At 43.9% G+C, this 72,089-nt stretch overlaps 1 protein-coding gene and 1 long non-coding RNA gene across 3 annotated transcripts; one reads left to right on the forward strand and one right to left on the reverse strand.

Annotated features, from left to right (window-relative positions):
• Nucleotides 1-12,366: 12,366 nt before the first annotated feature.
• On the forward strand, nt 12,367-49,256 carry Stmnd1 (stathmin domain containing 1). Of its 2 annotated transcripts, none has more exons than XM_006972837.4 (5): nt 12,367-12,542; nt 33,430-33,610; nt 38,355-38,509; nt 47,482-47,613; nt 48,512-49,256. In XM_006972837.4, exons 1-5 carry the CDS (start codon nt 12,456-12,458, stop codon nt 48,794-48,796), a joined length of 840 nt encoding a protein of 279 aa, XP_006972899.1. In that variant the 5' UTR covers nt 12,367-12,455; the 3' UTR covers nt 48,797-49,256. The 2 variants fall into 2 exon arrangements, with proteins under 2 accessions (XP_006972899.1, XP_042134349.1); XM_042278415.2 differs by lacking the exon at nt 12,367-12,542 and adding an exon at nt 19,673-19,797 and having other exon boundaries at nt 48,512-48,825.
• On the reverse strand, nt 28,063-45,757 carry LOC121829607 (uncharacterized). Its single transcript, XR_006072598.2, has 6 exons — nt 45,680-45,757; nt 41,917-42,008; nt 41,044-41,300; nt 34,057-34,201; nt 33,409-33,577; nt 28,063-30,082 (listed from the first exon to the last, which is right to left on the reverse strand). It is a non-coding gene; the product is annotated as an uncharacterized LOC121829607 (long non-coding RNA).
• Nucleotides 49,257-72,089: the final 22,833 nt, after the last annotated feature.

Consider the following 72,089-nt stretch of genomic DNA (forward strand, 5'->3'; position numbering starts at 1 on the left):
ATTATAAGTAATAATAAGTCTCTGTGTCATTATTCAGGAGCTGGTGGTCCAAAGAAAGTCTGACTAAAACCCCTGATTTCCCTCCGGGTCGTTTGGCCCCCAGGTCCTTGCTGCAGCTGTTTTATAAGAGAACGGAGAACAGGCAGCTTGCTGTTGCTGCTGTAACTGTGGAGCCAGATGAAAGAGAAAGTGGGAAGGGCGTGGGAAGAGCTGGAGGATCCTGGAGCTGTGTGAAGCCATCCCTATTCAGGGTAGGGCTCCCCAGAGGGAAGAAGGGCAGGGCTGGAGTCCCAGGAGATGAGAGGATGCAACGCTGGGTCCCTGGTTTGATCTTAAAGCTTTTAGCTGACCCATCAGGCCAGAGGATGGCTGGGATGTGTTGGTATAAAATAAGATGAGGTGTGGTTTGGGAGGAGCTGGGGAGCAGGGGTTAGATATGATCTAAATGCAGTGTGTTCATCTGTGGAATTACCAATGACCATATTTTAAAGTGAAATGGAATCAGAGGTTTAAAAGAAACAACCAGCTCTAACTGAAAACCCAGTTTATTTTACTTGCAAGGAAATGAACTTGATCAAGAATGGGCGTTCAGCCAGAATTTACAGTTTTACTGGTTTTCCAATTTAAAAACAAAACCACTTAAGTAGCCAAGAAAAGTCGAAGGCATCCCAAAGTAAAGTTTAAGTCATCTCAGTGCCCCACTTTGCATAATTACAGTAAGGGAAGGCACTTGGCAGGCATCCCTTCCCCTTAAACATGGTAAATTAACAATGCTGGGAAGCAGCTAATGTGGCTCTATTTTCCTTGTGTGCATGTGTGTGTAGTGTGCGGTGTGTTTAATTGTGGATGTGTAGTATTGTGCATTTGTGTGAGGGAGATTGCCTGTGTACATGTCAATGTTAGATGCCTCTCTCAGTGGCTTGCTACCTTCATTTGTTTGTAGACAGGGTGACTCACTGAGCCTGGAGCTCACTATATTTGGCCGCCCAGTGAGCTCCAGGGAACTGCCTGCCTGCTCACCCCTAAGTACTTGGGTTATAGATGCATGCCACCATACCCAGCTTTTATGTTATAGCAGGAATCTTAACAGGTCTTATTAATAAAATCAAACCTGAGGCCAGTTATTGGGGTGAATGCTGGAAGATCAGAGAAGCAGAACAAGCCACAGCTATCTCACCTTGCCAATTCCTCAGCTGGTCCTGTTTCCTCAGACTGGAAGCCTCTGAGTCCTCATCCAGAATGAATCTCAGCTGAACTGCTGCTGCTCGAAAGCCTGAAAGCTTAACCAGCTAAAATGCTTCTAGTTTCTGGTCTTCACGCCTTATATATCATTCTGCTATCTGCCTCACTCCCTGGGATTAAAGGCTCACTTTCTGGGATTAAAGGCGTGTGTCACCATGCCTGGCTGTTTCCAATGTGGCCTTGAACTCACAGAGATCCAGAGGGATTTCTGCCTCTGGAATGCTAGGATTAAAGGTGTGTGCTACCACTGCCTACCTCTATGTTTAATATTGTGACTGTTCTATTCTCTGACCCCAGGAAAGTTTATTAGGGTGCACAATATTTTGGGGAACACAATACCACTACATTTACGTGGGTTCTGAGTATCCAAACTCATGCTTGCATAATGGGTTTACCAGCCTGCTAGCTCCTGTCTTAAAGAAAAATAACTGAAATAGGAAAATGAAACAACTTCCCGAGGTCAAAGGTGAAGGCAGACCTCTCATTCTGAAGGCTGAGTTCTTTTCTCTCTGCAATGTACCAGGCATCCATTTGTATCAGAATACATGCTGGAAAGACCAGTTCTGGTGCTGGGTGTATTTGAAGGGTTGATGATGCCCTGGGTTCAATTGTCAGCACAAAGGAACTACAAACACAGATTTAACCTATCCATTCATGTTGCTGAGAATCTGCACTTGGGACAAGCAGCAGAGATGATTCCAGAACAGATATGATAGGTCTAGCTTTGAGAAACAGAGCTCCAAGAGCTGCTGACTCCCCAGCCCCTTGGGGTCAGCCCCTCATCTGAAGAAGGAAGGGCTGGTACCCAAGGTTAGATAACTCCCAGACTAGTCTACAGTCCAGAGCAGGCTGGGACCAGAATCTCAGCAGCTGGCCCAGCATTCTTTCAGCCACATTCCAGCAGCACTGGGAGAGAAAAAAAAAAAAGAATCAAGTGTCTTAAAGGACTTTCTCTTTTCATTTTTATTTCCCAGTTCTTTAAGCAGCCAAACTCCCCTGGAGCGTCAAACAATATGTTGAAGGCCAGCATGAAAAAAATCACACCACTAATTCAAAAGTCTCAGCGCTCTGTGCCCACGTACTGCCAAAAATTGGAAGAAAAAAAAAAAAAACACTTAACTATTACTTTTCTTTCATTGTGAGGGTATCAGTGTGTGAAACTGCCACACAGAACCTGAAGGAGTCGTTTCCGGTTTCTGAAAGGCGAGTTTGCCTTCCTAGATGCCATTTAACAAAGGCTGTGCCTCCTCACGCACGCACGCACGCCCTCCCATCAAGCTCTCTGCATACCGTAATGTCTAAGCAGGGGTCACACCAGAGTCACAAGGGTGGCTATCAATGGAAGTCTCATAATTACATGAGACGTTTTCAGCAACATTTCCTTCGAAGCTGCGGTTCTCTGATTGGTGTCTGAAGATCGTGCTTTCTCCCTGCGTTTACCCAGTTTGTGTTGAATGAGCAAACATCGCATTGTTGGCCTAATGCCAAGGCTCAACAAACAACTGCTCCCCTGTTTGGGGGCTGGTTTGTTTCTGGTTGCCCTGTGCTGGTCACACCAAGTCCCCTAAAGGGACAATGCAAACAGGCCTGCATTCTGCTATTTAAATCCTTCCTTGCTGTTAACCGGCCAGGGCTGGCCTGGGCTTTGTGTTGCCATTTTGTGTGAGGTGTTCTGATGCAATTTTTCCTCCGTCGTCACAAAACGCTTTGTGGACCGACTGGGGAGTGGTATTTGATGGGGTGGGCTCCCGAGACCAATAGCTCAGCTCTGAGGAACGCAATGAATGGATGCTGCCAGGCTTATTTTCCAGAACCACAGTGGTTGGGTTGAAGTGATTTTAAGAGGGATGTGAAGACCTGGAACATGCAACTTAAAAATGAGATCTTTGAAGTTAAAATGACACCTGAACTGCTACCCCCGTCTGCCTCACAGTCTGGAACTTTCTCTTCTTGTGTCCAGAAACTGCAATGCTTCCCCACCCTAGCTCTGATGAAAACCAGCAAATCAACCCAGCAAGGCTCTGTTCAGTACTACACAGCCTCCCTGTGGAGAAGGAAACCTCAGTAAAGTGTGTGTATGGGGGGGGGGGGGGTCTGTTCAGCTGAAGGGAATGGCATTCAGCGTCTACTCGCTAGATCTGCTGTTTAGTGAATCACACCCACCTCCCTACTCCTACCCCTACCCCCAACACACACACACACACACACACACACACACACACACACACACCAGGGAGAGTTTGCCCCCCTTCTGAAAACACCACAAACTCTTTCAGGCCCTCAGATCCCAAGTAAAAAGTAGATATTAAACAGCTTACGGACATTACCATTTAAAGTGAAGGTCAGGGGCTGGCTTAGTTCATAAAGCATTTGTCTTGAAGGAATGGGACCTGAGTGTGAGTGTGAGTGTGAGTCTCAGCACCCACCTAAGAAGCTGTGAGGGGCAGTGTGTTCAGGAGACAAAGGCAGGGGGATGCTCAGGCCTGCGGGCCCACCAACCTAACCTAATCAGTAAGCTCTAAGCCAAACAGAGGCGCTGTCTCACAAAGGAAGTAGATGATGTGCCTTCACATGTCCACCCACACAGATGTGCCTGAGCAAACACATACACACACACACACACACACACATACATACACATACACACACATATATATGTGGAACCAAAATAAGACCAAAATGCTCTCACCCCAAAACTAAAGGCCTAAGACTGCTCCTTTTAGCTACAGGCCAGAAGTTACTGAGACCAGTCAGTTCAGATTCCAGAAACCAGGAAGTGTAAAAGTACAGAGCCACAAGATAGTCACAAGGTAATGCCTGCCAGACTATGGAATGTCCTCTCCCTGGTTCCCAGGGTAACTGATCACAGAAATGCCTCCACCTGAGGGCAGCCAATGAGAAATGGTGGCGGGCAACCACTCCCTTAGAAGTAATTTCTAGAAGTCCCTAGAAGCGAGCCAATCAGAATTGTACCTGTACTAGCACCCCTAAATGATGTAACCTTGTGACTTTTCCCTTTAAAAACTGAGCTTGCAGACAGGTGGGTGCTTCCTCCAGCCTCCACTGCGTTGGATGTATTGGACGAAGTCCCTGCCTAGGCTTGTAATGCTTTTGGATATCCAGAATTAAACCTTGCTTTTGCATTCCGGCATGCTCGTCTTTGGTGGTCTCTCTGGGGGTCACGATCTAGGCACAACATTTGGGGGCTCGTCCGGGATCCCCAGAGACCCCCCGCCGGGACACCTAAGAGCTCCGGAGGTCCATCTGCACCGATCGGTAAGAGCGCTCCATTTTCTTGTCTTTGTTTTTCTGTTACTTTCATTCTCTTATCCGAAGCCGGCGGTTGAATCTGACAGGCTCACCTTGGCGGACGCGCCTGTAAGGTGACCTGGAGGAGTTGGAAGACGTTCCAACCCCTCATCAGGACGCGGGGGTCCTCACAGATCCCCCCGTCATAGGACGCCCGAGAGGGGTCCGTCTGTTAGGATGCCCGTGAGGGGTCCGTCTGTTTGGATCCGTCTGGGGATCGGGAGATGCCCGTGAGGGGTCCGTCTGTTTGGATCCATCTGGGGATCGGGAATTGTCCCTGTCCCATCTGTAGGTCTTTGGCATTATCGAGGCTCCCTCTCCGGACTCTCGTCTGCCTGGACCATCTGTAGGGCCCTTGTTCTTCCTTTTTGTCTGCCTATCTTGTTCGTCAGTGTGATTTGTTATGCCTTCATAAATGTGTGAGAACTGTGGCCACATGTGTGAGTGTTTTATGCCTGAGCTTGTGTGTGCATTGGGACTTGTGGGCCGGATTGCCAGCCGAAGGGATGGAGACCCCTTCGGTGGTTGAACTGGCACAGACTAACCTAACATTGCTTCCTTGCTCTCTCTGACCAGAGCACAGGCAGCAGGCAGCACAAAGCTTGCGGCTGCACAGCTGCTACTTCGGGGACCCAGGGCGCCGCTGAGAGGGCTAGGCCGCCTGTGAGCATCATGGGGCCTAGATGCAGCGGGTTCCGGCCCCAGCTCGCTCAAAAAGCTGTGGAGTAGAGGCTTGGCTGCATGGGAACTAGGCATGGCTTTGTGACCGGTCTGTGGGCCTAGCCAGGGCGTGGAGTCACTTTCAGTCTGTCATTCTCGTGTTCTTGAAAATCTGAGGTTAACAGCAATCTTTTGTCTCCATGGTGCATGCCTTCCCTGTTCTCTTCCATGCTGTTGGGTGGGGCTCCCAAGATCTGCCCTGAGGCTAAAACCTGATCAAGGTCTGGCTCCAAGAATGGAATGTCACTAACAGTTTGTCTGTGGTACAGTGCTGATGCAAATTGAGTTTTCTTGTTATGGTGTATGCATGTATTTCTGTTCTTGTTTAAAATATTGTAACTTTACAATATATTCTAGAGTACTGAGGGAAATCACAAGAAAGACTTTGGTAAGAGTTTCTGTTTTGAAGGAAAAGAAAAGGTGGAATTTGTCTAGAGTAAATGTCTGAGGGATCAAAGTTATGGACTGAAGGTACATGGAAGGTTGTAGAAAGTCAGAGAGGATGTGATGTAAACTGTTATGGTTTCTTATACCTGCAAATACTGAATTTAAAAGTTGATTCTGGTTGGTTTTCATCTTAAGAATGGCTAATGATTCTGCAAACTGCTTATGTGTGTATGTATACAGGCATGTGACTTGAAAATGTAAGCAAGCTTTAACTGTATGTATGTATGTGTGTAACTTGGATCCAACTGTGTGTATGTGTGCAAGTAATTATTGTTTAGAAAAACGAGCTTTAAACAGCAACCACGTGGCTCCCTCCATCTTGGCTGGTGACCTCATGGGCAGCCATGTGGCTGGTAGCCATCTTTTACTAAGGTTATAAAGATCTACTCAGGTTAACACCTAATACTTATGTCTTTATCAAGTGTTCAACAGCAAGTTTCTAGAGAATTTAAATAGATGACAACATATGTTTAATAAATAAGGTATTTGATTAATATTAAAGCTGTACATCAATGCTTTTATTCACAGGAATATACCTTGCTCTGGCAGCCAAACTTTGCAACATAAAGGAATCATAGGAAACAGCTGAGGTTTGCAAATGTATGGCAGGACTAGAGTTCCAAAAAGAGTCTAGTTGCAGTGGTGGAAGACATTTGAAAGATATCAGTCTTTTAAGAACAGTTTTTATAGTTAAAAACCAATGGATTAAAAAATGTTTCTTCTTACCCAAGGTACGTTCAGGCTTAAAAATGTTGTATAATGATATTTTGTTTTGGTTTCTTTACTGAACCTGTATTTGATGCTAGAAGAGCTTCAACTTAAAAGCATTGTTTTTAGGCTACTTTTGTAGACTGTTAGAGAACATAAATAGTCAGTCATAAGTAATCAAGTTTTTTTATTGTACTCAGGGTAAGTAAGTACTGATGTAAGTTTACTCATTTACTCAGTCTCTTGCATATATTTTTAGGGTTGAGCTTGAAACAAGTAATTAGAAACAAAGTTTGTCTATTCAGATATGCCTGGACAGCCCTCATACTTCAGAGACCTGCAGAATATGACAACGCTGACCACAGGGCAAGATGCCCCAATGCAACGCCTGCCGCCAGGACCCAGCCCAGACTGTGGACAAGCAGTAGGACACTGGAATTGATTGCACCCTTTTGCATGATCAAGGTCAGTCTTCCATGTCCCGATTCCACAGGAAAAATACTCTGCCTTATGGACCTGATGGCGGAAGAAGATTGATGCTGTTCTGACTGGTGCCTCCAACATATGGAGACCTGGGTAGGGATTGATCCCTGTAATTTATAGGATTGGAAGCTTCTTGGTCTGCACTCAGATATAGTTTATCCTTCTCAGATCTCTGACAGTACTGATGGCCAGGCTAGCTCTAACTTTGTCAGCATGGCAGCATCAACCAGATCCTCATGCAAGGCTATAGCTTTCTTGTTAGCTCACTTTTAGGAAAATGTTCTAAGATATAAAAGTTTAAGTAAGTCATAAAGGTTCAGATATGAGTCCAAAATGAGATAAGTTTCAGATTACTCTCCTGTTCTATGGTTCAGAGCTTAACATTTAGGAGTCCTGATGAGCTGGTAGAGCAATGACTACTTACTGTTCAGTCACAAGCTCAATATTTTGGATTTGTTTTAGATGTCATCTAAATATGTATAAATGTAAACCTAAAAGTGCCTCTCACCAGGCCAAAAATCTCTGTCCAATTTATACCTGGCTTTCTGGACAGAAGGAAAATGCACAAGCTTTTAACCCAAATCTGTAGTTCTTGTTGGGACTCAAAGGCATGAGTCCACTTCTGCTGTTTTATAAGATATCCATTATCTGCTTTGTCTACAATATGGATTTCAGTACTAATGTATCTAAAACTTTTATGTCATTTTGTAAGTAGGCCTCAAAGGATCAAAAGAGTCATAAAAACCTAGACCCACTTCACAGAGGTCAAAAGGACCCCAGATAAGTATTCCTAAAGATGGTATTTTTCCTCTTTCCTGGTCTTGGAACTACTACTTTTCCCATTACTAAGGGTATGGACCTAAGGGTTCCAAATAAGTTCATAAATTTTAACTTCTGTTCCTAGTTTAAATTTGTCTCAACAGATTTCCGTTTGGCTGGCAGTCACCTCCAGGTTTCAGTTGCTGACTCCACTGCTCCAGATGACTGTGAGCTCCAAACTTGCTAAAAGCTGACGTGGACCAGCCCAGCTAACATGGTTCTTCCCTGTCTGTCCCTATGGGGTCAGGCAGCTACATGCTTCTGACAAATGCCCCCTTGCCCAGTCTTTGACTAGCTTTTCAGCCTTTTGGGGCCCCCTGATATCGGCGCCCCAATGCCAGCTCGAAGCAGTTCCAGAAGAGAACATCACCCATATTCCCTGTTCAGAAAAGGCTGAAATGCTGGGTCAAAAGAAAACTCCCTGGCATAGAGACAAGATGGCTAACTATACATGGCCATTATTAGAGAGGGATACTTAGGAGCTAACTGTCCAAAACCCATGATTGGGTTCCATTAGGCACATGAGAAGGGGGAAATGTGGAACCAAAATAAGACCAAAATGCTCTCACCCCAAAACTAAAGGCCTAAGACTGCTCCTTTTAGCTACAGGCCATAAGTTACTGGAACAGGCCAGAAGTTACTGAGACCAGTCAGTTCAGATTCCAGAAACCAGGAAGTGTAAAAGTACAGAGCCACAAGATAGTCACAAGGTAATGCCTGCCAGACTATGGAATGTCCTCTCCCTGGTTCCCAGGGTAACTGATCACAGAAATGCCTCCACCTGAGGGCAGCCAATGAGAAATGGTGGCAGGCAACCACTCCCTTAGAAGTAATTTCTAGAAGTCCCTAGAAGCGAGCCAATCAGAATTGTACCTGTACTAGCACCCCTAAATGATGTAACCTTGTGACTTTTCCCTTTAAAAACTGAGCTTGCAGACAGGTGGGTGCTTCCTCCAGCCTCCACTGCGTTGGATGTATTGGACGAAGTCCCTGCCTAGGCTTGTAATGCTTTTGGATATCCAGAATTAAACCTTGCTTTTGCATTCCGGCATGCTCGTCTTTGGTGGTCTCTCTGGGGGTCACGATCTGGGCACAACACATACACACACACACACATACACACACACACACACACACACACACACACACACACACACACACACACACACGCAACCCGCTCTTTCACTTTAAAAGTAAAATAAAATCAGGATCAAGCCAGGCATTGTGGTGCATGCCTATCATCACAGCACTGAGGAGGCAGAGGCAGAAGAATCCTGAGTTACACAACAAGACCCTGCTTCAGAAAACCAAAATATAAACAAGCAAATAAAATCAAGAGCTTTGAATAGTTTCTGTAAAATCTAGGTAATAACTCTCTTTTAAGCTTTGCAGGCCATATGTTCTCTGCCACAGCTACTTAGTTCTGCTCATTCTAACATGAACTCACCATAGAGGGATGTAAACAAGCCAGATGGGCCATATTCTGGTGAAATTTATTAGATACACTGGTGTAGGGGTTAATGGCAGTGCTCACGGCTGGCCGCCGCGGGCAGCGGGCATGCAGATGGAAGAGAGCGCTGGATGTTGCGGTGGCGGAAGAATCACGAGCCATGGTTACCTTTTAGAGCTTTATTAGGAGGGGGAGGGGGAGAATACGGAAAAAAGAGAGACCCGTGGAAGGGCACGCCTGCTTTTTAGGGTGGTGACCGTGATAAGGACATATCCTTACAACTGGATTTTGAATTACACATTTTTATTTTGTCACTAAATGATGTTTATCTCTTGGTCTCTTTGAACCATTTAAAAACATAGACTCTATCCTTACCTCATGAGTCACATAAAGGCAGGCTGTGAGCCAAAACTGACTTGGGGTCTTGACTTTCTAACCCTTGCTGAACCAGTAAGAGATTAATGGAATAGAGATAACAGTCATCGACTTCATTTATTGACCTCATCCATAGCAAGGACTCACACTGTTAGCTATTACTGTACCGATGAGGCAGTCTGGAGTGTTTGGGATGAAAGTCAGTGTAGGACCATGCTATGCACTGAAAAAATGCTGAAAAACACAGTGGGCTGCAGTCAGCCTCAGAACTGATTTCTCTGCTTGATTTCCCACTTCTTGCAAATGCCTGGAGTTGGAACTTGAATGGGAAGGCTCTCAACATGAAGTGGGATTTGCCTCACCCCGTGTGTCCCACTTTGCCTAATCTAGTGGTATCCCAAGGGCTAGACTGTCTTGCTGCAGGTTACCTGTCCTTCCCGGTAAGTGGAGTGTGACGGTGCTCACCTATAATCCCAGCACTCCTCGGAGCCTGAGCTGAAGGATTGATTGCCCTGAGATGGAGGAAAGCATTGGCCACAGAGTGAGTAAGGGAAAGGCCAGCCTGAGCTAGAGTGAGAAACAAAACAAAACAAGCAAACAGCAAAGGAAAACAAAGAGAAAAGGAAGGAGGGAGAGAGAGAGAGAGAGTCGGGAAGGGAAGGAAGAAGGAGTGAGACTGAGTGCTGTTTTCTTCATGTTGACAGACAAAAACCCCTTCTCTCCGCCAGGAAGAAGGGGCAAGAAAGTGGTGTGCCATCACCGATCCTACTTGTCATTTTGGTATGGAGATCTTTCCAGACAGAAAATACCTTACTAAAATGAGGCAGGCCAGTGTTTCTCTTCTTCTAATAGACTTCGTGTTAATTCTTCCCATCATTTTCCTCTTCAGTCCTTCCTCTCTCCCGTCTCTCCCGTTGTTTGCTTTCCACCTTTTGTGGTAATAAGAGATGTTCTACCCCGTTGCCACACATAGTGTATCTCTATTTTTTACTGTTGTTTTTAACGTAATTCATTATAAGGTTATGAGATTTAATCTTGACACTGCCTGTGTTTCGCACCTGGGACCCAACAGTGCTAGCGATGGACTCTCAGGAGCCAGCAGGAGTTGGCCCCAGGACACTCCTAGGAAAATGGTATTTTCACAATTTTGTACCACAGTCCTAGGATGCGGCAGAAAAGGCCTGCACAACACATTTTGGTGCCACGCCATTCATTCCCTGAAAACCTCTGTCTACAGACCGCCTCAAGAAACATGCAGGTGTCTGCAACACTTACCCATTTATCAATACTCATTGAACTTTCCCAAGAACATTTCCCAGGTGCCTTTTGCATTGGGTTATCCTAGGTGAGATTTGTGCAAAGTAGCTTAGTTAATCCGTGAGCCTGTGCTTCCAGAGATGGTCTTCAGACACCCTTTAGCTTTATTTCAATTCCTCGTTCACAAATCTTCAGTGTCTGTCGTTTCATAATTTTAAGACTTAGACTTGGGTTTCAATCTTCCTCGAAGTTAGTAAGACTTGACAAGCAGCATCATTTGTGCAGCAAGAAGACAGAGTGAAGTGAATCTAAGTGCTGTAAAAATAAAGCCCAGAGTGGTAGTTCCAGCCTACAACCCCAGTACTTGAGAGCCTGAGGCAGGAGGGTATCTGTGAGCCAGAGGCAGGCCTGGGTTCTGTACTGAGAACCAGGCTACATAAGAAGACCCATTTCAAAAAGGCCAAAAATAAAAATAAATAAAAATTGAAAAACAGTTACACACCCTTTAATCCCAACACGAGTGAGGCAGAGGCATGCTGAGCAGGAGTTCAAGGCCATCCTGAGCTATGTAGTAAGCTGAGGCCAGCCTGGTCTGCAATAAACAAACGAATGTGTGTTGTAAAGCAGCTGTAAGCTAGCTGCTCATCAACAGCTGAGCTCTGGATTCCCTGGGAAGATCCTGGGAGTTTTGCATTTCCAAGAAGCCTGGGTTGCATTTTCCAGTTGTTTTTGAGATGTGGAGGGACTGAGCAGGCCCCCTGGGTCCGGGTCACAGTTCCCTCATTAACTAGCTCCCTGGAGGTCTTGGGAAAGTCACTCCTTGAAAACCAAGAGTTGAGAGACGTCTCAAGTATCTATCTATTCGACTACACCCCCTCAGTGCTTACAAAGGAAAGCAAAGTTGAAAAGAGGATGAAAGGGTTTGGAGGTTCAGGAAGGAAAGTATGCTTCTCCTGTGAGCAGCCCCAGTCCCTGCTCTGCCTTTCTTGACGAGTGACATCATATTTATTTCATTCTCTACACAATGTGTATGTGTGTGTGTGTGTGTGTGTGTGTGTGTGTGTGTGTGTGTGTGTGTGTACCACCCCCCAGCACAACCACTCCTAAAGTGGAGCTTGCAAGGTAAAAATGATTTCAAGACCCACTGGCAGCGGCAGAGCTATTTGTGGTCCTGTGTGGTTTTCATCATGGGGTGGGTCTGTTTCTTGTGTGACCATCCTTTCTGAGCTTGTCCCCTGTGACACTGCCTCTGCCGGCTGTCTGCATTGCCTTCCACTGGCTGCCAGGCTGTGATGCCTGGACCGGGTAAGGGGAGTGTGGGAGTGTCCGGGGTCTTGGCAAAGATAGAGAAATGAGCATCCAGGAGGATGCTTAGACTCTTCCCTCCCTTCGCGCCTGGGAGAGACCAATTTGCATCCTGATAGGGATTTGGAGAGCTTCTCGCATCTTCTAGTTTTCCCTTGCAAAAGTCTCATCGCTGCTCAGGTCCCAGGTCTGCGTGATGTGGTTTATTATGGCAACAGTTCCCAGCAACCTCCTGCCCAGCCCGGAGGTGAGGGAGGAGGGAAGCGCTGGATCAAGGCAGGGAAACAGGGATTCAAGGAGCAGACAGGAGCTCCCGGGCAGAGCCTAGAGAGGAGGAGCAATGGGCTGCGGACCTTCCCAACAAGCAGAGGACCAGAGCCAGAGCCGTGTGCCCTCCCCCAGGAAGGGCTGGGAAGAGGGATCCAAGGTAAAAGACCATCACAGACCTTGTGGGAGCACATGCCTGGAACCCCAGCATGCAGAGGGCTGAGGCAGGAGAATTGCTTCCAGTTTGAATTTGAAGCCTGCTTGGATTACATAGTGCAAACTGGGACTACATAGAAGACATTGTCGGAGAGAGCAGGAGGGAAGGAGGGAAGAGAGAGATGGAATAGGGGAGAGAGAGAGAAATCCAAGAAAGAAAAAAAATCACCAAGTAGTGACAGGATTTCTCACACTTCCACCCTTAGGAGGCTCTGGAGTGATCTGGAGCCAGTGTGCAGTTCACTGCCCTCTTAGTAGGTACTGTGACAGATTGAGAACCAAGAGACAGCATGTTTATTCTGCCACCGTTGCCTGGTGTCTCCAAATCAAGAAAGTGTACATGTCTCTGTGTACCTATATCCAAGCAGACAAACGTATGAGGTCATACCCCAGGCAGATGCGGAATAACAGGAGGGGTGTGGTTTCTGCCCATCACCCTGATTTCTCCGGAGAAGTTGGGAGTTTCTGGGAGCTGCTAGCAACTGGTGGTTCTGGAACTCCTGTTCTCTGTATCTATTTACAGCACAGAGAGCTCTGTCCACTGTCTGGTTACATCCTCTGGGCTGTGCAGCTTATCTGGGGCAGAGCTAGAGGGGATCTGGTTTGTAAGAGTCTCCTTCCAGTCTTTCCACTGTGCCCCAAGCCTGTATTGTGTCATTTATCTGGAGATAGTAGAGGGGAGTTCCCACAGTGCAGTGGGGGCAGAACAGCTGGGTTGATTGCCATCCTTCCCCCACTCTGCTGGAACTGTTAGGCTCTGCTACCCATAACAAGCCAGGCTTGGCCACCCATATTCCATATTGTCAGCAAAAGACAATAGTGAAAAGCAGAGAAAGTTTTTAATTTTTTTCAATGTGGCCACATTGGGAAGAGGGACACACACACACACACACACACACACACACACACACACACACGCACGCACGCACGCACGCACGCGCGAGGTCCAGTTACTCCTCAAGTCCATCTTTGGATCTTTGGGGTCCTGACATAGGGTGTAGGTCTAAACAGAGGATGAGGTGGCTTGGTGGATAAAAGTGTTTATGCCAAGCCTGAAGACCTGAGTTCAATGCCCTGGTCCCACGTGGTGGAAAGAAAGACCTGAAAACTATTTTCTGAGCCCCACACATGTGCACACGGATGTATAGAAATACAACTTAAATTTTCAGGGCAAGAATGACTGATAACAGTCCTGATGCAGGTATGCTCCTGCTTATCAGTGACCACATTATCGTCTCAGTTCCGGACTCTCCAGCAAAAGTGATCTGACAGGTTGTCAGATCTGTGTGAAACAGACAAAGCCTGCCTCTGACTCACCACCTCCCCTGTCCTCTCACCTAGCCTGAGACTCCAACTTCTTGGGGAGGGCACTCGTCTCAATAGTCTGATAGCCAGAGGGAAGGGCACAGGGGTCTCTGTAGAACGCCTTCTCTTCCGTCGGGAAAGTTATAATTTCACCAACAGAATGGGCATCTCACTGATATCAAGACCCCATCTCACTGGGGTGACCCAAGGAGAGATCCTCCATATATTTCACCATCAAAACATTTTGAAGGGTGAAAGGGAGCCTGTAACCCCCTTTCCCAGGCTGGCGGGAGCTGCACACTGGCACTCAGGACCACCTTTTCCACAAGACATTCTTATGGCTGCTGTGAAAAGCATACACTCTCTTCTCAGCAGATACAGTGTGAACATGGCAGGGGCCAGTGGTAGCCCCCGGCACTCAGTGGCACATCTGAGCTCCTGGAGTGGCTGTAAGAAGCAAATCTGAAGGGCACAGTGTGTGGCTCAGTTGGTACAGTGCTGACCTAGCCTGCAGAGAGCCCCGGGTTTCACCCCTAATGATACATGAATCAGATGTGGTCATGCAAGCTTGTAATCACAGCACTCAGGGAGTGGAGGCAGGAGGATCATGATTTCAAGGTCCTCCTCAGCTACATGGTGAGTTCAAGGTCAGCCTAGGACACACCTGAGACCCTGTCTTTAGACAGATAAAGAACTGGGATGTGGGGTTATGACTCCAGTCTCAGTCCCTGATACTCTGAGAGAAGTCTGTGTCCAGATGCCACCCATGCGAATGCTATGCTCTGCTTTCTGTCTCCCAACAGTGACTGTCTGACTTCAAGGCATCAGTACTCTTTTTTCTTTTCTTTTCTTTTTCTTTCTTTTTTTTTTTTCTGAGTCAGAATTTTATGTAACCAAGGATGACTTTGGTCTTTTGCCTTTCCTGTCACTGCCTAACCACTTTCCAGCACCCTGCTACCTGACCTCCACAGGAGCATCTCCCCATCACATATTAACCCTCTATCTTTCCTTGCTAATGTCGTCTTTTCTGTACTGACCTTCCTCTCTAAGAGACTCTTGGTCCACCAGGCCAAATGACGCACAGTGCCTGCCTCCGGGCCTGCTCACACCTCCCTGCTTTCCCATGCTTCTCCCTATGGAATGCCATTCAGCACACGTCTATCTGAAGGCCCTTCTCCTCTACAGGTGCATGAGTTCCTCGGAAGCTCTCTGGCCATCTTAGTTACTAATTGTTGCTTTGGGTTAGCATGAAAGCATGCATTTTCACTCTCCTTTTCCAAAAATATATTGATGTCATTTAGAATTACTATGCTAAGACTCGTTATCTTTTTAGTTTACTTTGTGGGCATGATTATACATAAGAGAAGTTTCGCTTCATATTTCTTTTCTCTCTACTTCCATTTGTACAATAGTGTAGTTATCACCAACTACAGTTTTATTATATAGACCAGGTGTCAGGGCCACAAGTCAAGTCCTTCCAAGTGTCAAACACACTGGTTCTTCTAAGTCAAGCCACCACAGAGCCTAGAAGGGGCCCTGAGTGTGTGTCCAGTTTCCTTTCTATTGCTATGACAACGTGACCAGAAAAGTAACTTGGGAGGGGGATTTATTTGCCTTCCACTTCCAGGTCACACAGAGACTTAAGGAGGAACCTCAAGCAGAAACCATGGAGAAGTGCTACTTGCTAGCTAGAACTAAGGCCCATGCTTACCTGGCCTTCTTATACAACCCAGGACCATCTGCCCAGTGGTGCTGTCCGCAGTAGACTGGGTCCTTCTCCATCAACTGACAGTCAAGACAATGTGCCATAGACATGCCTACAGGCCCATCCTTTTATCCCTCTACATTGCCCTAGTTTTCTTATCTATAAAGTAACAGAAATAATAATACTTATCTTTGTTGAATTCTTATGAGGATTAAGTGAATTTAATTCACATAAAGTACTCACATGTAGCTTGATTTTTCCGCCTTGCCCACGGTCAGGACAAACCTCTGTCACCCGCCAGTCCCACAGCCGCTCAGACCCAACCAAGTAAACACAGACACTTATATTGCTTTCAAACCGCATGGCCATGGCAGGCTTCCTGCTAACTGTCCTTATCTTGCTAACTGTGCTTTTATCTTAAATTGATCCATTTCCATACATCTATACCTTGCCATGTGGCTGGTGGCTTACTGGCGTCTTCACATGCTGCTGGTCATGGCGGCGGCTGCAGCCTCTCTGGTCATTGCGGCGGCTGCAGCGTCTCCTTCTGCCTTTCTGTCCTTTTATCCTGCCTAGCCACGGCCGATCAGGTTTTATTTATTAACCAATCAGAGCAACTTGACATACAGACCATCCCCCAGCACAGCCAAGTGCAGACTATCTCAAACACCTGCACTCAGGCCCATGGTCCTAATCATCCTCTATACGGACCTGCTGGGTAACGCCACAAAGAACCTGAGAACGGGCTCCCACAGGACCTACAGAACATCCCACAGCACTTCCCCTTTCTTTTTTTTTTTAAAAAGGAAGGTTTTAACTTTTACACATCTCCAAAGCCAGCTTGGTATATTTGGGAATTTGGGCGTAGCTTCTCTTAACTACTTCCTGCTGGAGGGGGGCGCTGTATCTTATGGGGATGCAAAGAAAATTTTAGGATCATGGAGTAGTCCGTGAGACCGTATCGTCTGAGCCAGTTGCCTTGAAACGATTCTGGATGTTGGATCATCTGGGCCATGGTGTCATCGGAGACCTTTCAGGTGGTCTTGGCTGGTCAAACCTGATGTATCTTAATCTGGAACAAATCCATAGCCTCTGGCTTTCTGTAGAGACAAAAGCAGAGTCTCCTTTCCAAAGTAACACATCCTTAAATCCAAATTTTAAAGTCAAGATATCTTTAATATATACATATTGGTTTAACTCAACATCTTTTACGATCAAATGTTTTTCTGCAGTTAAAAATCCCAAAGACAATATAATCCAAACTCTCTGTGTGATATCCATCTTTACATGGCTTTTTTAAACTTTCTATTTCTTTATATAACTGTCTATGTTCCTTTTCCTCTCTCTTCCAAGCCCCAGGAACCCGCCAGTAACTCAAACCGGCGGCTGCCGCTCATTTGAGAGAGAGAATTTAGGAACTGTGGGGCGTTTACCGACGTCACCGTTCCTGGAGAACTTACTGACGTCACCGCTCCGTGTGTTGAGTTCTGAATCCTCTTTACCACCACGCGAGGATTCTTCTCAGATCACACTTTATTGGAGCGCCTCTTGGTTAAGGGACTTTGTCTTTAGTATTTTTTTTTTTTTTCATAACACCGGCCTTTATCCCTGTTCATTTGTCCTTTTTCTTTAGTCCCTTTTTTTTTTTCTTCTTCCCTTTTTTCTTTAGCCCTTTTTTTCTTTAGCCCCACGTTGGGCGCCAAATGTAGCTTGATCTTTTCGCCCTGCCCACAGTCAGGACAAACCTCTGTCACCCGCCAGTCCCACAGCCGCTCAGACCCAACCAAGTAAATACAGACACTTATATTGCTTTCAAACCGTATGGCCGTGGCAGGCCTCTTGCCAACTGTCCTTATCTTGCTAACTGTGCTTTTATCTTAAATTGATCCATTTCCATACATCTATACCTTGCCATGTGGCTGGTGGCTTACTGGCGTCTTCACATGCTGCTGGTCATGGCAGCGGCTGCAGTGTCTCTGGTCATGGCGGCGGCTGCAGCCTCTCTGGTCATGGCAGCGGCTGCAGCCTCTCTGGTCATTGCGGCGGCTGCAGCGTCTCCTTCTGCCTTTCTGTCCTTTTATCCTGCCTAGCCACGGCCGATCAGGTTTTATTTATTAACCAATCAGAGCAACTTGACATACAGACCATCCCCCAGCACAGCCAAGTGCAGACTATCTCAAACACCTGCACTCAGGCCCATGGTCCTAATCATCCTCTATACGGACCTGCTGGGTAACGCCACAAAGAACCTGAGAATGGGCTCCCACAGGACCTACAGAACATCCCACAGCACTCACACTCATGCTTCACACAGAATAAGAGCAGGAAATAAGTGATGTCAATGTCACAGCTATCCTAACATCAGATCCTTAGCATCCTTAGCATAGCCATCCATGTTCATCCTTGAGCTGACCCCGGCAGTTTCTCCAGCCTCCTCATTCCCACAGCCTTTTTAAAGCAAACCTTCCTGAAGTTCAACAAGTACTCCGTTTCCTTCCCCGAGAGTCTCTGCACCTGCTGTCCAACCCCCCCCCACCCGCACCCCCCCGTCAGGATTTCCTTCCCCCTGCACAGGTCACACAGCCCCATCTTTGACAGAACTCCTAGTCACTCTCTACTTTGCTTCTTGGCCCTGCTCCTGCCACCATGATGGTGAGGTTGATCCTTCTGTTGGACTGAAGAAAGAGATTACAGTGTTCCCTTATCGTATCCATTCTACATCCCACCCTGAGCTGCCCCTATAGACAGAAAGTCTGTCATCTACAGCACACTGACTCAGACAAACGAGCCACTAATGAATACTTTGTGAGTGGTTCCAATTTGCCTGTTCCCCAGATTCCTTACAGTGTTCTTATCTTCCAATAGCACAGTGAGACTCACGATATTGGCAAGGAGGAAGCCCAACACTAAAGTTACTGGACAATAGACTTGCTTGACTCCTGCCTGAGTCTTTTCTGCCCATGCACTTGACTTTGGAAATCTGAACTGGGAAGGCTATGATTATCATTAATTAAACACTCAGTGGCCATCAGAACAATGACTCTACTACTTTCCCAAATGTAGAGACCTAGAGCAGTGGTTCTCAACTTTCTTAATGCTGAGACCCTTTAATACAGTTCCTTCTGTTGTGGTGACCCTCAACATTAAATAATTTTCATTGCTACTGTTATGACTCATAATGTCAATATCTGTATCTCCTGGTCCTACCTGGCCCACGGTCAGGACAAATCTCTCTCACCCGCCAATCCCGCAGCTGCTCAGACCCAAATAAACACACAGATGCTTATATTATTTATAAACTGTATGGCTGTGTGGCTCAGGCTTCTTGTTATCTAGTTCTCATATCTTAAATTAGCCCATTTCTATAAATCTATACCTTGCCACATGGCTCGTGGCTTACCAATACTTTACATCCTGCTCCTCATGATGGTGGCTGGCAGCATCTCCTTGCCTCAGCCTTCCATTTCCAAGAATTCTCCTCTCTCCTTATCCTGCCTATACTTCCTACCTGGCTATTGGCGAATCAGCACTTTATTTATCAATCAATCATCCACAGCATATCTGATGTTTCTGATGGTCTTAGACAACTCCTGTGAAAGGGTCCTTTGACCCCCCCAAAGGGGTCATGACTCACAGATTGAGAATGACTGACCTAGAGTTTAGGAGTTCAGAGATGCCTTTAAAATGAAATGACTGTTTGCTTGTATGAAGCATTTACATTTCTTAGCATTTTTAACTTTAAAATATATTCTAAATTAAAATTCTTGGGAGTTGTCTATAGACTTCCTGGTCACTTTTACTTAGTCTAAAGAGATAGGAAAGCATTGCAGAAAAATAATGCATCATAATAGGAAAAGTATGGGCAACTTTTCTCAGTTGGAGAAATGCTCTTTTCCTGTCTGGCCTAGGATTAAAGGAAAGAGCTTAGAATTTAGTGATTGATGGTTTGAAAGAAAATGGCCCTCAAAGGGAGTGGCACTATTAGGAGGTGTGGCTTTGTTGAATTGGGTGTGGCCTTGTTGGAGGAAGTGTGTCACAGTGGAGGCAGACTTTGAGGTCTCAGATGTACTCAAGTCACACCCAATGTCTGAGACCACTTCTTGTTGCCTGTAAGTGAAGATGTAAGAACTCTCAGCTCCTTCTCTAACACCATGTCTGCCTGCATGCTGCCTTGCTTCCTGCCATGATGGTAATGGACTAAACCTCTGAACCACCCCAATTAAATGTTTTTTCTTTATAAGAGTGGCTGTGGTCATGGTGTCTCTTCACAGCAATAGAAACCCTAAGACAGAAGTTGGTACCAGGAAATGGGGTATTGCTGTAGAAGGCCTGACCATGTTTTTGTTTAGAGGAATTTGATCTTTGGGAGTTCAAGATAAAAAAGCAGTGGAACAATTTCAGCCCTCTTAACTGGCCATACCAGTAGGAGCATGGAAGACAGTGGTGCTAAGAGTGATTTGAACGGTGAGGAGCTAGCTCAAGAGTTTCAGAGGAGAAGAATTTTAATATGTTGTCTAGAAATTGTTCTTGTGATATTTTGGTGAAGAATGTGGCTGCTTTTTGCTCTGGTCCGAGTCTGCCTAAGGCTAAAGTGATGAGTTTTGGATTAATTACACTGGCAGAGAAAATCTCAAAATAGCCCAGTATTGACTGTGTTTTGTGGTTATTACTGGTTATTCTTATGCAGATTTATAATGATAAGGAGCAAGAAAAATAAAAAAATTTGAGGAAAAAAGGAAGTGGAATGGAACTAAGTCCTGTGTTCAAGGAGATAAACAGATTGAGAAATAGAATGAAGGGAGTGGTGACCTCAGGGCAAGATCCCATCCAGCTAAGTTTCCAACTTTTAAAAAGGAATTAAAGAAAGGTTTAGAGCCAGGTGTAGTAGTACACACCTTTAATCTCATCTCTCAGAAGACAGAAGCTGGCAGATCTCTGAGTTTGATGTCTGCTTGGTCTACAGAGCAAGTTCCAAAACAGCCAACCTTAGACAGTGAAGAAAACCATCGAAAACAGAAAGCTGGTGAAGATGTAATTGAAAGATCTCTGAGTTCAAGGCCAGTCTGGTCTATAGATTCAGTTTCAGAACAGCCAAGTTTAGGCAGTGAAGGAAACTACAGAAAACAGAAAGTTGGTGAAGATAATTGAACAAGGGGCCGTGTTCCAGCCCCTGTAAACAGCAGAACTTGGCAGCTTCAGCCATGTGGTTCTGGAGTTAAGGATAAAAGAAAGGGACCATGGAATTTGCCTCTGTAACTAAAAATAGCCGCTGAGGTCAGGCATGTATTAGGGGTATCCCTGAATGGAGGCCTAGAGATACTATTGTATGAAGCTGTGAAGTTGAAGCCTGGATTGCCTTGGAGACTCCAAAATGTTAGAATGCCAGAGCTGTGGGATACCTGCCCAGGAAAGCTCCTAACAGGGAGTAGAACCAGCCTAAGAGAAAGAATTATGTTGCAGTCAAAAAAGCTGAAAGGAGTTGGAGATCTGAAGGGCACTTTGACATTAGACATGGACACATGGAGTTTAGAGTTTGCCCAGCTGGTTTTTGGTCTTGCTTTGGTCCAGTATTTCCTCACTTCTTTCCCTACATTTTTGGAATGGTAATGTACATCCTGTGCCATTATATGTTGGAAGTATGTTATCTGCTTTTTTATTTTGATTGTATAGGGGATTACAGTAAAGAGATTGTGTGAATCTCAGAAGAGACTTCGAACTTTAGACTTTTAAATAAGTTTGAGACTGTTATAGACTATGGGGACTTTTGAAGTTGGACTAAATGCATTTTTTTCATTATGATATGGCTACAAGCCTGTGGGGGCCAGGGAGTGGAATGTGGTAGTCTGAAAAAAAATAGTGCCCCCAACAGGAGTGGCATTATTAAGAACTGTGGCTTTTTTGGAATGTGTGTGGCCTTGTTGGAGGAAGTATGTCACTGTGGTGACCAGCTTTGAGGTCTCATATATGCTCAAGACACACCCAGTGTCTGAGACCACTTCCTGATGCCTGAGTCAAGATATAAGAATTCTCAGCTCCCTCTCCAGCACCATATCTGCCTGCATGCTGCCTTGCTTCCTGCCAAGATGGTAATGGACTAAACCTCTGAACTTTAAGTGAGCCACCACAATTAAATATTTTCCTTTATAAGAATTGCCATGGTCATGGTATCTCTTCATAGCAATAGAAACCCTAACTAAGACAGTGAGTGGTCAAGAAGGACCCTTCATAGGTATTCTGTAACAGCTGATAGAAGTTTTGCTTTTTTTTATTGCAAAAGAACTAAGTTACTTGTTAAAACATTGTGTGTTTGTGTATATGTACAAACATGTCTGTCTGCATGCACGTGTGTGTGAGGGTGGTGCATGCACCCATGCTTTTGTTGAAGCCAAAGGTTAATATTGAGTAGCTTCTTCTGTTGGCCACTACAGTATTTATATTGCATTTTTATATTGTATGTGCACAACAATGGGGGTCAGTAAACAGCCTATGGAAGTCAGTTCTCTCCTTCCTCCATGTGGGTCCCAGGGACCAAACTTGAGTCATCGGGCTTGGCATTGGTGCTTTCCTCAGTGACTTGTGCCTTACTTTTTAGAAGAGTTTCTCTCGCTGACCCTAGTGCTCATTCATTGGCTCGACTGGTTAATCAGCAAGCCCCTGGAATCTTCCTGTTTCTGTCTCCCAGCACTGGGAATACAGACACACCCCACTACCCTCGGACTTTTTATGTGGGTGCTGGGGATCCAAACTCATATCTTCATGTTTGCACAGCAAGGGCTTTCAGTGCTCAGCCATTCCTCAGCTCTCTTAAATCTTGTTAAAGAGCCGTTCCTGAGTGTTTTTGAGGGGTTGCTATTTGTAATTATATTACTAAGAGTAAATTAGCAAAAATGCTAGTTCTAAAGAACAAAGTCTTCCCATAGGTCCACAGGCAAATGTATTTATACAAGCTTCTGCTCGTGGAGTGATTGAGGATTTCAGCTCAGGGAGTAGCTACAAGTGATTCCTGCCAAGCTGTTTGGAAACTATGTTTCCCACAAGAAGCTACAGAAGTGCATACAGTACTTACACTACACACACACACACACACACACACACACACACACACACACACACACACACAATAAAGCAAACAACAGACACCTGTCTGTAGTTGAAACCAGTGTCTTTTTTTAGAATGCTGGTGACTCTCCCTCACAACTGTCAGCTTGGGACTTGTGAGTTTTTAATGTTAAACCTGGTAAAAATGTTAGCTCCAAGGCATTGAAGTATACAAAAAGGTCAACACAAAACATCAAACACATTGAACCTATACTTTGACAACTTCATCATGGGGACAGGAAAGAACCTTCCTCGCTCCTTCTGTCATCCCACCCAGGGCCCTTCTTGTGCAATACAGATAGGTTAATACAACATGTAATACACACTGGTGGGAAAATATAAACCTTGCATGTATAGGTAGACCTGAGCATGGTTGGCCACATCCCAAGTGTGTACAGATTTAGTTATTTATCAGTATTGCCAGTGTCTTTGACTTACAGCTACCCCAATCTAGATTTAAAAAATGGGGCTCACATTCCTACAATGTGCTACAAATTGATATGACATTTGAAAGATATTCTTAGTTTTCCAAAGAGAAAAACCTTTCATCTCTTTCTAGAAACTGAAAGCTGGTATATGTTAGGAGATGCTAAAAGATTATTCTGCTACACATTTTCTTTCACTCCCAGGACTCAAAAGCACCTGTCTGTAAATGCAAATGGGTAGAGAGCCTCACTAGGGTTCCCATCCCAAATCAAGTGGCTGCAGTGACGGGAAGCCATTGTAAGGTCATTTGAAGTTGTAGTGTTTGAATCTATTCCAAGTTGTAGTTTGCAGAATGTGGGGAAGAAAGCCAACTCTTCCGGTCTAATAACACTCCAAATTTCACTCAGTTCCTAAGTGTTTTGTCATTTTGCTGGCTGCTGTGACTGTCATTAAGCCTTTTACATTGTCAGTAGCTCTACTTGGAAATGTTATAAATCATGTCATGTGGTACGTTGCTGGTTAAAAAAAAAGTGAGTCCACAAATGCAATGAACTTGTAAGGATACTCCTCTCACTATCACTGGCTTTAAGTAGCTGAAAACTAGGGAAAGAAATCACAACAGGCCTTGTACATCTTTAAGTTCAACCAGAGAGCTGAGCCGCTGAGAGGAAAGAATCACACAGTGTCTGTCTTGCTTAGCTTTGTCAGCTGGATGCTTCCTACAGTGAGGGGAAAAGCCACAATGGAGGAGTTGCCCCAATCAGATTGGCTTGTGGACACCTCTGTGGGGAGAGTGTCTTGATTGCTAACTGATGTAAATGTAGGAGGTCCCATACTCCTGTGGGAGGCACCATTCCTAGCCAGGTGGTCCTGGGCTGTATAGGAAAGCTAGCTAAACACAAGCCTTCAAGCAAGCCAGAGAGTGAGCCCTGGGCAGCATTTCTACATGGTTTCAGCTTCAAGTTCCTGTCTTGAGTCCCTGCCCTGACTTCCCTCAGTGATGGGCTGTGGCCTGGAAGTACAAGCCAAATAAATCCTTTGCTCCCCTAAGTTACTTTTGTTCAGGATGTTTTTGTCATAGCTACAGAAAATAAACTAGAGCAATCTTGCTTTCCTTTGCTATACATATCAAATACATATGCATGTTCATATTTGTGGTATAGGTATGTTGTATGTAAAGGCTCTTATGCTGGCTAGCTTCATGTCACCTTCACACAAGCTAGAGTCATCTGAGAAGAGGGAACTCTTGTTGAGAAAATGCCTCCATAGTCTGGGCTGTAAGCAAGCCTGTACAACACTTTCTTAATTAATGATTGATGAGGGAGGGCCCAGTCTATTGTGGGTGGTACCATCCCTAGGCTGGTGGTCCTGGATTCTGTAAGAAAGCAGGCTGAGTAAGCCAGAGGGAGAAAGCCAGTAAGCAGCACTCCTCCATGGCCTCTGCCTCAGCTCTTGCTTCACGGTTCCTTTCCTGTTTTAAGTCCCTGTCCTGATTTCATTTAATGATGAACAGTGATATGGACTTGTGAGCCAAAGAAACCCTTTCCCCCTCAAGTAGCTTTGGTCATGGTGTTTTGTCACAGCAATAGTAGCCCAAACTAAGACAGCTCGTCTTGGGAATCTGCTTTCTCAGTGTCGACGATGATGCCTGTGATGATGGACAGGCAGAGATGATGCCCGTGATGATGGACAGGCGGAGATGATGCCTGTGATGATGGACAGGCGGAGATGATGCCCATGATGATGGACAGGCAGAAGGGAAGCCCACAGCCTTTTCTTCCTTTGCTGTGGGAACAGGGACCAGTGTCTTGTGTCAGTGGCTTGTAGACTATATAAGCAATGCAGCAGGGTTTATGAAGTGGCGCAGTGTTTATGGAGAACCTTCTGGAAATACCTACAGTATTAAACATGCATAGCCTTTCAGCTAGAATGTATACATCTAGGAACTGTCACAAAATGATTGAATTAGTTAATAAATATGTATATCTGAACAAGCATAATACTAGCCTGGCTTATAATACTGGAAAATCAGAAGTCCCCAGGAATGGACTAAATAAAGTGTGGTAATGTCACATGGTGAACTATATAATGAACTCACACTACTGACCATAAGCAGCTATTCTTCAACATTAAATAGAATGAGGTTGAATCAGGTAAATGTCTCTACTATATAGTCAGTGGTAAAATGTGTTATACAAATCACAGAGAATCTGATCAATTTTATTTTAGTAACAGTTTAATTGTAGTATAATTCATGCACTATAGAGTTCACCCTTAAAATATGCAAGTGACAGCCATTTATGTCATCTGTTTTTAGTACATCCCTCCCCAAAGAAATGACTACCTGGGAGCAGCCAATCCTTCCTCTCACTCACTCTGTGCCCTTGCCCTACACAGTGTCTGAACCTACCTCTATCTCTGAGAAAGTTTTTAAATGTCTATGTAAAGACATGTGTCAGTATTTAATTTCCTTTTATTGTTAAATAATATTTTGCATGATTATACTACATTTCCTTTTCCTAATCATCAGTAGATAGATATTTGAGTTGTTTCCACTTTCTGAACATTATGAATAGTAATTATAGGCACCATGTGCTAGTTTTGAGCTGAATATTATTTTCATTTTGCTAGTGTATAAACCCAGGAGTGGAGTTTCCAGCTTGCAGTTACTCCATGATTAACTTTCTACGGGAACTCTTAAATTGTTTTCCAGAGCAGAAGCACTGTTCTGTGTGCTCATACCCATACTGTGTGTGGGTTCCAGCTTTCCCACACGCTCACCACCACTCACTATTGTCTTCTCGCTGTGGTCATCATGTGGGTGGGAAGCATTTCATTGTGTTCTTTTGTCTTGTAACTCCCCAATGACTGCACAATTCTGAACTCCTTTTCACTGGCTTTTCAGCAAATTCAATTTACCCTTTAAAAATCTTATATAAGCAAATATACTTAGGAGGTCACAATACCAACATGCTGATAATGCTTCTGTTCACGGGGTGGGAATTATCATTTTCTACTGAGTCTCTGCATCAGTCAGGATGCTACCAGAGGAACAAAACCAACAGGATGAATGGGTGAATATACATGAGACTGGTCAGCCATGTCCAAACTCCACAGGATGTGACAATAAAGGGCAGGCTAGAGGTAAAACTGCAGTCCATACGCACAATTTCTTCTCCCTCGGGTAGACCTTGGGTCTACTCCAGAAGCCCTTTCAACTGATTAGAAGAGACCCACCCAGGTGCTCTAAAGAATCTCTTCTACTTTATGTCAATTGGTTGTAGATGTAATTATATCTACAAAATGCCTTCACTGTAATACTTAGATTACAGTTTGACTGAAAAACTGGCTACTACAGCCTATCCCAATGGACACAGACTTGGCCATCACAATCATCTTCTTTATTACTTGGTTATTTCAATGGGTTTTTTACATGTTAAACTACAAAACGTGTATTTTAAAAAATACCCTTTTTTTAAACAGTGGTATTTCTAATTTCACACCTGATTAATAATTGTGAACTTGTTCATCTTGTTGCCCCCAGTAAGGCTCAGAATGGTGGCTTGAATCTAGAAATCATTCCTTTTGGGTTATGCTAAGACTTCTATTATTTAGCTTTGAGTCCACAGAAAAAAATTACATAAGCTGGGGATATAGCTCAGTGGTAATATGTTTACCTACAACCAACATACAAGACTCCAAATTTGATCTCTGGTAATGATTTAAAAAAAATGAAAGTAATAAAAAATTAATACTTCTAAGATGCAATCACACAGATTGAATATCTTTGTTCTAAAGAAAGGAATGGGGTGGAAGGGGCCAAACCAGATTGGAACTCTTCTTCAGGTTGGACATCAGACATATGTGGGGGCAAGATGTGGACCTCAAGGACTTGGCCAACCCCACCCCCATAGCCTTCTTGGCCAAAGCCCGAAGTGCCTTCCCCAGCTGGCTGTGATCACTGGCAGGAATTTCCCCAGCACATATTTCCTGTTCATGTTTTCCTGACATCCAGTGATCTCCACTGCAGTATAGGCTTCACCCTTACAGCTTCTCACCATGCCCTCTCAGGGGCATACTTGCAATCATGTTAACCATGACATGCAATTGCCTGCCTCCCTAGACTTTCCTTAGTAATCTTGGTGGAATTCTCCATCACCCCGTCGTAATTCCTACATTCTAGGTACCTGGAAAACTAGCATCATATGAATGATATTAAGGACAGTTCCCAGGGGGACTAACCAGGTCTCCTTGTAAATATCCTTCGATGCCTATGTAATGATACGGCATGGAAGCCGTATTTGTTTGTTTGTGTTTGGAGCCAGGGTGCCCCACGGTGGGTGAGAGACTCTGACACCATGCTGGCAGCACTCAGTGAATAGTTTTATTTGGTAGGAGGGAAGAGAGAGGGAAGGGGGAAAGGAAAAGGGGGGGAAGATGCACACCTAGTAGGAATGAAAGGAAAGAGAGAGGGGGAGGGGGAGTCTTTTTTTTTTTAAAGGAGACTTTACAGCAGGATGCAGGGTGGGTCCCCAAGGGGTGGGCCAGAATGCCAGCACTCCTCCATTGTGATTATTATAAAAAGAAGAGTTATGGATAGCAAGTGGGGGAATAAAGGCACTGAATTCTTGAGACTGCTTCCTGCTGATATTGGATAAAGTGGGAGGGGGAAATTGGGAGTTCAGGGTCACACGCCTGGCAGGAGGTATGAGTGAAGAAGGATTTAGTTGATGTCATTGTGAAGATCTCAGGTGTGGAAATCTCAGGCATCTGTTCCTTGAAGGAGCTGAGCAGGCAGGTTGCTAGGAGGAAAAAAACAGATTATCACTGGACTTATGAGCTGGGCTAGCCATGGGGAGAGTGATAACTGCCAGAAAGAATGGAATACAGAAATGCCCTGGTTGTACGGAAGAGCCAAGGGTGAATGAGTGAGACATGAGAACAACTATGCCCTTTATTGAGACAACTTGGAAAACCAGGCTCTGCTTGCTGGGTAGGTGCCTGCTTGAGCCTGAAAAGGTGGTACCGGCAGTTAATTGAGGAATGATGTGTTCTTTAGGAGTATATGAGACATCACATCTGTTGTTTCTCTGGAGGTGGGGGTGCATCCATCCCAGTTGGCGTCCTTGGTTGGTGGTTGGCATCCTCAGAGCTGGTGCAGGAGGTGGTGTATCTGGAGGACACTTTATGGGTTGGCCTTGGCCCAGGCAGGAGTGAAATTGCAAAATATGCTCAAAAATGTGTGGGTGGGGTTAAAATGGGCTCTGGAGACTGTTAAGTTTTTGTCAGACCAGATTTCTTGACATAGAAGCAGAACTTTTCCTAGGAGCCTTCAGGTATCTGTCAGACAGCTAGAATGGATTTACATCCTGGTGTCATAGCAAAAGGCTATGGCTTTAGGTTAAAAGGCATGAACATTTTCTGGCTTCAGCCCGATGAAACTTATCTTTAAATCTATATCCAGAGGAAATTTACTGAGTGGAAGTGGTTGAGTGAGTGAAGGAGGAGGGAGGCTTTCCTAAACATCATCAGAGTGAACAGAACTGAGACAGCTTTTCTGTCTTCATATAAATAAACCTTGAAGCTATTTCTTTATCAGATTCTCCAGAGGATACCAAGAGCAGTCAATAGTAAAACGTTATATTAAAATTTGTTCTGTGAGTTTATCTGATCTGATAACAAGGTAAATTGTGTCTAGACCTCGTAGCAGCCCTAGGACAGGGAGATCTATGAATTTTACATAGAGAATTGAGAAGGCAGCTGAAGCAAAGCCTGGTCATCCAATGGAATCAGAGCTCTGAGAAGGATAAATTTTACCTGAGTTAGCAATTGAAAGTGACAGAGACTTACTTGTTGGCTACCTAGATAACCACCCCAGGGTCTTCCATGGTCATTGAGGGCAGAGTTCTCAGGTCAACAACATCATTCTTTTGCTGCCAGGCCTCAGAAGATCTGATGGTTGTGGGATAGGCACTTGTGGGAAGGACCAGCCTACTTTGTCTAGGCAAAAGTGAGGCAATGGATTCCTGGAGTCCTGTTGTCCATGGTCTGCAGAAGGCCCTGGCAGCAGTTGAGGTTCTTCTGTGCCCATCTCAGTGGCTGATGCTGCCACTCTGGAGCAAGTTCTGGGTGGAGGTTCTTCTGTGCCCAGCCTTCTTCTTTGGAGGATATAAAGGTCCTGCCAGGATCCAGCATGTCCCTCTATCATGAAAAGCTTTTTAATTAAACATTTTAGATGCCATATTCTGCAGATCTCTGAAGTATCTGAAGACTGTCCGGGTATATCTAAATAGATAAACTTTGTTTCTAGTTTTGTTTTAAGCTCAACCCTGGAAACATGTGCAAGAGACTAAGTAAAGCTTATCCCTGTAGTTTTGATCTTTGAGTACAGCCAGATTATAATCCTGAATGATTTATATAGAAACAATTATTTCTTAAGGTCATATAATATCTCTTTTGTTCTGCATAAAGGTCAAGTGTCTTATCCTACTGCAGAACCATTTTAGTTGATAAATCTATCAATTGACAATATTGGATCCAGTTTCCTGGTATATCAATGGGCATTAGGTAGACAATTTGTCCCCAATGCCAGGAGTTTTCCTTTGACATACCTCTTTAGCCTGTTTGTTTGTTTGTTTGCTTGTTTGTTTGTTTGGAGGGAGCAGGGATGACACTCTTCTATAGCTGCTTCAAGCTGAAATGGGGAGCAGGTGGTCAGAATCCAAGGGGGCCAAGAGGCTAGTCAAAAGTAAGGAGGGAAGCCAGGCAGTGGGGTATTTATGAAAAGCATGTGGTTATCTGATCTGACTGTAGAGACAGGGAAAAATTACACTTGGTTGAAGTGGTCCACATCATATCAGCCTTCCTCAAGTCTAGAGCTTATCATCCTTTGGAGAAGATTGCAGCAACTGATGCTTAGATGTGTCTTCCACAAGCAAGCCAGTGGAAATCTGTCGAAGCAGATAGATTAGAGACAAAAGTTAAAATTTATGAGCTTATTTGGAGCCTTTGGTCCCATGGTCTTAGTAATCAAGAAAGGCAGACCAGGAGAGAGAAAAACACCATTTTCAGAAATAGACAGGTGAGGAAAACTCATTTATCTGGAGCTATCTTGACCTCTGTAAAGTGGATCCAATGACTTCTTTTGATCCTCTGAGGCTTATATAAATTCTTATTTTATAAAAGGACATAAAAGTTTTAGATATATTAGTATTATCAACCAGTATTGAAATTTAAATCATAGAAAAGCAGGTGCAGGTAATGGATATTGAGGCTCATACCTTTGAGTCCTAGCAAAATTATAGATTTGGGTTAAAAGGTATGTATAATTTTTTGTTTAGAGAGAGCCAGATACAGACTGGACAGAGATTCTTTGGCCTGATGAGAAGTTTAAGTTTATATTTAGAAGGCAACCAAGGAATATTTAAAATCCTGAGCTTGTGACACAAGCAATATGAGAATTGTGTTAATGTTAAAATCTAAACTTTTAAAAATCTTAATATAACAATATCATAGAAGGGGAAAGTAATCTGAAGCATTTAAATCATTAGTTTATGTCAAGAGACTTAGTAGCTTTAGGAAAAGTAAGGCTTGATTTTTTTTATTTATCTATAAAATGAGCTGGCAAGTTGGTCCTATCACCAGCATGTGGAGCCTGGGGCAGAGGAGGGGGGCAGCGGCAGTGGAGGAATGAACACCAGGATAGACTGGACCTGCTGGGCATTGGCATGAGGTGGTGCTTTCTTGACCTACCCCCTGTACAGATGGATTGAGTGCTGGGCACCCTGCCCATGCTTGAGCCACTGATAGGAAGTGATTTTTTTGCTGCCCTTAGGAAAGATGGCAGTGAGGTCATACAACCTGTCCTCTTTGGCCTTAGCCAAGATGGCATCTGCCCACTTGACTGCCCTCTGGCGTCTGACCACGTGTTCACCAGGGTTTTTCCCCCCTTTTTTTCCAGGACAAACTGAACAGATTATAAACAGATAAACAGAAGCATTTAAGAGTCCATCAGAAATACATACAGGTGGCCACATCAATCATGTATTTTTATCCACACATAAGAAATAGACTTTTTGAAAGAAAGACAGAGAAAATTTTTTCCAGGAAACTTTTACAGCTAATGTATTGGACCTTGGAGGCAGTGCTGTAGAGGAGATTGGGAAACAGAGCAGCAGTGTAGCCAGGTGGGAGAGAGGCCCCCCTCCCCCTAGGCCATGTCACGGCCATGGTGGCTGCAGGAGGAGAAAACCAGAAACAGACAAAAAGAAGGATGAGGCATTTAGGTGGTATGCATCTTTTCCACAGTGAGGAAGAAGGTCCAACAGACTGACCTCCAGTGTCCCAGAAGGTCAGCGAGAACCAACAATGGCTTAAGATAGCCAGCGGATCACCATACAAAGGCTATGGGCCATGGAGTGAGTGGCGGCAGCTGTGCCCTATGCCATCGCATAGGAACAGGGCCTGAGGGCTGAAAGCCCGAGACAAGTGGCGCTCAGTACCAGGTCTTCTAGAAACCACTTTCAAGACAACATGAGTCCTGGTTCGTGGTAGATGGCTAGAAGGGAAGGAGGGAATCTTACCAATAGGGTGAAGAGTCAGCGGACGTGACGGTGTTAGACAGGACAGGGTCCCAGCATTTCTCCAGATGCCAGTGGGGAGAAAACGCCAGAGGAAACCTGCCCAGTCAGGCAGCACCAATATAATGATACAGCGTGGGGCCTTTGGTGGGTTTGGAGCCAAGATGCCCCATGGCGGGTGGGAGACAGAGACACCATGCAGGCAGTGCTCAGTGAAGAGTTTTATTTGGTGGGGGGGAAGAGAGAGGGAAGAGGGGTGCACACCTTGTGGGAATGGAAGGAAAGAGAGAGAGGAGGGGGAGCTGTCTTTTTTAAAGGGGACTTTATGTCAGGACATAGGGCAGGTCCCCAAGGGGTGGGTCAGAATTCCAACAGCCTGTGTGCATGACTAAACACAGAAAAGTTCTTTTCAGGCAGGTTCTCTAGAGCTCTCATTTCAAAGCAGTCTTTCCAGTAGTTATAATGAACCATTGATGGAGGCCACCAGGCCAATTCCTAATGGCTTCCAGGTACTTTTCCTATTATCTCAAAGGCAAGTACTTGGCTTCCTTTTTAATGGTGCTAATTTCCTTACCAACCACAAACAATCCTTTTCTGTCCCTATCACAGGTTTTTTCTATTGCTTTTACTCTTGATTTTTGTTGCCAGGTTTCACTGTAAATTGGGCTGAAAGAAACTAGCAATATCCATGCCACAATGTGAATGCTTTATTCCCTTGAACGTTTTCTAATAGATTGGCAACTTGAAATTTAGCCTCACACAAACCCCCAGGGCATGGGTAGAATGTAGAGTCCTTTGCCAGAATTTAAGCTCATGGCCCCTTGTCCAGTTCCCAGTAGAGTTCTCATTTCCATTTGAAACCTCATGGGAACAGTTACTATCAGCGTTTCTGTTGGTATTCTGGATTTCTGAGCTCCCTTCATGACTTCCCACTAAACTCTGCTTGTGGCATTCTGGAGTTCTCTAGCCTGTATCTCCAAACTCTGCCAAGTTTCAACCATAATCCAGTTCCATAAGGTGCTGAACAACACAATCGGGAGCAGCCACAGTAACAGGGCTACTCACAGTATCAATGATTTTCCCTGTTAGTAAGTTTTCTGACAAAAGAAATGCTTTAATAAACAACTTTAGTGGGAAGGATTTATTTTTGCTAGAAGTTTCAGAGGTTTCAATCCTGTGAGGCAAAGCATAATGGCAGAGAGCTTGAGAGAGCAAAGCTGCTCATCTTACTGCAAATGGGAAATAGAGACAGCCAGAGAGCAAGGGTCTAGAGACAGGATATACCCCTCAATGACCTGTTTCCTGTATTACCACACCCTAAGCCCATTCAGCTATAATGCATCAAGGAGTCATTGAATTGGTGAGATTATCATTCTCATGATCCAACCACCTCTCAGCAGGGCTACCAGCTGGGGACCAAGCCTTCAATACATGAACCTTTAGGGACATTTTATATTCAAACCTCTCTGTCTGTCTCTTATAAAAAACCAATTGTGATTGCATCTGGGGTTCACATGAATAATTCCAATAGCCTTACCATCCTGAGAGCATTATATAATCACATCTGCTAGATCATTTGGCTGTATAACATAGCATCCATAGGCTATGATTACTAATCAGACTACTACAGTCACTAATTGGTAAGTGCTCACAAAGCAGACCTGCTATATTGTTTTCATTTTCCTAAGAAATCTCACCAAGCTGTTCTCTTTTCACAGGCTGATGTCAGAGTGACTTCTTCCAAAGAGAATTGCAGCCCCCAAACTGAAGCTGTATGGCCCAAGGACACTGTAGACAATGCTGAAAGTCTGTACCAACAAGCCCAGATGGGAAGCTTGCCTGGGACTATTCCAGAAAGTTCTCCACCTCCAAGTAAAATAAATGGGAGCATAAATTTAGGTAACCTTTGCCTCTGTTCTTGTTGATCTCTACTAGACATCTGGTAGACCCCTAAATATATAGTGTATGTATCTGATGGCCCATTGATCACTTCTTTTGGGGTCTTAGTGTACTTTAAACAGCAAAGTTCTTATCTCTAAGACATTAGAATTTAGTCTTAGGCCTTTATCATGTGAGTCACTAATGTTAGCCATTCATCTTATAGATGAAGTAATTAAAGTCATCTTAAAATGACAACAGCAAGAGCCCTGTTGAGAACTGAAAACAAATTTTAGGAGCAGAAATCACATGGCTTAAGGGAATGTAAGCCCCCACTGTATTGTTGTCTTCCTAAAGAAGAGGCTTACGTTTATAAGAATAAATAAAACCTTCATTAAACTGCCCCCTCCCTTGCCCCATCCACAACCTGAGCAAATACACAGTAAAAACATAAAAGGGGTCATTACGATCTGGTGTGCTATTTAAAGCGCTATTTGTGGCCCTTCTGATGCAATGCTGTGGTTTCCCTTCCTTCAAGCTCTTCCTTGCTGTTGAGTGATGACATCTTATTTGTAGTTGGTCTGCCTTTGGAACAAAGTGAACAGCACAGATCTGGAGGGAAAGAACATTGTTTTAGTTCAGGGAAAACTTTTGTTCCATGGCCCTGTTGTTTTTTCTCTCACTACAAGTTAAGATTGGAAAATAGCTGGGGTAGGGGCCAGTTGCTGGCTTAGTGGTTATGAGCACTTATTGCTGATACAGAGGACCTGGGTTTATTCCCAGCACCCATATCAGGTAACTCACTAACACCCGTAACTCCAGTTCCAGGAGATCTGGCTGATAAAATAATGTTTGCGTGTATGTGAATACATGTGTGGGTACAGGTACATGTGTGTGTGTGTGTGTATAGAGGCCCAAGGCTGATATCTTCTTCAATTGATGCCTCCCTTATAGAGAAAGGCAAAGTGCCTTGGGAAAGCCAGCACTTATTAACTAGCCATCTGGGGAGACAGGGAGTCCCTGGTTCTGCTTCCTGCGTGCTGGGATTCCAGGTGTAATATCACATTCACCCAGCTTTTATTCGGGTTCTTGGGGTACAAACTCCAGTCCTTATGCTTGTACAGCAAGTGCTTGTCCTGCTGCCCAGACACCTTCTCAGGCCCTTTTCTATATTTGAAGACTTTGATGTATTCCGGCCATTCATTTCCTACACTGTTCCTCCATTTGGGGTGTTTTTCTCTAAAGTTACTAAGTTATTGAGCATCCCCTTCAGATGGTGGTTAAACTCAGTTGTCAGCTCGACAAGGTCAACAAACCTAAGAGATGCCTGAGACAGACACATCTCAGCTGTGTCTGTGAGGATGATTTCAGAGTGGATGAGCTGCCGAGGGGAGACCCACAATGGATGTGGGTGGCACCATCCCATGAGCTGGGGTTCTAGACTGAAAGGAAAAGGGGAGGAATCCACCTGAGCACAGTCTGAATGTCTTGGTCAGGGCCACAGACCAATCTGCTCCCAATGTCACACCTTCATCTTTGAGATGATTGTGCTTCTCCCAACTGGGAGCCAAAGTAAAGTCTCCCTTCCTCCCTTAAGTCACTTTTTTTGTCAGCTCTTTGGTCACAATGATGAGAGAAGTCATGAGTGTACTTCATAACAAAATAGAAACATGATGTTATTTTTAACCCTGGCCCCAATATGCTACAATGTTTCAAGAAAACAGTAGAATGAGTTGGAATGATTGACATTTCCAAAGAATCTCTGTCTAGGATAGTTACTCTGCATGTAAAGACAAATACTTTAGTAGACTTCCAAGACACTGGGTTGGAATGGTTCCATTCACTTCTTGATGTTAGTGACATCCTTTTGGAAACATCGGGAAGAGAGATGGAGTACTTGTAGTTCAGCTACTCAAATAGCATAGTTAGGAGAGAGAATCGTGAGGATAAGAACTTGGTGTTGAAATTGGATTCAGTCCTTGTTACCAATCTAACTAGTCTCATCCCCTTGAGGCTATCCATGTGCCTATAGAGACAATAGCACCTCTCTCACAGATCCGTGTTTGAACTGAATGTTGTAGTTGGATGTTTTTACTCTTTGCTCTTTACTTTTTGGAGACCTGTCACCCAGCTCCCAAATGAATACACACAACACACAGAGAGACTTATTATTACTTATAAATGCCCAGCCTTAGCTTGGCTTATTTCTAGCTAGCTTTTCTTAAATTATTATCCCATCTGCCTTTTGCCTCTGGGCTTTTAGCTTTCTCTATTCTATATATCTTTCTTTACTTCTTACTCTGTGGCTTGCTGTGTAGCTGGGTGGCTGACCCCTGATGTCTTCCTCTCCTCCTTTTCTCATTCCTCAATCTTCTTTTCCCAAATTTCTCCTCCTATTTATTCTCTCTGCATGCCAACACTGCCTATCCTTTCTCCTGCCTAACTATTGGCTATTCAGCTCTTTACTAGACTATTCAGGTGTTTTAGACAGGCAGAGTATCACAGCTTTACAGAGTTAAACAAATGCAACATGAAAGAATGCAACAAATCTTTGCTAATATTCCACAACAGAACATAATACACAGAATATAAAGTGCTTAGCACAGTACGGGTAAATAGTTATTACTATGTTAATAGCCCTTCCTGGTAAGTCCACTTTTTTTAAAATTAGTTTTCATTTTGGCTTTGGGATAGGGTCTCAAATAGCCAGGGGTGGCATGAAATTCCTAATTCTTCTGCCTCCACCTCCTAAATTTTAGGCTTACAAGCATGTGTTCCCACTCTAGGAAAGGCCACCTTTTAACAATAATGATAAGAAAATCACTCTGATTCCATGGAGATATTTCCCTGTGACCTTTACATTGGATTTTTGTTATGTTACCAAGGTTCCAGTCTGCTTACATGTTTGAGCACTTTCTTGTTTGTTGTTGCTGTTTTTTGTTTTGTTTTGTTTTGTTTTGTTTTGTTTTGTTTTGTTTTGTTTTGTTTTGTTTTGTTTTTAGAGACAGGTTTTCTCTCTGTAACAGCCTTGACGGTCCTGGAACTCACAGAGATCTGCCTGCCTCTGCCACCCAAGTGCTAGGATTAAAGGTGTGCACTACCACTGCTCGGCTTGAATGCATTCTGTAAGACTCAGCACAGAGCACTTTGCAGTGATACTGGGCTCCATTTCACACACCCACAAGGCTGAAGAGCCAGCACTGGAAAGCACTGAGCTGCCTGGCCCTGTACTGACGCCAGGTGATGCTCAGTCGAGCACTCTCTTGTGACAGGTGGACTGATGGTTTGAAATGAGAAACAGCTGGGCAGCATGCACGCCATCTCTGCATATGTTTTCAAACCACAGAAACTCATGAAAGTTGTCTTTGTAACCACGGAGTTTAGGAACAGCTGTGAAAGCCTCCATCCACTGAACACAGTGGACTTTTTGAAGAGAGCTCACTTCAGAGGGCTGGCTCTGCACAGTGTCATTTCTGACTGGGGAAGCAGAAGCACCTTTGGGCTAACAAGCCTGCACCCTTTATTTTATGATCTAAAGGTGCAGAGGTGGCAGGTTCTGCTCATGGATGAATTGCGATGGGGAGCCCTGTCTCAAGAGTACAGGTCATTAATCCACTCCTGTAACCGGCTCCAGGGTTCATCTTTAAAATCATTAATAAGATCTTAGCTGGTCTGGAGTTCTGGTCCCTTTCAAGGGCTCTTTCCAGAAAGGCATGCTTTCCCTCTGTAGATTTAGCAGATGGTGAAACTGTATACCAGGGTTGCAGAACCCGACAGCCCTTGGCAACTTCACACTGTTTACCGTTTGTATACAAAGCATAGAAACCAAACTGCAGCTCGGAAGAGTCACCAGAAGAATGTCTCCAGCCTCAGCTGCAGTTGAATGCTGTAGTTAGTGGAGCAAATCAGAGTCATCTGACCCGAGTGTATGAATGTTGTTACAACAAAGAGGCTGCACATAGCAGCGTGGGGACCGGACTTGATTCTGTTCATATGACGCTCGCTTCATACAGAATAGATTGTGCTGATGTGTTTGTTCTGCAAAGACAGCATAAACTTGAACTTCAAAGAATTACAGAGCTTTATAGTGGAAACCAGATCCTGGGGCTGTAGAGACAGGCATTATCAACCTGAGTTCAGTCCTTGGAATGCCCGCGGTGGATGGGCAGAACCAGCTTCCCCAAACTCTCCCTTGACCTCTACACTCATGAGGTGACACACATGCACACATTAAATAAATAAGTAATAAATAATAAATAAATAAACATGATAAAATTATTTAAAAAGAAACCAGATATCTAGACAAAAGATGTTGAGACAAGATTTGGTTCGGTGACTTACATAAGGTACTCATTGAGAGCTTTAAATTATTTACTTTGTGCATGTATGTGTGTGAGGATGGTGTGTGTGTGTGTGCTGTGTACCCTGGACCATGTACAGGTGCACATGGAGCTAGAAAAAGGTGTCCCAGTGTCCTGCTCTACCACTCTGCACCTTGTTTTCTTGGTGGACCTGCAGCTAGACTGAAGGGCAGCAAGCCTCGGTGGTCCTCTTGGCTCTATCCCATGTTTCCCTACAAGTGCTGGGGTTGTGGGCATGATAACTATGCCAGACATTTAACATGGGTGCTGAGGATTTGAACTTGGGTCCTTGTGATTTCACAATAAGCTCTCTTACCACAGAGCTATCTCTCCGGCCCCCATTTAGCACTGAGAGATAAACTCTTTATTCTTAAATTTCTTTTTCTTTATGCTTTTCCTTTTAGATGACACAGTGGCCAATGGAATAATCAATAAAACCCAACTCCTGGAAAGTCGGGAGAGACCAAAGTCATCAGACATCCTAGAAGAGTTAATTGTCCAAGGAATCATACAGAGCCGAAGCAAAGTATTTAGAAATGGAGAGTCATATGATGTCATGGCAAGTGATTTTGTAATTAACATTTGCTTATACTTAAAATTAGCGATAAAATATGATTGATCACAACTCATTATTTCCAGTATATAGGACCTATAGTATAAGTGATAGCATTAGTCTAAGCCAGATTTTTCCTGTATAAATTTGCTTATTTCTCTGCACACTGTGATTCTCAGTGGATTCAGAATCACCCCAACCATTAATGATTAATGAAACCAATAAAGCATTCTTCAGGCTTTACTAAATGTGGGCATAATAAGTCCCAGGAAATAACGACCTTTCATCCTCTCAGCAATTTTTATTAAGCATTTTCTTGTAGAATATAAAGCTAAACTGTGGTTTATCCAAAAGGAAAAACTGCCAATGCTCTAGCAGGTATGCCTACTTACAACCATGAGGAAATCAGAAGGTTCCAGAAATTGTCATGCTGTTTCTTTTCTTTGTTGATTCAACTTGTTTTAATTGTCATTGTTTGACATTAATGTGAAAAACATTTTCCCTCTGATTTTAACTGCAAGTCTGCAGCTCTAAATTTTTACTTAAGTGAACTTATGTGTGTGTGTGTGTGTGTGTGTTACGCGCACACGCACACATGCATGTGTGTACATGGCATACATGTGGAGCTTAGAGAACAAGCTCAGATGCCTATCTTCCAGTGCTTTCTGTCTCTACTTGAGATAGGGTCTCTCATTGGCCTGGAACTTGCCACATAGGCAGCCCCCCCGCCCCCCCCCCGCGCCCCCAGTATCTAGGGATCCTCCTGTTTCCTACATCCATCTCATCACTGGGATTATAGGTGTGTCCCAATGTGTCCAGCTTTTTACAGGAGTTTTAAGGATCCAAAATATCTCAGGTATTCACTCAGGCTGAACCATGTCTGTGGCCCTAAAATTTTTAATATGTTCTGTATAAAACTCTAGAGAGAACTAAGTATTTTGTTTGTTTTTAAACCAAGGCACCCAGTTAGCACTTGACACACAGACAAAAGAGAGGTTAGATTGGGGGCAGGGGAGAAAAGGAGCCTGAGGGAAAAGAAAAGGAAAAAACAGAAAGGTGAAAGTAGAGACCAGAAGTTTAGTCAAAGCTGTATAGAAAACAATTGGTAATGATTACCTCAACACAGTCTGTAGGTCAGTTCACTAGCTTAAGCAGTTAGTGAATTGTATAGGGAATACTCAAGGATTAAAACCAAAGTGACATTCTTTTTATTCAGAATGAAGTAGGGCCTATGGAAGGTATGTGCAGAAAGGAAAAGAGAATGCCAGACATCGAGACTATCATCAGACAGCCAACACTAAGAAGAAATAGGAAAAGGAGAGGGTAAAAAAGGAATCATCTAACATCGTTTGATGCTTAATCTTAATTGTCAACTTGATGAGTTCTGGAATCACCTGAGAAACTAGTCTTTGGACATGCCTGGGAGGGTGCATCTTGATTATGTCACTGGAGGTGGGAAGAACTGCCCCCTGTGGGTAGCACCATTCCCTGGGCTGGGATTCTAGACTGTAAAGAAAAGAAGTGAGCCGAACATAAGCGTTCATCACTCTTTTCTTTTGGGCTGTGGATGCAGTGTGACCAGCTGCCTCACTTTCCTGCAGTCAAGGCTTTCTGCCATGATGGTCTGTACCTGGAGCTGCGAGCCAACAAATCCTCCGTCATGAAGTTCCTTACATCAGGGTATTTTATCACAGTCATGGAAAAGTCAAATGTCATTTGACATTCCCACAATATCACCACAATCCAACAGTTTGGGTGATGATAAATATCTGGTTGTATTTGAAAATACGAGAAAAACAGCTCTGTAATAAGCAAGAGGAGAGGCTATTTTTCTAGCTATAGGTGAGTCTCTGGGGACAGAGAAAAGAAAACGATGTCAAAATATGGGAGAGCAATTCAAATGGAGGAAGACATAAGGAAACACTCCGTTGCTAAGAGATGCCTCCTTAAGGGAGATGCAGTAACTCCTTGATGCTAACACCAGTGGGAATAAAATTACAACTTACCTTAGTGAGCCAGTCGCCAGAGGTGAATGAGTTCTGACTTCTAACAAGGGAGTGCACAGGATGAGTGCATATAAGATATTGTGGAAGAGATCTATTCATGACAGTGGTGGGTGTGAATTTTGATATCATTAAGTGTATTAAGGTTCTAGTATAGCATATGATGGGATGGGACAAGATAGGACAGGACAGGACAGGGAGAATGAACAAGACCTCCTCACAAGGATTTCATGTCACAGGCCACAGGTATACCACAAGTCTTTGTCTCTCTCTGGTGTTAGACCCACATGACCCAGTGTAAGCCAGGCTTGCAAGAGGCCAGAGCAGCAACACCCAGCCCTGTTTGCTTGGTAACCCAATGCTCTGGGTTTTACCCTGACGTTGGAGTAAGTCACATAGGAAGATTCCAGAACTCCCAGGACCCCGATCCCACCTTGGACTAGTGCCTGAGCATCAGGTTTGGCTTTCATGCTTTCAGAATCTTCTAGATGACTCTGTGGGTAGCCCAGTCCAAGACCTACCCCTCTGACCACAAACCTGCACATGAAGCCGAGTTCATTATCAGGTGGGAAGGGCTGAAGCATTTGTAATTGTAGTCCACACTCCTTTCTTGTAAAAGGGAATTCTGAAATAGTCTGGAAAATACATTTTCACGAAAAGAGACCAAGATTGTCCCCAGAAAGCCTCTGGAATAAGGAGGAATTTTGGGTGCTGGGGTCACAGATGAAGCCTCTTCCAGCTCACATGAGCTTGAGTGTGTAACACAGCACACGCCTTAGATATTTGGGGGAAAGCTGGGGACGAATATAAAAAGATCACAGTTAAAACTGAAGGGTGAAGCCGGGCGGTGGTGGCGCACGCCTTTAATCCCAGCACTCAGGAGGCAGAGGCAGGCGGATCTCTGTGAGTTCGAGGCTAGCCTGGTCGCCAAAGTGAGTTCCAGGAAAGGCGCAAAGCTACACAGAGAAACCCTGTCTCAAAAAAAAACAAAAAAAAAAAAAAAACTGAAGGGTGGGTGTGGGTCATATAAAGTCTGAGAAGTTACACTGTTAACACTTTGAAGCAGTCGGCATTTTTTGGAAAGCTTCATAATTGACTGAAAATCGAACCAAGGAATCAAGGGAAATACAAAGGAAATGCCAGCAGTTATCATGGTGTGAGGCATCCAGTCAAATGTTCCAAAGCGTTTCTTGCCTGCTCTAGGGAATTCTGGCTTTGTGTGCTTTTGTTTTCTGAGGCAGAGTCTTGCTATGCGGCCTAATTGCTCTCAAACTCTCTGCCATCCTCCTGGCTCAGCCGACCAAGTGTTAGGATTACAGTTGTGTGCCACCATGCCTAGCTGGGAAAAAATTAAATAAATGCTGTGGGGGAGCTAGAATAAGTGTGAGATACCTTAAAAATAAGACTTACGGTGTGGGGCGGTGCCATTCACAAACACAGAGGAACACTGGACATAACTCTGTCCTCTTCCTGGCCTCTTCTTATCCTTCACTGTGGTTTCCCTTGAAGTATAATAAAGAACACTCAAAGTGAGGCGCCGCCACTCTTCTGAACTGGGGCATCTTAGGAAACCAGTCCTTCCCCACTTGTCCATGGTATCCCTGTGCCCACCACAGCTCCCCTTTCATCTCTTTTGCCCGATTTTTATCACTTATGTAGTCCTCTCTGGAGAAACAGTTCTCAAGAATGTTTGTGCTTTGAACCGAAGGCCCCTGAAAAGGCCACACCTGCTTATGTTAAAGATTCTGCGTTTTGACTGACTAGAACATGGTGAGTGTGGAGAGTTGGATTGCTGCAGATTGAGAGCCTGTCTTTAGTCCTCTTCATAACCATTGATGGTTCCCCCTCTGTCTCTGACCTGGCATCCCCTTCACTTTTAGATGAACCCTTGGAAGGCATCACTAAATCTGACATATCTAGCCTCCACCAGTCCAGAAGCTAAGAGTGTCATCAGTTAGCATCTAAACCGACACCACGGATTTCCCTGCTTTGCTGGGCAGTGCATTTGGTAAATGCGTTGACTGTCTTTGTTCTGCTACCATAAGAGTTGATGTAAGCACTTTCATGAGACATGCATCATTCAGTGCACCCTGAATGCATGTGCCCAGGCCATGGCCATTCATATTTTGCTCAGCATAAACTAGCCCTCATTCCCATTGGAGCAAAAGTTATAGTAGAAGATTCTGTGCTTACATAAGACTTAAAATGGTATGAAATAAATATTAAGAAGGAGTTGGGGAGATGCCTCAGCAGGTGAGTGCTTGATGGGCAAGCATGAAGACCTGCGTTCAAATCCCCAGCACCCACGTAAAAAGCCAGGCGTGGTGGCTCAAGACTGCAACCCAGTTCTTGGGAAACAGAAATAGGCAGATCCCTGGAGCTGATTGATTAGCTGGACTTGAAGAATTGGTGAGCTCCATGTGTGCCAGCTAGTTCTATGTCAACTTGACACAAGCTAAAGTCATCTGAAGTTAGGGGACTTCAATTAAGAAAATGCGTCCATGACATTAGGTTGTAGGGCATTTTCTCAATTAGTGACTGATGGAAGAGGGCCCTGCCCATTGTGGGTAGTTCCAACCCTAGTCTGGTGATCCTGGTTTCTATAAGAAAGCAGGCTGAGCAAGACATGAGGAGCAAGCCAGTAATCAGCACTCCTCTATGGCTTCTGCATCAGCTCATTTCCAGGTTCCTGCTCTTATTGAGTTCCTGTCTTGACTTCCTTCAATGATGAACAGTGCTATGGAAGTGTAAGCAGAATAAACCCTTTCTTCCCCAAGTAGCCTTCCATTACGGTGTTTCATCACAGTAATAGTAACACTAACACATTCTGTCTCAAAAAATAAGATTGAAAGCAATAGAGGAAGTCACTCAACATCGACCTCTGGCCTCCATATGTGCACACACACATATGCATGCATACCTGTGCAACATGTGTGCACATACACAAACACAATTACATACATATGGAGAGGGGTGTTATTGCCTCCAGGTGGCTGTAGTCCCAAACTCACGTCCCTGCATCTCTTAGCATAACCTGGCTTCTTTCCACAAACTAGGCGAATTCTTTACTAATTCTTCCTATCTGGTCCAAGTTTATTGTCATCTCTGTTTCTGAATTGGGTCACCTTTGGTGTGGATAAGGGATCCACATTGCATCAGAGTCTCCAATATTATTTGCTGAGCCTTATAAAGAGGAAAAGGAGGAAGCTGGGTGAGTTAGAACTCAAAAAATATCAGTCAGTGGTCAGAGTGACCACCCTCACCGAGGTCTAGAGGCCAAAGAACGGGAATGACCAAGTCTGCTGCAGGGAACTTCTGCCTCTTCTGTGCACGAGACTCCCTTAGCGAGCATAACCAAGGTGGGTTCATTTGTAGGTGAAGAGATAATTAGGAAAGCTTTAAGGAACATGCATCGGATGTAAGACAGGCCTGTGCATGTTAGCTTGGCCAAAACGCAACTCAAATCTTAGCCCCAAATGTTGCACTCGGGACTGTCAGTTCTCTGATACTGTTCTCAAAGAAAGCAACTTAACTAATAATAGCATTGCTAGACTTCTGAGGCTTGGGGTCTAGACATCTCTGTGTATAATGTGAGCATTGTTATCACTGGTAAGGGCCACCATTTCATAGATTCTGCCTACCTGAACTTCATTTGTAAAGAATACACATTTGTTTATAGCAGTCTTTGAATTTTGCTGTCTGTCTGTTTTAAAGCAAGGTTTCATGTCACCCAGGCTGGCCTTGAACTCACTATATAGCCAGTCATGGTCTCACTGCTTCCACCTTTGGAGAGCTGGACTTACAGTCATGTAGTATCATGCCTGGTTTATGCAGTACTGGAGATTAAAACAGATCTTCATTCAGGCTAGGCAAGCACTCTACAAACTGCACCCAAAGCCAGATCATTATGGTGGTGGTTTTAGCATAACATTCAAACTCAAGAAAGGACAAGGGCCTCAGAGATAAGAGTCCATGTTCCAAAGAGTGACAGAAGGTAAATTCACAGGCATTATTTAGGGATAAGTCAAGGGAAACATCTCTCCCAATCGGAAAAGCGAAACTGCTCTCAGAGCCCTTTACTGGCCTCATGATTTCTGTTAAGGTTTAGTGTAAATGGAGGCAGAACTTTGGTCCAGTATGCCTGATTATACCTGGAGGCCACTTCCCAAATTACCACACAGAGGCTTATATTAATTAGAAATGTTTGGCTGATGGCTCAGGCTTATTATTAACTAGCTCTTACATTTAATTTAACCCGTTTTTATTCATCTACATTTTGCCACATGGCCATGGCTTTACTAGTCCTCCGGCATCTTGCTTTTTAGGAAGCTTGCAGCATCTGTCTCGACCCCCTTCTCACCTCCCACCTCCACCCTTCCTCTCAGTCCTAGTTTGATTTTTTCCACCTAACCTTATCCTGTCTTGCCATGGACCAAAACGACTTTACTATCAACCAATGAGAGAAATACATATTTGCAATGTACAGAAGGACCATCCCATAGCAGTTCAAACTGCTTTGTGATGTCTGGTGTGCCAGTCCCTCATTGGCTCTTGGATTGTCATTTTCTTTTAGCCTTCTGTAAGTGAACATCCCTAAAAATGTTTACATATTAATTTCAAAGTATCTCAAGTTAAGCCTCCCTAGCAAGTATGTCCCTCTTTCCATCAAGTAGCTTTTGCCAGAAGGAAGCTTAAGAACCAAATGTTATAAAAATGATATAAATAATGACTGAGGGTACTTGCTTTAATGAGTAGCTCGGTTCCCATAGTGGAAAACCTCATACTACATAAACATCCAGTGGTTATAAAGAGCGACAATCTCAATGAGGGTTTTCCTTTTTAAAGGCTTTCTGAGATGAAGCTGGAAGGATAGTTCATTGCTTGAGAGAACTGGCTGTTCTTCCACAAGTCCTGGGTTTGATTGCTAGCACCAATGGTTTATAGCCATAGCCATTTGTAACTCTAACTCCAGCAGACCCAGTGCCCTCTTCTAGTCTTTTAGGGCACAACATGTACGTGGCACACAAATATACATGCAGACAAAACACCCATAATAAGATGAAAAAGACTTTAAGGACTTTCTGAGGATCCTAGATCTCAAAGATAGAAACAGCAACCCTCTCTCCTGCCATCACTGTATAGTGAAGAGAACTGCATTCCAGAAGAATGTCACCTCGGACACACAGTGGTTGTTAGTAAGAGAACGCACTGCTTCATCACTTCCTCTTCCCGTGTCTCATCTGCTCCTGGCACCCTTCCTGTTCACACATGCCATTGTGACAATTCTGGGGGCCATTGTGATGTAATGGGTTGCCCCTGAAAGCGGGCCCCGGTTTCCTGAAAAGCAGTTGCCCTTCCCGAGTGGGCATCGCAGGCTTTCTTCTCCCTTGAAAACAAACAAGAACAAAACCGGATCCTGTGAAATAAGGATCGTTAAGTCTGTGTTGCTGATGAGGACATCAGGCTCACAGAGTGTACGAGCAGCTCGTGGAAAGTCACTTGTGGGATCGGAGGGCAGGTCTGGGTCCCATCACTGGCCTTTCTCTTCTGTTAAATGCCTGTTCTTTGTCTGCCTGGTTTATTTTCCTGACTTTGAAGAGTCAGTCTTTGGGAAATTATAATAAATATTGATAGCTCCGCTGTTTTTAAAGAGAAATCTCTAGAGAGATTATCCAGAACAGTATATTGGTTCATTTTATAGTGAAGACTTGGAGTTTATTGAAGAATTCCTGCAGTCTTAATAAATCTGTGTATGGTGACCTAGAGAGATGTCCATATTAAATGAAGGATGTAAACATGGGAAGTGTGTATGGCACAATCATATTTAGATCTTATTTAGTATTGCAGATACCATGCATCTGTATGTGTGTGTACATATATATGTATATATGCATATGGACATGCATTACAGAGAATATCTGGAAAGGTCCACAAACTCTTTTAAAAAGGTCCCTGCTAAGGGGCTGGGGAGATGGCTTGATGGGGAAAACAATCCCTGGGGACCTGAGTTTGGCTCCCCAGGGCCCACATAAAGGAGGATGTGGTCACTCATGTGTATATACTCCCAACTCTCCTCGATGGAAGGTGGAGACAGACAGGTCCCCCGAATCTCTTGGGCTAGCGATCCTGCATATGCAACAGTGAATAAGCAGCCCTGTCTCAAGGTGAAAGCTAGGCTGGCCATCTGAGGTTGCCCTCAGACCTTTATCTGAGTATTATAGTGTGGGCATACCTGCACTCACACACACACACACACACACACACACACACACACACACACACACAGATTCATAAGATAGGTTCCTACTGAGGGATATGGTTGGAGTGATTAAGTAGAGGGTTAGGAGGGTGTTTGTATATTGTTTTAATTGTCCATTGTAAATGCATATTGTAAACTGTAATTATTTTGGAAGAGAATACAAGTTAAAACTTTGTAGCCCTTTACTGTAATTTTACTTTTTGTAACTAGATGCATAACTAGAAAGTCATTATCACTTTTCTGAACTGCTGAGAGAGTAGTCATTCATATAAAATGGGAAAGTTTTACTGTTGTCATGAAAATATTTGTCAAATGCCAATAGCAAAGTCTAGCATAGAGTTGTTGCTCAATAATAATTAATAATCTCTCTCCATCATTAGACCAAAAAGTAATAAAAGCTAGTCTCTGTCCAAGTGAAAAGAATTGGTTACACACAGAATATTATGAAATCAATCGCTGTCGTTGAAGATTATAGGTCAATTGACTAACGTTAAACTCTGAGTTTCCTACATTGAGCTAGACTTTCACACACACACAAATAATAATAATTATAAATATAATTTTGCTCCTACAGATTTCAAGTTTCTATTGCATTCATCTGCCACTAGAAAGTTTAGATTCTGAAATTTGCATTTTAAACTGCTCTTCTCATCTGTTCATCTCCTAGGCCACGGTAATAATTGCTTCTCCATTAAAAGCAAAATGTCTTCCTCCAGGTGGACACTGCTGAAAAGCCACTGAGAAAGCCACCGGCCAGACTGAAAAAGCTTAAGGTGAAAAAGGAGGTAAAAGATTTCACAATCCAAGACATAGAAGAAAAGATGCAGGCGGCCGAGGAACGCCGAAAGGTTAGAGCTGTGGATGCTAGTCTGAGGGGCTGAGCTGTGGATGCTAGTCTGAGGGGCTGAGCTGTGGATGCTAGTCTGAGGGACTGAGCCTTGGATGCTAGTCTGAGGGGCTGAGCCATGGATGCTAGTCTGAGGGGCCAAACCATGGATGCAAGTCTGAGGGACTGAGCCGTGGATGCCAATCTGAGGGGCTGAACCATGGATGCAAGTCTGAGGGACTGAGCCTTGGATGCTAGTCTGAGGGGCTGACTGCCTGCTAAAATGAGCTGCTGCCAGACCTTGCCAATCAGCAGCCTCGAGACAAAATGAGTGCACTGATCCACTGCATCTCAGTGAGCTGAGTGCTTCTTGTGCTGTGCACTTTGTTGGTGGTTTTTTTCTCAAAACTTACTTTTGTGTTGTACAGGAATGAAGCAGCACTGTGAACTTAGTTAAAATTTGTTGTTTCAGCTATATGGCCTAAAAGAACACTATTCAATTCTCTGAATTAAGTCAAGTTTGGGGGAAATTCCCACTGGGGTGAGAAGGAGGAGGACAAGCAGAGTAGGGATGGGTACTGAGCTGAGAGTGGGTTCTAAAGACCATCAGATCAGCTCCTGCCTGCACTTTTAAGCACTAGAGCCCACAAGCCAAAACCCGTTGTTAGGGATACAGCATTGGTCTAGTCTCCTTCATTTTGCCTCCCTTTGGTAGCCTTGGGTGCAAGGACCAGACTATAAACTCTATGAGGGTAAGCCCTATGTTTGTCTCTTTCAACATGGTTCCCCAACGATCATCTGTTCCAAGACTAAGTAGTTAAATAGAAAAGTGAAAGTGATCGTGACAAGCAAGATGAATGAGAACGTGAAGAAAATCACACCACCAGGGCTCTTTTTCATTCTCTAGTATTGCTTTTCAGACAAAAAATGAAGAAATAAGAAAACGGCTACGAAGTGACCGACTTCTGCCCACCGCTAATTCTTCAGATGCAGCTGAACCAGGAAGGGAGGAGGCTCTGTTTGCAAAAGGTCTCCCAGCTGTGAGCACCCCTACTTTGCAGAGGTCCTACGTGCAGGAAGGAGAGCCACTGAAAAGGAAGAAGAGTGAAAATGATGTGGCCCCGATGATCAGGAACGACCCCTGCGCAGGTTTGGGGATTGTGGAGTCAGACATGTATTACAACCAAGAGGATGACATATTCTAATACTCCGTTTTCAAAAGGAATCTCACAAAGTGGTCCATTCTCTCGTGGCCTTTAAAAAGTGACTGGGCTCTACAGTTGACACTTCAGCCCGGGGTGGGGGTGGGGGTGGGGAGGTTAAGGATGATTGATTGTATGAGCAGCAGGGGATGAATTTTAGTTGAGTGAATTAAAGGCTATACTTACCAAGGAGGGGTGGGGAGTCCCAAGGCTGGCGTTCTCCTAGAGAGTGGCTTCCAGTGTTAGGTAGAGGCCTTAGATTCAGAAGTTCCTGCCAGCTCCCATGAAGATGCTTGTGCCAAACGAAATTCTCCCTTTTCATTTCTAACCTTGGCTGCACTCACGGATGAATCTTTCATGACAAGTTGCATAGATGAGTGTTATATATTTTAATAATCTGTGTGTTTCTCACATTTTAATTCTTCGCTGTCAAAAAAAAAATAAAGCAGTATCTTGAAGTTGGCTTAGTTCCAATTTTATCTGTATAATTTAAGTCATCTATATCCAGTGGTCAAAGTAATGTCAGGTATGAAGAGTGAGGATTAGTGTTCTGTGGGCGAGCACTCAGATATCACGTCAGCTGCCCCGGGTTCCACCCTTACCACCGAAAACAAAACAGAGAATTGTGTAAAGCATCGTGTGCTTTTTGTGCTGAAGAAGAAAAGCTCTGATTGGGGCGGAGTAGGAGGAGCTAAGGGGACTGAGAGTCAGCCCCGTGGGGCCCCTTTCCCCGCTGGCTCTCTGAGCTCCAGAGTTTGCTACCCCCACCTTTCTGGGATTATTTCTTTGTTCTCTGTCACTTTTACCACCAGTCAAGAATCAGGTCTGCCGAATTTACATTCTGAAGATCTCATCCATTTGTTTCACATTTTTCTCCTGCCCCTACTCACCTTAGTCTACCTTATCCATCCTCAGTCAACAGTTTTTCTCAACCTCTATACAACTGAGGTCTGTTTAAGACCTTTGCTCCACCCTGCCTGCCCCCTGCATCTGGGTTGTCAAAATGAAAACCTGTGTTGCCTGTGTCTGTGGCTCAGCTGGATATTGAGGTTCACTGCTAACTGGAAGACCAATGGTTTGATTCTACTCTTTGCTGGGGGTGTAGCTCGGTTTGTAGAGTGCTTGCCTTGTTTGCACAAAGCCAGGGTTCCATCCCCAGCACTACATAATACTGGGTAATACATGCCCATGATCTGAGCACTTGGGCAGGGGAAGCAGGAGAATCAGAAGTTTGTGATCAGCTTCAGCTACATAATAAACTCAAGGCCAGCCTGGGCTACATGTGACTGTCAGACAAACAGGCTCTGAGTTGCTGTAAGGAACTTAGATTTTATAGTTCACCAAAACTGGATTTTTCCTGGTTCCTTGGAATCAACACACACACACACACACACACACACACACACACACACTGAGAGAGAGAGAGACAGAGACAGAGACAGAGACAGACAGAGACAGAGAGAGTAGCCTGTTGGTATTTGCATATGCCATGTCCTGTTTTCTCTCTCCCTTTATGGCTATTGATAAATGCCTTCTGGTTTCTCCGGTGTCTTCTCAGAGGTCACTTCCTCAGCCCCTGCTCAGTTCATGACCTCTCTCCTGTCTCTCACCTTTGCACGTACTGCTTTGTGCAGGACTGTCTGACACATGCCCTTGACACTAGATTATTTTCAGTTCCTGCAGGACAGAACAGTGGCTGTCCTGTGACAGCGGTTCTGTCTTTTGTATCTTGGAGAGCTAATTGTACAAAGTGAGTGAGGTGTAAACATTGTTGAGTGCCAATACATCTTCAAGAATCAGGAGTGACTTTCCCACTGGGATCCAGTAGCTGGGAACAGTCCTCATTTGACCTGGGGAATACTTAAGCTACGTAAGCATCTCCGGTTTGACTGCCCTTTGGGAGTTTGCAGAAGGGCACTTCGGGTCTCTCTTTGTTCAAGAACTTAGACATCCTCAGGCCACTGAGGCAAGGAAGTCATTGTGGAATCAATACCCATTCAAGTCAGTATCTACTCTTAGTGTGACTTTGGAAAGGCTCTATGTCTCTATCTTGTCTGATCATTGCAGGTAATCTCTATTAGAGTGATGTATCAAATGAAATCATGTATTAAAAATGTAGTGCAAACTGAAATATGCCTCAATATTTATGGAACATCGTTTAAATAAAGCAACATGTGAGCAACACAATGTTCTATTATCCATCCTAAGATTCTTCTGAGAGGGTGTTCCCATAGTGACAAGTGTCAGTCTCACAAAATGTAGAGTAACTAAAACAATTACACAAGGAGATAGGACAAACTGAGTATCACTCTCATGTCTGAATAATTTTCAGTCATCACAAAAATATATTCAGTCAAGCATACCGTACCTGCAAAATTAAATTCACAAATTTCATAGATATTGAAATAATAGTTTTTCCTAAATCTTGTGCTCTGGTTCACAATTCTTAAAGTGGCTTGAACAGCATGTTTGTTGAATTAAAGTATGACAATGATTCCTCTGTACCTCTGAATATTTCATTCAAGGATTCAACCTCTATACAACTGAGGTCTGTTTAAGACCTTTGCTCCACCCTGCCTGGACCCTGCATCTGAGTTGTCAAAATGAAAACCTGTGTTGCCTGTGTCTGTGGCTCAGCTGGATATTGAGGTTCACTGCTAACTGGAAGACCAATGGTTTGATTCTCCTCTTTGCTGGGGGTGTAGCTCAGTTTGTAGAGTGCTTGCCTTGTTTGCACAAAGCCAGGGTTCCATCCCCAGCACTATATAAACTGGGTAATACATGCCCATGATCTGAGCACTTGGGCAGGGGAAACAGGAGAATCAGAAGTTTGTGGTCGACTGTGGGGAGAAAATATCCCCAAAACCTATAGCATCTGTGCTGAGAATATACGTCCATTATTCTTGCCATCATTCCCTAAACTATCCAGTATGATAGATGTCTCTATGGCATCTACATGGAATTAGTTGCCGTAAGTAATCTAGAGATGTTTTAATGCGTGCAGGGGTGTTCATCAAGCATACACCATCTTACTCGAAGGATAAAGCATCCTTAAATTTCAAGGCCCATGGGTGGCTCTGGAACCAGCCTTCCCATGGATACAGGGCATTGATAATGTATGTACATGTGAACATTATCATTGGCACCTTACTTTGAAACACCCTCTACTTATGTAGAGTTTAACATGCAAAAGAGGAGCAGAAGCAAAGCCTTTATGGTCAGAGCACTTCTTAGTGGGAACTGGGAAAGGCATGTGGACTCTGCATCACAGTGAAGAATCCTGAATAATAACTGCATATCTTTTTAAGGGTACCATTCACATCAGCAGGATGAGAGAAAGGTTATTAGAAAATCTAACAGCAAAGTATTCTTAATGAAGCTATCTGTAACATTTCAGGTAAGTACACTATTTAGGATATAGATGCACCAGTCTTAAGATCCTAAAGTGGACCATTATTAGGAAAAAAAAATTTTTTTTCTGTCTTTTCCTTATTGTTGACTGCTCACTAAAGCTTATGTTTAAATCAATGACTGTTGAGGCATTCCCTGGTACCCTACAGCAACTGCAGCCAGAGAAGCAGGTAAGCTAGCTACAGATCTTCAGCTCTCCCTCAGGCCCCTAGCTCTCATCCCAAGCTCTGTAGTTTCCCCTTCCTCTCTCCCCCATCTCCAGTCCCAGTCCACAGCAAAGATCTGTAGTGGGTAGACATTCCAGCTTTGATCTAGAAGTTCCAACCCCATTGAGGCTTCGGTAACTGTCATGCCTAAAGGCAGGGAGAGAGGACTCTGAAGACCCGAGATCCAGATGCACAGGCTCTCTTGGTTCCTGGACCCAGGACGCTGGAGGTAGACTGAGCAGAGCTCTCCAGAGAACACCACCGAACGGCGCCACACCTTTTCCAGACCCTGTAACCATCTCTTCACTTGTGAGTTACCCCACAAAATAAACCTCCCTTTTAACTACATGGAGTAGCCTTAATAAGTTCACCAATACAGATCTTCCCTCCAAACTTCTCCGCCCCCCCCACACCTCCCCCGCACCCCCAAGCTCATTGCTTTATCCTTGTCCCCCCTCCCAATTCTAGCAGCCATTCTGGCCAGCAAAGCAGGGAAGCTAACTACAGATCTTCACTCTCCCTCCTCTTCCCCAAATCCAATCCCCCAGTCTCATCCCCAGCTCTGTAGCAGACTGCCTGCTGTGACCTCGCCTCACTCTCTGCCCCCATTCCAGGGGATTAAGCAGATCCTGATGGAACACCCTGCTTTCTTCCCTCCTGTGGACTCCCTGGGTGTTCCCCTCATAGCTCATCCCCATTCTTACCTGTCAACTCCCAACCTAGAAAAACATTTTACTTGAAACCCCAGGGGACACACCAATCAGGATCTCAGAAGAATGTCCTACCAGGCATCACACAGCATCACAATCTCCTAAGAACAGACAGGGCAACAGAACTAAGGAACAAAACACCCACCCAGCAAAGACAAGACCAGATATCAGCACCTAGAACTACAATCTTCCCAAATGCAGATGCTTAGATGCCAGCATAAAAACATAATCAACAACAGCCAGGACAGTGTGCCTCCACAGAGTCCAGCAACCTTACCACAGCAGGCCCTAAGTATTGCAAGATAGCTGAAGCACAAGAAAAGGGCCTTAAAAGAGCCTTTATGAGTATGATAGAAGCCCTTAAAGAGGAAATGAAAAACACCCTTAAAGAAATCTATAAAAACAAAAGCAGTGGAAAGAGATAAGTAAAACAGTTCAAGACCTGAAAGCGGAAATGGAATCAATAAAGAAAACCCAAACTGAGGGAAATCTGCAAATGAAAAATTTAGGAACTTGAATAGGAACCTCCCATGCATGCATCCATCACCAACATAATACAAGAGATGGAAGAGAGAATCTTAGGCATTGAAGATGTGATAGAATAAATGAATACCCTGGTCTAAGAAAATGTTAAATCTAAAAAAATCATGCCACAAAACATCCAGGAAGTCTGGGACACTATGAAAGGAACAAATCTAAGAAGAGTAGGAATAGAGGAAGGAGAAGAAACCCAGGTCATGGGCACAAAGTATTTTCAACAAAATCATAGAAGAAAACTTCCTTATGCCTATGAAGGTCCAAGAAGCAAACAGAACACCAAATAGACCAGGCAGCACATAAAGTCCCCTCAGCACATAATAATCAAAACACTAAATGCACAGAATAAAGAAAGAATATTAAAGCTGAAAGGAAAAAAGACCAACATATAAAGGTAGACCTATAAGAATAACACATGATTTCTCAATGGAGACTTGAAAAGCCAGAGGGGTTTGAACAGATGTTCTACAGATGCTAACAGACCACGGGAGCTAGCCCAGACTACTATGCCCAGCAAAAGTTTTAATCACCATAGATGAATAAGACATTTCATGATAAAACAAAATTAAGTAATATTTATCTACAAATCCAGCCCTACAGAAGACACTAAAAGGAAAACTCCAACCCTAGAGGTTAACCATACCCAAGAAAACACAAGGAATAAATAATCCCAGACCAGCAAATCAAAAGAGGGAAAACACACACACACACACACACACACACACACACACACACACACACACACACATACACACACACACATACACACACAAACACACACAAACACACACACACCACCACCACCACCACCTCCATGTACATCAATGGTCTCAATTCCCCAATGAAAAGACAAAATCTAGCAGAATGGATGTAAAAACAGGATTCATCCTGCTGCTGTATCCAGAAATACACCTTAACATCAAAGATAGACATCACCTCAAGGTAAAAGGATGGAAAAATATATTCCAAGCAAATGGACCTAAGAAGCAAGCTGGGGTAGCCATTTGGGGGGGGGTAGCCATTTTAATATTGGACAAAATAGACTTCTAACCAAAGCTTATCAGATAGGGAAGGACACAGCTTCAAAATTTGGTAGCATACCCCACTATCACCAATAGACATATCACCTAGGGAAAAAAAACTAAACAGAGACATGCTAGAGCTAACTGATGTCATAAACCAAGTGAACCCAACAGATATTTACAGAACATTTCACTGAAACACAAAAGACTATACTTTCTTCTCAACACATCACGGAACTTTCTCCAAAACTGACCACATACTTGTACACAAAGCAAGTCTCAACAAGTACAAGAAAATTGAAATATCACCCTGCATCCTATCTGACCACCATGAATTAAAGCTGGATATCAACAACAACAACAACAACAACAGAAAGTTTACAAACTCATAGAAACTGAGTAAATCTCTGCTGAATGTAGCTGGAGGGCTTCTCTCCAGGTTCCCCAAGCCCCGCAGTCCCACAATCCACTTATAAAATAATCACTCAGACGCTTATATCACTTATAAACTGTATGGCCGTGGCAGGCTTCCTGCTAACTGTTCTTTTATCTTAAATTAACCCATTTTTATAAATCTATACCTTGCCACGTGGCTGGTGGCTTACCGGCGTCTTTACAGGTTGCCTCTCCTGGCGGTGGCTGCAGTGTCTCTCCTCCTTCTTCCTGTTTCCCCAATTCTCCTCTCTCTTTGTCCCGCCTATACCTCCTGCCTGGTCACTGGCCATCAGTGTTTTATTTATATAGAGTGATATCCACAGCAGCTGAATGAAGAATGAATCAAGACAAATTAAGAAAGAATTTTAAAACTTCCTAGAAATGAATGAAAATGAATATACAACATACATAAACATATGAGACACGAGGCAGTTCTAGAAGTCCAGTTCATAGCACTAAGTGCTTACATTAAAAAAAAAAATCTCATACTAGTAACAGCACACCTAAAAGAGATCAAGGAGGTACAAATTAGAAAGAAGTCAAAGTATCTTTATTCTCAAATGATATGATGGTATATACCAATGACTCTAAAATTTTCACCAGGAAACTCCTACAACTCATAAACATTTTCAGCAAACTAGCCAAATACAAAATTAACTCACAAAAATCACTAACCCCACTATATACAAATAACAAATGGTTGGAGAAAAAAATCAGAGAAAAAACACCTTTCCCAATAGCCTCAAATAATATAAAGTATCTTAGAGTAACTCTAACCAAGCAAGTAAAAGATTTATATGACAAAAACTTTAAGATATCAAAGAAGGAAATTGGAGAAGACAAGAGAAGATGAAAAAAAATCTCTCATGACCATGGATCAATAGGATTAATTAATAATGTTAATATGGCCATCCTACCAAAAACAATCTACAGATTCAGTACAATTCCCATCAAAATCCCAACACAATTCTTCACAGATCTTGAAAGGACAATTTTCAGCTTCATATAGAAACACAAAAACCCCAAAATAGCTAAAAAACAATCCTTAATAACAAAAGAACTGCAGAAGGTCTCACTATCTCCAGTTTCAAGTTGCACTACAGAGATATCATAATAAAAACAGCATACTATTCACACAAAAACAGACACATTTGCTGGGCGCCTTTAATCCCAGCACTCGGGAGGCAGAGGCAGTCAGAGGATTCTCTATGAGTTCCAGGCCAGCCTGGGCTACAGAGTGAGTTCCAGAAAAGGCGCCAAAGCTACACAGAGAAACTCTTGTCTCGAAAAACCAAAAACAAACAAAACCCAAAACAAACAAACAAAAATCAGACACATTGATCAATGGAAGCAAATTGAAGACCCAGACATGAATCCACACACCTCTAGACACCTGATTTTTTGTAAAGAAGACAGGAATACACACTAGAAAAAAGACAGCATCTTCAACAAATGGTGCTGGTCAAACTGGATAGCTACATGTAGAAGAATACAAATAGATCCCTATTTATTGCTCTGCTCGAAACTTAACTCCAAATGGATCAAAAAAAAAAAACTTAACATAAAGCCAGATACACTGAACCTGATATAAGAGAAAGTAGGAAATAGCTTGTAACTCATCGGCACAGGAAAAGACTTTCTGAACAGAATACCATTAGCACAGGCACTAAGATCAACAACTAATAAATGGGACCTCATGAAACTGAAAAGCTGCTGTATGGCAAAGGACATGGTCATTCAGACAAGCAGCACCCTACAAAATGGGAAAAGTTTTTTACCAACTACACCTGATAGAGGGATAATTTCATATATATTTTAAAGCCCTCAAAGGCTGGTCGGTGGTGGCACATGCCTTTAATCCCAGCACTCAGGAGGCAGAACCAGGCAGATATCTGTGAGTTTGAAGCCAGCATAGTCTACAGAGTGAGATCCAGGACAGGAACCAAAACTACACAAAGAAACCCTTTGTGTCAAAGAAAAAAAAAAGAACCAAAACTCAAAAAACTAGATATCAAGAAAACAAATAGCTGAATTTAAAAATGGGATATAAATCTAAAGAAAATTCTCAAAAGAAGAAACTCAAATGGCTAAGAAATACTTCCAGAAATGTTCAACATCCTTAGTCATCAGGGAAATGCAAATCAAAACTACTTTGTGATTTCATCTTACACCCATCAGAATGGCTAAGATCAATTTATTAAAAAAGTGACAACTCATGCTGGTGAGGGTGTGGAGTAAGGGGAACACTCCTCCATTGCTGGTGGGAGTGCAAACTAGTACTGCCACTAAGGAAATCTGTGTGGAGGTTCCTCAGGAAGATGGGACTCAATTTACCTCAAGATCCAGCTATACCACTCTTGGGCATATACCCAAAGTACTCTATATCCTACCACAGACATGATTTGCTCAATCATGTTCACTACTGCTCTGTGTGTCTATCTCTGTGTGTATGTGTGTCTGTGTGTTTATCTGTCTGTGTATGTGCCTGTGTGTGTATGTGTATATATCAGCGTGTGTATCTGTGTGTCTCTTTGTGTATTTGTGTGTCTGTGTGTATGTATATGTGTCTATGCATGTATCCATCTCTGTGTGTGTCTGAAAGAGAAAGAAAAAAACTCTTTTAGTAGCTAATAATTTCTTAGACTCAATTTTATCTATTGTATTTTAAAGAAATTTCATAATATGATTCTAAATACATTGATCAAAAATTTTACATTATTCTTATTTAAAATCCATCCTGTTTCATGCACCATTCATAATAGCTAAAAAGATTTTCAAGCCACTTAAGGGGATTTGCCATGCTAACAAAGTTAGTAAATGTTGCTATTATTTTTTGACGGATCTCTGTTGGTAGAAATTTGGACTATTTTCATTTCATCCATATTAAAAATTATCATAAGTAAATCTGTCAGTGTACAAAGGGATGACTTATTAAGTTATTATTACATTTTACTCTATGAGCTAAATAAAATGAAGGCTTTAATTTGGGGTCTTATGTCTACCTTTGCTAGAGAAGTTTCATGCTCACAAAAATATTCTGGCCTTGAGTGACTGCCTGATTAGCCCAGATGACTTGGAAAGTATGATAGTTAACTTTGATAGCCAGTTTAACTGGATAAGAAACAGCTGTGGCACTTGCATGAGATCAGACTAGGCCCCTGCATATGGGAGACAGTTGTGTAGCTTGGTCTGTCTGAGGGGCCCTGGCAGTAGGATCAGGATCCATCCCTGGTGCATGCTTTTTGGAGCCCAGTGCCCATGGTATGACAGCTTTGCTCAGCCTAGATGTAGGGAGGAGGGGCTTGATCCTGCCTCAACTGAATGTACCAGACTTTGCTGACTCCCCATGGGAGCCTTTACCCTTTTGGAGGAGGGGATGGGTGGGCTGGGTTGGGGAGAAGGCTGGGGAGGAGCTGGAGGAAGGATGAGTGGGGAATCTGTGGTTGGTATGTAAAGTGAAAAAAAATTTAATCAATAAATATAAAAAAAGTAACACCCAAAGCATTGATGACACATGCCTTGTGCTGGGTGTGTGATGACATTTCCAGAAAGGATTACTGAGAGGTGAGGGCATTCCTAATTGCAAACAGCACCCTGCCTGCCATAGGCTCCCGTCCACAGTGGATGAAAAGAGAAAACAGCTGAGCACTGGCACTCCCCCACCCCCCTCTGCTTCCTGATCCATTCAGATGTGGGGTGGCAGCCTCAGGTTACTCCCACACTGCTGTAGGCGGAGTTTTCCTGTGCGGACTGCCTGCTCCCAAATAACCAGTAACCGCTTCCCAAATTTCCACACAGAGACTGAATATTAATTACAAATGCTCAGCCGGTAGCCCAGGCATATTACTAACTAGCTCTTGAAACTTAAATTAACCCATTTCTATTAATCTGCATCCTGTCACATGACTCATGGCTTTACCTGTCCTTCAGCATGCCCTGTTCCTTCTGTGGCTCCTGCCGTCTTTCCTGACTCCACCCTTCTTCCTCCCATCATTCTCAGTTTGGCTTTCCCAAACTAACTTCCTGCCCAGCTACTGGCCTGTCAGCTTTTTACTAACCAATGAGAATGATACATAATCACAGTGAACGGAGGATTATTGCACAGCACACTGCTTCTGTGATGAATGTAACCCCCAAGTCATGTACCAGAATAAAGCCTTTTTCCTTTTAATTAGTCACTTCTCATCAGGCACTCGGACGCAGGAGGGGGAAAGTGAGGAATACGGGGCTATTGTCATTTCAGATCTCTGAGAAAGGGACTTTTGTGCCTTTGTCCTTCTACACTTGTCTGAAGCAGGATCCTTGGAACCCCACAGAGAAGAACAAAATAAGGAACCATCACTAGTAACAGCTGAGGTAGATTCAGAAAAAGTCTCCCGGACTAATGGAAGCAGATCCTAGCCTGCATCATCACTGGGAGGATGTCCATCTCCATCACAACATGTCACACAGAAAATGGGGAAAGCAGTATCTTTGGACCATTTGGGTTAAAGTGTGACATTGGCAGTTGCAGCTTGCTCAGCTTAATCCCAGCCTGCCGGTTCTTATTATCAGAGAGCATTCTAAGGCCTGTGTAAGCTGTCCACCCCTTGGATGCAGACCACAAGAAGAGGAAGAAAACTTGGGCTTCTATTGAGGACTACTGGGCTCCCGCATGCACCCCTACAGAACCTTCTAGCAACAAGCCAGCATGGGCTGGCTCTCCCACAAGTGGTCGCTAACTACCTGTTCCTCTTTCTCCTTGTTTGAGTTGAAATTTTTGGCATTATTTCACTTACCACCTGTGACTGTTAGCTTTGTCAGCCTGACAAAAATCTAGAATCGCTTCGGAAGAGAGTCTCAGTGAGGGGTTGCCTGCATGGAGTTGGCCTTTGAGCATGTTTTCATTAAGTTGATTGATATGGAAAACTCCAGCCCATTGTGAGGGGCACCATTCCCTAGGCCAGGTATCCTGAACTGTGTAAGATGAACCAAGCTGAGTAGAAGCAAGTAAGGATGCATGCGTTTATTTCTCTCTGCTCTTGACTGTGATGTGATGTGGCCAGCAGTTTGAAGTTCCTGATGCTCTGACTTGCTTTCAGAGATGGGCCATAACCCAGAGCTATGAGCTGAAATAAATTCCTTTCTCCTCTAAACTGCTTCTTGTCTGTAGCTAGAGTTTTCCTGCCTGACCCACAGTCAGGACAAATCTTTGTCACCCGCCAGTCCCACAGTTGCTCAGACCCAACCAAGTAAACACAGAAACTTATATTGCTTACAAACTGTATGACTGTGGCAGGCTTCTTGCTAACTGTTCTTATAGCTTAAATTAATCAATTTCCATAAATCTATACCTTGCCACATGGGTTGTGGCTTACTGGCATCTTCACATTCTGCTTGTCCTGGCGGCGGCTGGCAGTGACTCCTTCCGCCTTCCTGTTCTTTCTTTTCTCCTCTCTGTTAGTCCCGCCTATATTTCCTGCCTAGCCACTGGCCAATCAGTGTTTTATTTATTGACCAATTTATTGGCCAATCAGAGCAATTTGACATACAGACCATCCCACAGCACTTGTCAGCATATTTTATCACAGCAACGTGTATAAAACTGTAACACCACCCCTTTATTCTCATTCCTGTTTTTTTCATACTGTTAAAGTACCCATAAAATATTCTATTTCATTCCCAAAGGCCAGTTGGTAACTATATTAGAGTCTCCAAAAATCTCTCCTTGTAATTTCAGATAGATTATAATCTTAGTACTGTCATTTTGCTGCTCACCCCTGTTTCTAAACATTTTCCTCTTGCATTTTCTTCTTCTTCTCTCCTCCTCCTCCTTTTCCTCCTCCTCCTCTTCCTTCTCTTTTTGAGATAGGTTCTCTCTCAATATGTAGCACTGGCTGACCTAAGATTCTCTGAGATCAGCTTCTCTCTGCTGTCTGAGTTCTGGGATTAAAGATGCATGCCGCCATGCCCAGCTTTGTTTTGTTGAATGTCTGTGAGAATTTGTGATTTGGTTACAATATATCCTTTAGCAAATCCCTCTTTTAATATCATCTGCGAATTCCTGTATTCTCTCACAGTGCTTTCTTTGCATGTGAGCTGGGATAAGTTGGCCGACTATAAAACTGTGACCTGTAGTTCTTTTCTCTCAGAAGTATACAGCTCCAGTTTTTCCAGCTTCTGTTGTTGAGTACGTGATATGCCAGTCTGTGCATTTTTCTTTGAGAGGTAATTTGTTCATTATGCCTGAAGATTTTATGATTTGTTCTCTTATTATCATTTGAGAAATTAATCGAGATTTCCTTAACTCTTTTCTCACCAACATAGCCTGGAAATCAGTATACCCTTTCAGCCCAGAGGCTACATTTTTAAATGTAAATGGTATTATTTTTAAGTATTGTCTCTGACCACCTGAAGCTTGATTATAGGATTTGATTTTCAGGCATTTCTCCAAGTACAGTCATTTGTCTTCATATGTTGATATGCTGCCTTTTCCTCTAATCGTTGAGATTTTTTAAATTTATTTGTTTCATTTTTGTGTGTATGAGTGTTTTGCCTGCATGTGTATGTGTGCATCTCATAAGTGTCTGGTGCCCACAAAGATTGAAGAAAGCATCTTCTGGAACTGGAGTTATGGATGCACATGGATGGGTGTTGGGAATTGAACCCCAGTCCTCAGCAAGAGCACCAAATGTTCTTAATTGCTGCCCCACCTTCCAAGGTGCTGGGGTTGTTGTTTTTAATCTCCTCTTGAAGTACTGAGTCTCTTTTTTCTGCTTTTTTTCAGATTTGCCCTATACTCAGTATGAGCTTCTAATCCTTGCCCCTGCCTTCCAAGTATTGGCATTATAGGCATATGCCATAGCTATGTATGCATATATATAACATAATATATAATATAAATAATGCATACCTGTATTACATTTTTAAATTCTTCTCCATATGATAAAGACTCCTGATATTTGAACTTTCTCCAGACTAAACTGTTAGATCCTCCAGCAGCTTTGTTCCTTCCAGGCATGTAACTCTTTTGCAACAATGTATCCCCTTTGATGGATGAATCTGCCATAGTTTTTCTTTGTGTTGGAGCACCAAGTAAGGTCATTTAAATGCCCTAAAATGGAATTGTCAGCGGAACGGGGAGGCAAATAAAGCTGCCTTTGAAGCAGCTAACATGGAGAAGTCAGGCTGCCTGTCTCTCTCTCTGGTGTACGTCAGGTGCCCAGACTCTGCTCTCTCTGTACCTCAGCAGTACATGAAGTACACTACACTTAGCAGGCCTCTTCAGCTTCTTCCTGCCTTCATGGAAGCCTGGTAACCAGGCACACTTGTCAGGGTGGGCAGTAATTCCCCAGGGGCTCCTTTTCTGTGAACGTCCATCACAGTTCACCATTTGATCCTGTGTTAGTCTCTAAGCTGTCACCATCCAGCTTCTACAAGAGCAGGTTGCCCTGGTCTCTCTCCTGGGGTCTAACACACACCACACTCCTGTGGACTCCTAACATTGTTTTGTTCAAAAGATCTAGGTGGATCTATTTGGGGACAGAGAGAAAACAACAGTCATATTAAAACAGACAAATACTAGCAATGTCCCTGTATTTATAGAAGGCTTAGAAGCATTTTTTATTTACTGTTTAATAACGGAATGTATTTGAGTTTTCCCAAATACATCTTTAATGTTTATCAAGGTAAATATATTGTGTATTTTCCTTTCTTCCTTCCTCTCCTTCTTCCTTCTCTTTCTGCCTCCTTCTCTTTTCTTTTCTTTTTTACATTTGAGACAAGATCTTTGTAGGGACCCCAGACTGGTTATGCACTCCCAGATTCTTATTTGTCAGCCTCCTGAGCACTGGGGTTACAGGTGTGTGCTGCCATGGCCAGCTCTTTATGTTGCCGCTCTCTGGCCTACTGATGGGATAAATAAATGGTCCCAGCATCACTGGAGGTACAGAACGCCACCACCATTCCCGAAAGGAACCTGTGACTCCAATTCTCTCTTTCTACGAACTCCTATTTCCTTCTCTTTTCCACAGAACGCTGGGAAACTACACTTTGTGGGGAAGATCGCCTGCAGTGAAATTCTCCATTGTCTCTTCTAGTAAATTCCAGTCCTCTGGGAGCTTTGCTGTGTCTCCCCAGCTGCTGTGAAAGTTCCGGATGACACAGCGATTAGAGATGCTCTTTGTAGTTAGTGGCTGCGGTGTCTCCAGCAGGTGGCGCCAAAGTATAGTGAATAGATGTCAGTATTTGTCTTGACAATAAATACGTTTTAAAATTAGTGGGGGTTTTGCAGCATTTTTAACCTTTCTCTCCCCCCCCCTTGCTTCGTCCCTGTGTGTGCGCATGTTAGCATGTGTGAATGCAGGCGCATGTGCAGTGGCCTTTGGACAATCTCGGATGTCTTTCCCCTTCCATCTTGCTTGAGACACAATCTCTTCCTCACTACTAGCTCAGTCTAGCAGGCCCAAGAGCTCTGGGGAATCCCGTGTTTCTGCCTCCAATCTCACCAGAGAAGCACTGTGATTATAGGCCCACTTCTACCCTTGATGTGGCTTCTGGGGATGTGAATTCAGGTCTGCTCACTTGTATGCCAAGTTCTCTACCCACTGAGCCATTCCCCAAGCCTAGATATTGAACTGAGTACCAAAGCTTTGGACAGTCCATCCTTGAATTACTTTAGCTCCTGGGCCACTCTAACAGTCACCAACATTTCTCGCATCCCAGTATTTGAATGACCCCTCCCAAGTCCTCTTTGGGTTCCTGGACATCCTCTCTTCTAGGCTTCCCTGGACAGACTGACACCACGTTAAATTGATCATCGCTAATGGCCAGTTTCCTGCCTGGTTCCCTGGTGATGGTGCAGATTCCAAGGCTGCTGCTGCCCCTCACTCTCCTGAATTCAAGCAGACCTCAAAGTCTTGGTCTTGCTTCGGACTTCATGGAGAAAACAGAAGTAATTGGAAGACAACGTTCACACACCCGCACCCTCACACAGCATACACCCTGCATCCACCCAGCTGCCTGTGTTTGTGGCTGCATTCTGCTCCTTCCTCCTTGTCTTTGCGCTGGTGAAAGCCCACCCCTTCTCACTGGCCCCAGGTCCAGGTCTTCAGCTCCACAAGTCTCAGCTTCTTCCCTATCAGTTTCCGGTTTCTTCGGAACCTGTCCCCCACCCTTCTGTGTTGGCTCCCCCTCCGTGACTCCATCGACTCTGTTCGTGCTACTGTCAAAGCTTGCTGAACCAATGGAACTGTTCTGAATCCGAATTGATCTCTTACCACGCCCTCTTTCTCAAAGCCCTCCCTCCCCATATTCCTCTTGACTTCCAGGAAGCTCACTGGCTGTTCTGTGTTGGGTGGCCTCACACTCAGCAGCCCAGAACATTTCCAGCTGAGCGGCTTCTCATTTCTGCCTCAGGTTTATTCTTGGCGACTTCATGCAGTGTGGTGGGAGAGACTATCCACACACCATGGCTCCTTGCTGTTTATGCCACTGTGTGCATCCTACCCAGGCTCCTCTTGGCTTCTTCATGAGCATCTCAATAGAACAGGTCTGTAGGACAGCTCCCTGATTCTCCTAAAGACTTTTCTCTTAACAAGACATAATGTGACGCTTCCTGTGGTTCAGGACCAAAACCTTGACGATGTCTTTGATTTCTCTCTCATTTTCCCTCTCCTGTGTGGGAGGGTATGCATGTGTGGTGGCCAGAGGAAAATCTCGGATTCTTCGAGTACCATCCTCCTTATTTTTTTGAAACATAGTTTCTCATTGGCCTGTGACTGACAGAGTGGGGAAGGCTACCTGACCTGTATGCCCAGGAATCTGCCTGTCTCTACTTCTCTCCTGCTAGAATTAGAAACATTTATCACCACTCCAGGAGTCTTGATTTTTTTTTTTTTTTTTTAGAATGTGGACTCTGGGATGAAACTCAGGACAAGTCCTTTACCAACGGAGCTATTAGCCCGGCCCTTTATCTCTCACATTGTGTATCTAGCGTTAGTAAATCTTGCCAGAGCTTTTTTTCAAAGTGCATTCACACACAATGAGTATTTTTAACCACCTCCATCTTCTCATCCTTGTCCCAGTCACCACCTTTTCTGTCCTGGACAATCACAAGAGCCTCTCGGTTCATCTGCCTTGTTTCCTTCTCTCTTCTGAATATGGTGACCAGAGTGATCTTATTAAAATAAAAAGGTCCCGAGCACCAGAGTTCTCCAGGATGGTTCTAGTGTCCTGTGTGGCCGTGCATGACCAGCCTCCTGTTGTCAGGCTTTGTCATATGACTTTCGTGCTCACACACTTAGACTAGGTATCGCGTTCCTTGTTATTCCTTCCTTGTATGAGCCCCGAGTCTCACGTCAGGCTTCACCCTGCCCAGATGGCTTCATGGACCATTCTTCTTTCTCCTTTGGAGCGAGGTGTTCTTCTCAGACTATCTGGTTTAAAGCCATGATTTCATCACTGCCACCAGCCCCAAAACTGCGATCACCATTGCCTATCAGCTTACTTCCACCATGATCCCGTTGGCTTCTCGTCTCTCCATAGTGATTGGCACTGCCTTATTGCCTATCTCTCTCCACCTAGAGGACAGGATCCATGCAGACAGTGGCTGGTGTCTGTTCTGTTTGTGGCGGCATGCCCAGGCCAACAAGAGCACCCACTCAGCTTTGACCCTCATGCAAACCTGTGAAGTGAATGAATTAATGAATGATTACTCCGCATTGAATTAGCAGTTGGGTCCCAGGAGTCTTCTCCACACACACACACACATCACCCATCACTCTTCACGACACACAGAGCCTTGCTTTTCTAAAGAACAACACAGGCAGATCTCCAAGTCCTTGGTCAATGTTTTATTGAAAGAGAAGATTAAAACCCAGAACAAACCAACTCATAGGCTCCTGTAAATCATTTACCAACATACACGCTGCCAACGAGTTTCTTCCCTCCAGCCAAATTCTATCTGAATGTACAACTCCTAATGGCTTACATTCTTCAACACTGAAAATGAAAGATGTGTTTTATAAAATGCCATCCGGAGACAGAACAAAACTCCTCATGCTCAAAATCATCTATGAATTTAAGTCCTCCTCAGCCTAGTCCTGATTTTAGACACCTGAAAATGGATGGCTGTAATTTATATTTTTAATCAGGCTGGATTTCTTCCGTGGCTGTGCCTGTGTCTTTAAACCCTAAGATACTTGCATCCATCTTAATAAAAGGAGATGGCTTGCATTCTCCATTCTCCAAATTACAGCATGTCTTAGGTTTCAGGGGTGAAGAGTTTTATTAGGCCATCGCTCCACTGTTTGTCAGGTGAAATAACATGTCCGTTTATTTGCTTCATAAGGGTGAGATCACAACCACATTCTCTTTGTGGCAAATACATTTAAAATGCTTAGCATTTGGGGGAGGATGGTGTAGGAAATGGGGAAACCATATCCATTCCTACATAGAGATATGGTGGACTAAAGAAACTGTTCTGAGACAGAGTCATCCTTTTTATAGTATCCAGCCTTAAAAGTGACCTCCAGGTTTAGCTAAACTGATTAAACAGTGGATCTGACTTTTTGAGGAAAAAGCCAGTCAACTCTGCTTATGTAGCTTGCTCTTGACGATCCAGTCTTTTGTGAAATAAATGTTTATTTAACATATATTATGTGCTGGCCACTGTGGAGGGGGGCGGTCTTAGGGATGAGAAGAATACAGAGATTAAAACAATAAAACGTGACTTAATTTGTAGGTGCCCGGGATCTATTCAAGGAGGAGAGAGCAAGGCAAACGCGGAGTGAAGAGCACAGAGATTGGGGTCTCGGGAGGAGGGGAGAAGCTGTGCTCCTGAGAGGACTCTGGGAAGGAGAAGGTGGCATTTGAGGGGAACCTTAGCTGATGAGTAGGAGTCTACCCAAGATAGAAACTGGAACAACAACAAAAAACAAACGCCAGGAGAGGATTGCGTGCAGAAAGGCTGGAGATGCGAAGGAAACTGGGAAAGTGTTTGTGGAACTAGACAAGATGCCAGATAGAGGGAGGTGTGGCGGAGATGCTGAACTGTGCCCAGTGGTCGGGCTGCAGCCTGTAAACAGTCAGGGTGCAGGGAATAGACAGACGAAGGTGTTTGTATTTGAGAACAGTCACGGGGCTCCTCTGAGTGTCGCCCTGGGTGGGAATTCAGATCCTCAGACCCTCCCAGTCTTCAGGGTCAGAAGATTCCATACACTGGGTGTGGGGATTGATTGGAACCAAGCCTGCGGGGAAGACCGGTACTCACCCTTGACTGAGAACCACTGAGCTGGTACCAGATGGCATGGATTAAAGGCCAGCAGAAGCTCTGCAGACATCTCCAAATATCTCAGGCCCGGGGATAGAAAGCTAGATTTAATCTCAGGCAAGCCAGGGTGGGTTGTGGAGAAGCAGAAGACACTGAAGAGGTATTTACATGACTGTCTTAGGATTTTTATTGCTGTGAAGAGATACCATGACCATAGCAACTCTTATAAAAGAAAGCATTTAATTGGGGCCAGCTTATAGGTCAGAAATAACACGGTGCTGGAGAGGTAGGTGAGAGTTCTACATCTTGATCCACAGGCGGCAGAAAGAGACACTGAGACACTGGCATGGCTTGAGCATCTGAGACCTGAGGCCCATGCCCAGTGACACACTTCCTCCAACAAGGCCATGCTTCTGATAATACCACTGCCTATGCGTCTATGGGGGCCATTTTATTCAAACTACCACAGTGAATATTGCCAACATCCCAGCACTTACCAGAATGTCCAAGAGAGTAAAACCTGTCTTCTTCCCCTAAGCCCTGGCAGGATCCTCTCCATGCAGGATCATGTGTCAGGGCCTCCTCTTTCCCTATAGTTCTTACATCTTTCTCAGAGTCTGAGTTTTCTGTTCATGGAAACTTCCTCCTTGCAAAGTGGTTCAACCCTTCACTCTTCAGGTCTTGTATAATATTAGAGGGACCAGCCTTAATATTAGACATCCCAGGGGCTCAGGAGAGAGAACTACGAAAGGTGAGGACTATTTTCGGGAAATAGAATCTCAGCACACCAAGCTCTTAGTCCAGTCATTTATTCTTCCAAATCTTCTTCTCCCTCCTCCCGTGCCCTGGAAGTCCCAGCATATGTACACTTACAAGCAATAATCCCTTGGCAGTGCAAAGCCAGGCTTTCAGGGTCAAAGAAGGGGTGATAAGAATCACATAGAGGGGGCTGGAGAGATGGCTCAGAGGTTAAGAGCACTGGCTGTTCTTCCAGAGGTCCTGAGTTCAATTCCCAGCAACCACATGGTGGCTCACAACCATCTGTAATGAGATCTGGTGCCCTCTTCTGGCCATGCAGATATAGCACTCTATACATAGTAAATATAGTAAATAAAGAAATCTTTAGGGCTGGAGAGATGGCTCAGCGGTTAAGAGCACCGACTGCTCTTCCAGAGGTCCTGAGTTCAATTCCCAGCAACCACATGGTGGCTCACAACCATCTGTAATGAGATCTGGTGCCCTCTTCTGTATACATAATAAATAAATAAATCTTTAAAAAAAAAAAAAAAAAAAAAAAAACAGGCCGGGCGGTGGTGGCGCACGCCTTTAATCCCAGCACTCGGGAGGCAGAGCCAGGCGGATCTCTGTGAGTTCGAGGCCAGCCTGGGCTACCAAGTGAGTTCCAGGAAAGGCGCAAAGCTACACAGAGAAACCCTGTCTTGAAAAACCAAAAAAAAAAAAAAAAAAAAAAAAAAAAAAAGAATCACATAGAGGGGCAATAACCATTAGTTATCATTTGCAACCCCAAAGGGAAGTGACTAATGGGGAAATAAATTAACTAAAGGCTAAATTCGGGTAATATCTAAGAAGAGGGATCTTATGTGCTCAACTATAACCTTAAATGTGATTGGTAGAAAATGTTAAGAATCTGTAAGTTGCTACGTCAATGAGAGAAAATAGCCGGGTGGTGGTGGCGCACACCTTTAATCCCAGCACTCAGGAGGCAGAGCCAGGCAGATTTCTGTGAGTTCAAGGCCAGTCTGGGCTACCAAGTGAGTCCCAGGAAAGGCACAAAGCTACACAGAGAAACCCTGTCTCGAAAAACCAAAATAAATAAATAAATAAATAAATAAATAAATAAATAAATAAATAAAAATAAAAAAAATAAAAGAAAAAAGAAGAAAAGAAGACTGCCTTCTTTTTTCCTGTCCAAGCTATTTGCCGTTTTTTTCTGCAGGATGGGGGAAAGTGTGCTCAGTCGCTAGGCAACCTGTGTACAGCTAGATGCCCCTGGTGATAATTAAAAGAAGATCTGGAACTAGAGGTGAGATTTGGGAAAGGAGGAAGTTAAGCTTAATTGGTACATCCACTAGGCCTTATCAAACAGGTAGTCTGGATGCTTAAGTCTGTTCTTAGAGAGTACAGAGGTATCTCTGATAAGGTACTTTCCGCAGTCTGGGGATGGTCCTGGCCGGATGCTGCCAATGATGATAATTACAGGGAGGCTTGAACTGGGGTTCTGGCTGCGCATAACTGTCAGCACAGGTTATCTAAATATTCCTTTAGTAGAGGGGAAATGGTGCCCAATAAATGATGGCAAAATTACAATAGCACACAAGAAACTCATAGCAGAAAACGTCTGATAATCAAAAGCCAATATCACCAAGGTTCCTTGAGCCTCAGCTTGACCTCTGGAAGGCCCTTGGCTTCTTCCAGGTATTAGCTTTGTCATAATCAGCTGAAATCCTACTTTGTATATTTTTGCAGCTTGTAGCATTTGGAGAGTTTTTGGTACCTTCTTCCTTCTTCATGAAGGATGTCTTCCTCCTAGAGCTTTCGAGCTAGGAGAGGCTATGACTGTCCAGGAATAGACAGCTCTTCATTCTAGCCAGTCATTAATTACTCCTGGGAGAAAATAAAATGTAGATGTTCAGGCTCACCCTCAGGGTAAGTGAATTAGAATTCCTGGGAGTGGAGTATTTCTAGAATGTTCTCTCAGTGATTCAACTATGCAAGTAGCACTGAGAGCTGTGAACTGTATTTTAATAAGGTCAGAAGAAGAGGCTCTGGGGCTTTGGAAGAAAAGCCTGTCATGTAAGTTGGGTCCCCTAAGGGCAGAGCAACTGTATTAAAATGCTGACTAGGTGGGGAGAGGGATGCTGTTGGCCTTTCTGACACAGATGCAAGACAAAGGCAGCTCCTGGGTCTCTACCCAGCAGCGAATGGGATGAACAGAATACTGGGGAAAGTGCAAGCCCTGAAATGACAAGCACCTATTTTATCCATTACAATTAAATAAGAAAAAAAGGGAGTACTTGATGTGTCACAGGAAGCGCAGGATCGTTCTGGAGACGTGCAACATAGTGCACTGCTCTCCATGCTCCATAGCACATCTGTACATAACAGTGCTGCACACGTACTGGGGAGGAGGCTGAAACATTTTATGCTTTCTTTATCAGTTATAACCACATACATAATATATACACATACTACACATGCATACGTGAATACAAAACAGTCCAAAGGTCCACTGTTTGAGCTCCTCATTCTGAGGGGTGGCATTCATATGTGTAAAACTGTCATATGTCTGACTGTCACCCTCTGACTTCAAGTCATGATAAACCGGTTATTCCTCCCGTAAGCTGTTTCTTAGTCACAAAATCAAGAAAGGTGACCATGGCTTTTGCAGTCACATTTGGACTGGCTGAAGGAATGGCTAGTTATGTTTACCCCATTCTATTCATAGATTAGAAAACTAGAGACTCAAGGGCATCTTTTAACTTCTCTTGGTAATTTCAAAATACATGCCTCCCTAGGCTCAGGTGTTTCAATAGTTCATCCCAGCTTACTGGGGCGGTATGGGAAGGTTATGGAACCTTTAAGGTGCGGAATAACATCACTGGGGGAGGCTTTTGGAGTGTATAGCCTTGCTCCACTTCCAGTTCACCGTCTCGACTTCATAGTCAAGGTTGAAGATGTGATCTCTCAGCTTCCTGTTTCTGTCACTTGCTGCCTGGGTGCCCCAGACTGCAGATGCTCCCTGGGGGACCTAAGTCAAGATACATTGTCTCTTGTTTGAGTTGATTTGGGCTATGGTGCTTTATCACATGAACAGAAAAGTAGCTAATACACTTCTCACAATGCAATTCTTGGCCTCACCCTCTCCTGAGACACCTTCAGTCATGTATATGAACCCACACAGCTTCATAAACCATTGGCTTTGCCATGTACATGGCCCTGAAGTGCCTCTTAAGATAGACTCAAGTCCCCTCTGTGACAGAAATGACAATTCTTTCACAATCTGGAAAATAATTAACTTGGAATGCTTTTCTTACCTTTCTTCTTCTTTCCATTAGAAAATTATTTTTTAAAAGAAAAGAGGAGGAAAGAAAGTAAAAGAAGGTAAGAGAAGTCTTTTCTAGTGGAGAAGTAAATTTGGGGGCACTTGAACACTATTTATAACTATTGTTCCATATACTGCCATTAGAGTAAAACAAATCTACTGTGTTGTTTTGTTGGATTCCACTGCGTTTCTTCCTGGTTATCAGAGCAACAGTAGGTCTTCAAAGAACTTCACAGGCTTTACCTTATAGATATTTAGTTCCTGATTATCTGACTAAAGAAAATCATTAAATATGGCTCACACTATCCATATATAAACACCCAGACACACAGTAGACATCACGTAATTTGATGTATTTTTATAGATTAAGGGATCTGAATGTTATGTGAGACAAGATTAAATGATAAGCATCCTGACTCTCACAACAGACATAGGGTCACACCTGTCCCTGGATGTGGTGGCAGACACCCAGCTAGCATGACATGCAGTATTCAGCAGGGACATGATGAGCTCAGAAGTGTCACTCAGGGAGGAATTGTTATCCTTAGCATTTGTGCAAATTCCCCGGAAGTCAGATCAGAATTCCCAGAGGCAGCTGGAAATGGCCATCCTTCAGCTCCCCTGGAAAGCTTGACCTGCTAGTCACAGTCCCTGCCTTGTGA

This window comes from Peromyscus maniculatus, chromosome 5 (genome assembly GCF_049852395.1).
Source record: "Peromyscus maniculatus bairdii isolate BWxNUB_F1_BW_parent chromosome 5, HU_Pman_BW_mat_3.1, whole genome shotgun sequence".
Lineage (NCBI taxonomy): Eukaryota > Metazoa > Chordata > Mammalia > Rodentia > Cricetidae > Peromyscus > Peromyscus maniculatus.

Excerpts from the sequence above, each read along its gene's own strand:
- Stmnd1 (XM_006972837.4), top strand. The coding sequence starts at position 12,456 with ATGGGCTGCGGACCTTCCCAACAAGCAGAGGACCAGAGCCAGAGCCGT. Across the intron at positions 33,611-38,354 it reads AAATGGGAGCATAAATTTAG|ATGACACAGTGGCCAATGGA; the intron begins GTAACCTTTGCC and ends TTTTCCTTTTAG. Across the intron at positions 47,614-48,511 it reads CGGCCGAGGAACGCCGAAAG|ACAAAAAATGAAGAAATAAG; the intron begins GTTAGAGCTGTG and ends ATTGCTTTTCAG.